Raw genomic sequence first — 72,089 nt, 5'->3', positions numbered from 1 at the left:
TTTTGACTTAGCTTTGTGAAGTTTTTGGTCCTCTTTTAACATGTATAAGCACTGTTTGGTGTCGATTTGGTCATGCTTGCCATGCTTTGTATAACCTCTTTGCATTCTAGCTTGTTGGCTTAGGGTATGTGAGTCATTAGCATGCTTCATTTAGGCTATTTCAGTGATTTAGAATCACTTTTCATGCCATTTCAGTCCATGTTCCATGGCCACACACTTGTATTTACCACCCATTCCATGCTTGGAATAGTTTGTGCTTTATGCCTTAAGAATAGGCCATTGCATGTGCCTCCATGATTTGGTCTTTGGAAAACCTTCTCATTAGGTTTTGGGGCTTATTTTGATGTGTTATAACTCTGATTTTATTGGCCTAAGTCATGCCATGTTTAGTTGTATTAGGTGTAGTATAATGCCTCATTGATAGCCTTGCATGCCACATGCTTTGATGCTTTGATTTAGCTTGCTTTGGCTTAGGTCTTTGCATGTTTTTAGGCTTATTTTGGCATGCTTGAGGACTGTTTTGGTCCACCTTGGTCATTTGCTTCGTGTGTCATATGGCCATAGTTCAATTCCTTTGGCTAGCTTTGAGCTTTAAGTCCATTAACATGCTATGCTTGTCTTGATTAGTTGATTTGGCATCATCTTTCATGAGATTTCAGAGCTTAGTATGCTTGTCATTTGTCCATAATAGTCTCTTTTAAATGTGTTTAAAAGTTGCCTCTTTTATGCCTTAGATGATAGGCCCTTGTGCATGCATGTTTGTATGTGGTTTTGCCTTTCATTCCATAGCATCATGGCCACTGTTTTGGTAAGGTTGAGGCCTATCCATCCTTAGTGTAAGTCCATACGTCATGCGTTTGTGCATTGTTGTATGCTCATCGCATTGCACGTTGCCGCACCCTTGCGGTTTGTGCATTGTTACATGTCCATCTCTTTGCATACTTGCCTATCTAGTTTGCATGCTAGTATTGCGTGCTTGTGGTATTCATGATATTTGCATGTTTGCATTGTATCATGCTTGCATATTTGGTACATTGCATGATGCTTAGTTAGTTGCATAACATGTCATTGTTACATGCTTAGCATGCACATGTTGCATTAGTTTGAATAGCATGCTTAGATTGCATAACATTGTGTATATCATGCATGACTTGCCTCTTGATCAAGCATGATAGAGGTTGGGTCCTTTATGTGTTTGTGTACATTCCATTTGACATTGAAATTGTACACCTTGGCCTCTCGGACCATCATGCATTGAAATGCGTGGTTGGTGGTCCGAGGGTCGAGGACCAAACTCCCTTGAGTTCATAACATGATGGGGAGGTTGGTTGTGCAAACATTTGCTTTAAAATGCATTGCCATGCCTTGTCTGTCCTCTGTTGCTGTCAAAACAGGGTTCCGCAAGAAGATACGGTCGACTGACCATTTTTAGTGCCGATCGACCAATAATGGATGGTCGAGAGCCTTACAACTGGTCGATGACCACTTTCCCATGGCCGATAACCATTCCTCTTGGCCGGTGATATTCCACAGTGATCAGGGAGTGATGCTGAAGCATTCTTGGGATTTATGCAATTTTCAGAGGCATAAAACAGTGAAAACAGAGGCAGCTTGTGCATGGTGGTGGATTTCTGAGCGGAGCCAAGCACGCATGCATTGGACCCTCTTCCCGAGGCTGTTTTACCGCTTTATTAGCTTAGTTAATTTGCTTAACTAGTTAAGTGGTCTGTAACTATTTAATTAGCTTGTTAGTTAGTTAAATTTGTATTATTCTTTTGGTCCCTCCGAGAGAGGGCGAATTGTGTAATAAGCGTGCGTGTGTGTGATGTATGTCTTCTAACCCCCACTTCTTTCTCCCTTCTTTTATTTAACCGCTTACGATGGTTAGTATTAGGACATGTTTCAATTAGCATCCTTATGCTATGCATGTGTGCATCCATTCATTCGTATTGCATGCACCAGGCTCGGCGCCTCATATTAACTGCATAGTACCTCAATTCCAACTTGAATACGTGTATCGAGTTGTTGCATTTCACATGCCATCCATAGATTAGCCGAGCCTATTCTAGCTGCATTTTGTATGCGTTGCATTAGCCACTTTAACATGGACTTAGATCATACATTTGATTACTAACATGTTCCTTGTTTTGGCTTGGAGTACTAGGTGAGTGTTTATGCTTTAGCATCTCGCATGAGTGTGAATGTTAACATGAAAGCATGCTTGCCATGAGGCTAACCGCTTAGTTGATTTACTGCCTGAATGCCTGTGGGTGAAGGTTGGATTGTTTGAATTGGAATAATTCATTGAAATCCGTATTTTAGCCTACTTGCGAGTAGTAAACCTCAAATCATTTCAAAACACACGGATATGCGATGTTTTGCTCCAAATTAGGCGACCTACTCTATACTTGTTTTGCTATGCGCATCACATAGTAATTCTATCTAATTAACTGGAATAAGAACGCATAAGGTTTTCAAAACAAGATATCACGGTTAGTAGAGGCCGATCTTTGATCGGGCGAGCGGGGGTGCTCATAGCTGACCTTCCCCAATCGTACCCAAGTTCCCAAGCCGAGGCAACTTTGGTAATGATGGACACGTGGCCTTAGGCAAACGAGTCAGGATTTCCTAAATCCCCCCGTAAAAAAATATTTAGGTGGCGACTCTGTATCTGGCAAAGCAGTCCATGTTTGGCACTTCTTTCTTAAAAATCTGTTTTTCAAAACGATTTGCCGGACTTAGACTCTTTGATGATTCATCGGTCTTGCATTGCACTCTGCGAGATTAGATACAGGACCGTGACATTGAGTCCTGAACTGTAGTGAGCCTCGAAATAAACAGAACGGAATTTCCCTCCCGGGACGTTCGGGTACGTCTATACCTATCATGGATGAGGGCGAGGCTTCAGACAGTTGACGGCTTCCTTGAGCATGCCGACAACGTGGGGATTATCGCCTCTTTGGAGGAGACCATTAAGGAGTGTGAGGGCACCCTGGAGCAGCACCAACAGAACCTGGCTCGGCTCAGGGAGAAGGACTTTGCATTGGTTGCCCAGTTACCTCGAGATGTGACTCTGATGGACTCTCTCTTCAAGGGTTTGATTTGATGTAGCCCTGTGACTTTGTTATGATTTTTTCCGTTCTTTTTTATTTTGTTGTTGTATCGCACTTGGTGCGTCTTTTTTTTTTTTTTCTGTCGCAACTTCTTTCTCAAACACTGTAATCATGTTCTGGAAGTTTGACCTTAATGAAAAGAAAAGTACGGATGCTTGGTAATACTTTTGAGTTTCATTTCATTACTTCCTTTATATTGCTTTCACATAGCTTCTAAAGATAATGCAAGCTCTTTACAGGTGTAAAATTTCATTACGACTAAGCTTTTACAAGGATAAACTTTCACTAAGTATGGAAAACTTTCCTCACATTAAGTGTATACGAGAGTAACATGTTTACTGAGTGTACAACCCTTTCTTTACAATTTCTTTGAAATTATTTATCAAAGGAAACTTTACAACTCTTTTCTTGAACAAAAGAAACTAAGGAAAATATTCTTTGAGATACTTGGCGTTGACAGGGCCAGTTCTGAATCCACCGTCTATTCTTGCCAACTTGTAGTATCCGCTGCTGCTTGCCTCAGCAACTTTGTAGGGTCCTTCCCATCTGGGTGAGAACTTGGGGATTGGCTGCCCTCGCATGATTGCATCAACTATCTTCCATACTAAGTCTCCTTCCTTGAACTTTTTGTGTTGAACAGATTGGTTGTAGGCACGAGCTATGGATTGATAGTACTTTTCCATTGCCCGTGAGGCCCAATCTCTTCTTTCTTCAGCTGCCTCTATGTCATTCTTCCTGTCATCTGGAACTAAATGCGTTGACATAGCCATTCTTGCTGAGGGTACTGCCAACTCAACTGGTAACACAGCTTCGGACCCATATACTAGGGAAAATGGGATCGCCTGAGTTGGCTTTCTCTTTGACGTTCTATATGCCCAAAGTGCTATGGGGAGTTCGTTCAGACCATGTGCCCCCTACTTCATCTATCATTTTACTCAGTATTCGGATGGGGTTTTTGTTGGTCGCCTCAGCTTGTCCATGCCCTTGGGGATAGTATGGACTAGATTTGTGATGCTTAATTTGGTAGGCGTCTAACAGTCTTCCCACATGGTGATTTACAAAAAGAGTTCCATTGTCAGACAACATTACTTTGGGTATGCTGAACCTGCAGATTATGTTCTCTATGATGAAGTTGGCTACCTCTGCCCCATCTGCCTTTCTCATTGGTATAGCTTCTACCCATTTGATGCTAAGTTCGGTTACTGCAAGTATCCGTCTGTATCCTTTGGACTGTTGCGCTATAGGACCTACCAAGTCAAATGTCCAAGTATGGAATGGATAAGGGTCTTGATGTTGTGCAGTTCAACTGTCGGTGCGTGTATCAAATTCCCAAACTTCTGACAAGACTGGCAAGTTTTTAGCATCTTCTTCCATTGTTGGCCAGTAGTAGCTGAGGTGAATGAGATGTCCATATAAATGCTGCCCACCTTGATGCTCTGTCTTATGGGCTTCCCTCAGCACCTCATCTGCCTCATCTTTTGATAAGCATGCTAAAGGTTCCCCTTCGAAGCTTCTTCGGTATAGTTTGCCTTAGTCAAGGAAGAAGCGGAAGGCTCGCCTCTTGACTTTGATTGCATCAGCTTTATTCTCAGGCAGTGTGCCATTCTCAAGGTAGTCAACATATGGCCGTCTCCACTTCTCATTACTTAAGAAATGGGTTCCCTCTTCCTTAGGATGGGACTGACACTTTGCACATTGTCTCTGCAACTCAATACTTTCCTTCTCCATCTCTGGCCAATAATACCCTTGCTTCTGTATTCGTCAGTATAGACTGATATCTCCATCTCCACAGGACTTAGCATGGATCTGCTTAAGTCTGTAAGTTGTTTCTTGTCTACCGATGCATCTTGCCAATAAGTTATTGGGACTGCGAAAATACAAGTCTCTTCTGAGGATGAGAAATGATGCAAGTTCTGCTGGTCTAATTGCTCCCTGGCCTATTTTCAGCTGCTGGATTATGTCTGCCTTCCACCCCTCAGCATCTCGCTCTATATGCTCTTCAGTCAACACTGCGGGTGTTGTTCTTTTCTTAATGACGATAGCTAAACTATCATCTGGTATCTCCACCTTTGCCCCCAGTGTAGCCAAGGCATCGGGAAAACGGTTATGTGCTCGAGGGTTATGCTGAATTTGGACACCATCAAACCAAGCAAGCAAAGAGTGCGATATGGGGCCAACAGAGGCTCTTTCAAGGCGAAATCACCCATTGCTTATTTGACAACTAACTTGGAGTTGCCCCAGATTCTTAACTTGCGGAGGCCCTTCTTTTGGGCAGCTATCAGGCCCAGTATCAACGCTTCCTATTCGGCCTCATTGTTTGAACACTCGAAGTCAAGCTTATATGATAGATGAAGCTTCTCTCTTTCGTGACTGGTTAGTGTGACACCAGCTCCACCTTTCCCAGCTCCGGAAGCTCCATCAAACTTTAAGTTCCAATAGGTCTCAATCACAGCTGTTGAGACATGGAATTCACCCGGTAGAGATACCTCTGCAGGTTCATGTTCACCAGATGGGAACTAGGTCAGTAGGTTTGCAAGTGCTTGGCTCTTAATAGCTTTAGGAGCGACACAAGCAATATCATATTCCGCTAGAGCCAAGAGCCATCTCGTCATTCTTCTAGTCAGAGCGGGCTTGCTCAGCAAGTAGCGGACTAGATCACTCTGGGTCACAACCCGGATCAGGTGTGCCAAAAAATAGTGGCGCAACTTCTACGCTGTGAAGATTAAGGCTAAACAATGTCGCTCGATTGGAGTATATCGCGACTCAGCACCATTGACCTTGCGACTGATGTAATAGACCGGCTTCTCAATCCCATCTATGTCTTGGACAAGCAAGGCTCCAATAGACCGATGAGTAGATGTCAGGTACAGGAGCAGAGGTTTTTTAGGCTGTGGGGCAATCATTGTAAGTGGAGAGGTAAGTGCCTTCTTCACCATATCAAATGCCCATTGGTGCTCTTGCAGCCATTCAAACTTGTGATCCCCTTTCAGTAATGTCCCAAAGGAAAATGTTATCTCAGCAAGGACTGGAATAAACCTCCTGAGGTATGACACCTTGCCTAGGAATTTCTTCAAAGCCTTTTGAGAGTGTGGCGGTGGTATCTCCATGATCGACTTGACCTTATCCCCATCGACTTCAATCTCCCGCTGGTGTACAAGGAAGCCAAGGAGCTTGCCAGCGGTAACTCCAAAGGTACACTTGAGTGGGTTTATCTTGAGGCAAAATTTACGGCAACGCTGAAAAACTTTTTCCAAGTCGTAGAGGTGGTGGTTTGGTTAGTAGACTTGACCACCAGATTATCCACATATACTTCCACTTCGTTGTGCAACATATCATGGAACACTGCAATCATAGCTCGTTGGTAGGTTGCCCCCGCGTTTTTCAAACCGAAGGATATCACCGTGTAGAAAAAATTTGCTAAGGGCGTTCTGAAAGCTGTCTTTTCTGCATCTTCTGGCGCCATTTTGATCTGGTTATAACCACTGAACCCATCCATGAAAGAGAACATCTAATGGCCCGCAGTTGAATTAATAAGTGTATCGACATGGGCTAATGGAAACTCATCTTTCGGGCAAGTCTTATTCAGGTCACGAAAGTCTACGCAGACCCTGATCTGATCATTCTTCTTCTGCACAGGAACAATATTTGCTAGCTAAGTTGGATATTGTATAGGCTTAATGAACTTGGCCCGCTGTAACTTTTCTACCTCTGCTTTAATCTTTGCTTCAAGATCAGGGTGGTACTTTCGAGCGTGCTGCTTGATCGGTTTAGAGTTGGAAAAGGTATCCAGATGATGGGTAATGAGGGATGGGTCAAGACCAGGCATCTCATCATATGTCCAAGCAAAGACATCACTGTATTGCTTTAGTAGTGTTATCAATTCTGCCTTAGCTGCTAGAGCCATTGTATCACTGACAAACGCCGGCTTACTCTGCCCAGGTAAGTCACTAAGGTTGACCTCAGCAAGTACCTCCTTCTGGGGTTTGGGCCTATCTTGCATGCATTCAGGGACGGGCTCAGGCATCTCTACCAACCCTTATTGGGACTCACTTTCATCACATTTATTTGTCTCGGGGCCATCCTCCCAGGGTATGAAGTCTGGCCCCCAAGACTGTCATAGCTAGTAAACTATCTTGCCGCCCTCGCACACCTTGACGATCTTAGGCGGAGGACTTATGGATTTGCTGCTCCTTTTCTGTCCACTCCCTTCTGGAGCAGCCTTTACGTCTCGAATGTCTTCCCACTTTGGTAATTTTACCCTTGTAATTTTACCAGTCCTTGGAGCTTCATCCGTTGACAACTCGGTAAAGAAAACTGCATCCAAATAGTGTGCCTCTTCCACTCCGAATAACGCGTTTATGGTAACTGTGCGCTTTCCCAACTTTGCCTTCACATATTGGTGATAACTGGATGGGATAGCCCCATATCGGTGCATCCAAGCTCTGCCAAGTATCATATGGTAATTTGTATCTACTTCAATCACATGGAACTTAGTTGCGGAACGAATTTCACCAACTGCGAAGTCTACTGCAATATGGCCCTTAGTGACCTTCTTCTCACCACCAAACCCCGTTATAGTGATGGGTTGGCAAACCATCCTCGACTTTAGATACTAGCCTTTGCAAATGTATCAGTAGTTATGATGTTTATGAACGCCCCACCATTGTGAAAAGCACACTTGAACTCCATATCATTGATATAAGCCGTGACAAAAAGAGGACGGTTATGGAGAAATGGGTATGCTCTGTCTGCCTCTGAAAAAGTAATGGCCCTATAATCTTCCTGAATGCACCGAGGCACATATTCCTTAGCCTCAGCAACTTTAGCATGGTGCACTTCAGAGATACTAATGAGAGCTTTTGTTGCTTCCATCCTGGCAGCTTGGTTCAGCTCCAATTGGTCAAAGAAGGTGCGAAACTTAACAGAATTTTGTAAGGCTTGAGCATGAGTATCCTCTGCGAATTTCGCCGCTGCAAGTGCTGTTTCAGGGAGCTGGCTAGTTGTAATTTCTTCTAACTCGTCATAGTAGGACGCCATGTGCACTTGATCGCGCACAGGGCCAAGATAGCCAATCATATGTACATTATTTCCCTTTTCTTTGTGGTTAGGATAAGGGTCTTTCCGTACGTCACGATTACCGGCATCTTTGAACTTCAGCTCGTTCGCAGCAACTTTCTTCTTGAAAATACTTTTCAAAGTCCAACATTCCCTAGTAGGGTGTCTAGTGGTTCTGTGATAGACACAATAATCTGGGCTTTCTTTGTCTTTCTTGGTTGGAGTAACATCAACCGGGGGCAAAGTAAGTTCACCATCAGTGACCCATTCCCTAACTAAGGCCTTAACATTCTCAAGGCTACAAGGATATGGATTCCTGTCCTTATAACTCTTTCTCTTTCAAGAGGACGAGGCCTCTGCTTGTGAGCGGCTTCCCCCTACAATGGTTACGGCAGCAACTCTGCTGCTGCGGGAGTAGCGGTGGTTGTCACGAGATTTGTGTAAAGGATCAATGGTACTGAGGTTTTTAGCTGCCTCAAACAAAGCTAAAAAGGTAGGCAGATTATGGTTCACAAAGAAAATTTTATAGTCGCATATGGCACCCTTTGCACATATGCTAACTAAGTGAGCCTCATCCACTAGCTCATGGCAATCAATAGCCTTGTCTTGGAACCGCTTAACATAGTCCAGTACGTCTTCACCTACTTTTTGGACATCTCGTCCAAGTGTAAGGGTTGTAACTTTCTCTTGGACTTGAAAGAACTTCGTGTAAAACTTGTTCACCATCTCCTCCCAACTTTTGATCGAGTTGGAAGCCAAGTTCACATACCAACTGTAAGCCCTTTCGGTGAATGATTTGGAGAACTCCCGAAGGCGCAGAGAGTGGTCACTGCCATGGACACCAAGAGTTTCAATAAACCTTACCACATGTTCCCTGGCATTGCCTTGTTTTCCATCAAAATTAATAAACTTGGGCACGATGTACCTGGTCGGGTATGGCATAGTCAATATCTCTTGAGAGTATGGGGCTTCACATCTGGGTATGGGAGAGATGTTAGTTGCTTCTTCCTGCACTTTTACTCGAACATAGCTTGTACATCGGCTAGAGTAACAAAGTGAGTGGGCTGGAAGGGTCCAGTCTGCTTCTGGGTAGCTGAGCCAGCGGCCGTACCGTTCGCTTGATGTGCCACCGGGGGCACCTGGATCGAAGCCCGAACCTCAGGGAACAGGTTAGGCACTGAGTTTGGGACTGGTGCAGGTGGAGGCGTGTGCACTAGAGCTGGTCGAGAAGCCATGGCCATAATAGCCTCAGTGAGAGTTTGCAAAGCGGTCAGGATCTCCCTCTGCGTGTCTTGGAGTGATTGAACTCCCTCAATCATGACATTGTTGTCATGGTTCTCCGCATGTGCTGCCCCGCCATTAGAAGAGCCTTGCTGCCGTTAGGGTTGCTGAACTTCATCTTCTGCCTTCTTTTCCAGCGAAGTGTGTAAACCACTGCAGGTATGAACCATCAACAAAGCAACCTCCTCAACAGAGTCGCCAGAAATGTAGTGGGGTTCAAGGTGAGAAAGGTGATTAGAGAGGCAAAACTATGCTAATGGTCCACCGATAGTGGAAGTGGCTGAAGAATGAGTAGTAGCAACTACTTGGGAGTTGGAGAGTGTGTAGCTGGGTGAGGGTGAAGCAAAGAAGAAGACAATGGCAGTGTCAAAATGGGCAGCATCTCCTCCAAATTCCCAAAATTCCTCTCTCGAATCCTTGGGAAATGGGCCCTATTTATAGGCTTTTCCTTGGTGCCAAGAAGACACCAAATGGCCAAATAGAGAGAAGACATGTGTCCTAGAGGATCACATGGAACATTTTGCCTTGAGCCACTAGGCTGAAAGTGCCACGTGTCCCTCTGCATGTACTGTGTACTATCTGTTTGCCTCCGCAGCTACCTTTTGAGCCTCAGCAAGTGCAGTTGTGGCGGGAGTGTTTGCCTCTGTACTTGCCTTCTCAGCTTGAACCTCAGCAAGTGCACTTGCAGCGATGAACCTCACTGCTGCACTTGCCTTCTCAGTTCTACTTGGCCAGCACATGCTCTCAAGACTCCATTAGTCTGCTATCGACTACATTCGTGGTCACCTCAGCGAAGTTTCCACCCTTAGCCACCTAACCACAAACTCCCCAACTTCCCAGGGCGAAGGTCACAGCCAAGCCTGCTATCAGCCATGTTGTGCCTTAGTACCAAGCCCAAGAGGGCTTCCTCAGTCCTACCGGTGCGACTAAGGCAGATCCATGACCTGGGTAATGAAAAGAGAGTCCCTTATGTTCGGGCTACCCTACTCCCATCTTTGCGGGATTGTCGCGGTAGATTGGTATTTTGGGCCTGTTATCGGCTCCAACTAGTAAGTCTTAGGGCCTGCTATCAGCGCCAAGTTAAATGAACTTTAAGGAGGGGGCCTGCTATCAGCCCTAGGCTAGTAATGCCTTGGGACCTGCTATCAGTGCCAAGCATTAGCCTCTACCTGCAGAGAGAAGGCTTCCTTAAAGGCTGTTATCACCTTGGTAGGATATTCCCTCTGCAACTTAGTTGCTGCGATCATAGTTGCAGCGGTAGCCATTTCCCATGGCAAGTTCAAACGGCAGAACTGAGAATATAAGAGATGGCGGCACCGACATAATGCCTCCGCAACTTGGTCGCTACAAGTATTGCCTCAGCAACTTAGTTGTCTTAGTCTTCTCTTTTCTTCGATAACTCCAGATGGTCGTGACACCGACATTACTTGGAATGGCGGCACTGAGACAAAGTGCCTCATCAACTCTGCCGCTGCATATGTTCCCTTGGCAACTTCAAATGGTAACGGAACCGAAGTTAATAAGAATGGCGACGCTGAGGCAACTTGCCTCAGCAACTTTGCCGCTGCACATGTTGCCTCTACAACTTGACTTGAGCATTTCTTCTCGCTGAGTCCATCTGGAGGCCTGGTGGGTCGGACCTGTCTCAGCCCACTTGTTGGCCCAGTTCCCTTGGGCTTTTGCCTATGCCTCTTCTCTGTCCCTGGTCGCCTCTTCAGGGCGATCTTAGTGCTTGGGTCCATACTTAGGCCTCGTTTGGGAACAGGCTATTTTAGTAACTTTTTGACTTTTTACGAAAAGATGTGCAGAAAAGTAGAGAGGTGATGTGACAACTTTTAGTAACTTTTTGATTTTTTGGCTAAAATAGCCACTCCCCAAACGAGGCCTTAGTTTGGAGTTTAATTTTTGACCCTCTATACCAACTTTTCAAAACACCTCTCACTCATAGGAGCTTGAAGAGCTTTGGGAAAGTGAGAGCTCTTGAAGCCATTTATCTAATCATTTAAAACTTAATTGTTTGATTTGTTTTTAATATAAGCCATTTATCTATTTTTGCTAAGTAAAATTAATGAAAAAAAAGGCATTCAGTCCATAAATTCAATTTTTATTTTTATTTTTATTTTTTTATCCAAAGGCCTACACTCTAAAATACTTTGTCCATAAGGATAAGGTCCCGCAAAATGACCAAACTACCAGGTATATATATGTGTGTGGTATACATGTGAACCAAACCCAGCCCCTTATCTCTCTCTTCTCTCCTACGATTAACTATCCTATCTCTCTCTCTCTTTCTCTCTTTCCTACAATCGTCGCCGTTGCCTCATCGTTGTCGCCTCATCGCCGTTCTCCACTTTTTCTGTTCAACACCACTGCAATCGTTATCGATCTCCTCCTCTGTGGTTTCGGAGACACCATCATAGTGCCGCCCGGTGCCAGCTAATGATCTTTCTCTCTTTTCTTTCTCTCTGTGTGATGATGATGACGACTTAGATTTAGCCCTCCTTTGCGTTATCAAACTTCGCCGCTTCAAATCTAGAGTCCTCGAAGCTTTAGTGGGCATTCATTTACAACTCCACTTCGACTTTACCTTGCAAGTGAACCCCTCCTAGTTGGCTCAAGATCTCAGTGGATCGGTTAGTAATCTTTCAATCAACAGCTTGAATCTTTTTGCCTGTTAGAATAGTAGATATAGAGTAAATAATATGTATTGTATTCAATGAATTAATCCTATATAACAGAAGGCTTGTATATATAGGCTGAGAAAGAGAATCTTACTAGAAACCTAACTATCAGAAATAGTATCCTACAAGAAACTTAACTATGATTATTTCCAAATATATCTAGGAAATTAATACCTAATATAACTAGGAGAATATACCATATATACATTGACATCCCCTCTCAAACTCAATGAGGATAAACATCTTGAGTTTGGAGAGAGAAACCAAAACATGAAATAAAACTAAATAAAATAAAAGACAAATGGATTGCAAAGTCTGAACGGTCAAATGTCTGAACGGTCAGATGTCTGAGCTAATCCCAGGAGATAATTTATGGTCATGCCGGACCGTTGAAGGAACTGGCTGAAACTAATGCTGGGACAGGAGACAATTTATGGTCATACCGAACCGTTAGAGGAACTAGTCGAAACTAATGCCGGGATAGGAGACAGTTTATGGTCATGTCCAACCATTGAAAAGAATTGGATGTTCAACTAGCAAGCGTGGCACACACATAACTTATGACGTGGTGTTGAACGATGATGGCAACAGATAATTGAATGCGCTAGGGGGCGGCTTGGGTTGTGCGTCAGAGGGGGCAGCTTGGATTGTGCGCCAGAGGGGGCAGCTTGGATTGTGCGCCAGAGGGGGCAGGTGGCTTGGGTGGTTCGCATGGTATATAATTATGCTCACCATGATATAGGTATAATACCCCCTTCAAACTCAAATAAGTTTGGATAGAGAACTTATTTGAGGTTGAAACAAAGGGAAAGACAAAATGGAGAAGAAACACAAAAGAAAAAAAAAAAGGATTGCGAGCAATATATATATATATATATATGATAGAGATATTTAGGGTAGAAATAAACCAGTGGATAGAGAAAGAGATGACTACGAAGCAATACCGAAAAGAAAATATAACAATGGAATAGGTTGAGGTTCGATAGGCGGCCAATGTAAGGTTACCGTTGGCCGGTAAGACGAAGAACACCAAGAGCTTAACTTATAGCTCTAATACCATGTTAGAATAGTAGAGAAAGACTAAATAATATGTATTGTATTCAATGAATTAACCCTATACAATAAAAAGGCCTGTATATATAGGTTGAGAAAGAGAATCCTACTAGAAACCTAAATATGAGAAAAAGCATCCTACAAGAAACCTAACTATGGCTATTCCAAAATATATCTAGGAAATCAATACCTAATATATCTAGGAACATATACCATATATACATTAACCTTGCAGATTCGCCTTTTCTCATGTCTTTGTCTGTGCCGGATCTTACTCCGACGAACTCATCAAAACTGCCATAAGTTCGATATATAGACACACATAATATGCATCAATGAGCTAAGTTTGTTGTATTTTATTTTATTTTATTTTTGGGGTTTTAATTATTGAAAATTTTGAAAGTCACTGATAGATCATATTTCTACTAGAATTTCTTGTGATCATGTAGGTTGAATAGAACATTTGCATGTTTGCAAAGAAAGGCATGACTCCATTACAGATCGGAGTCATTCTTCGTGACTCTAACGGTATTCCTCAAGTTAAGAAACTACAAATAGATAAATATTGAGAGAGAGAGAGAGATATATATATATATGTGAGGAGATTGCAATAGATTAAAACCAAAAAAAAAAAAAGAACACATAAGACCTCTCTCTCCCCTCTCTTTTGGTTTTTTTTTTTAAATTTTTTTTTATTCATTTGAGCTCAGTATTAGATCCGTTGTTGATAAAGATGATAATGATATGTTGTTTTTTTTTTTCTTTTTTTTTTTCTTCTTTATTTTCTATTGTTGATAGTTGATTGTTGGTTGTTTTTGTTGTTGTTGACGATGATGATGATGATGATGAAACATATTGCAACAGACAGGAGGAGAGAGAAAAAGATTCCAACAGATAGTGGATTCATGAACAGATATTTTTAACAGATAGAAAAAAATTAAATAGATAATTTTTTTGAACAGCGGATTGATTTGTTCAAAATGAGAATGAACGGATAAGTTAAAAACAAGAATTTCAATAGATAGAGAAAGAGAGAAAAGGGAGGTGTAAATATTGAATAGAAAGGAAAAAAATTGAATAGATAGTCAAAAAAATTGAACAGATATGGAAAAAATTGAACAAATAAGGGAAAAAATTTGAACAGATAAAAAATAATTTAAATAGATAGATATAACTTTAAACAAATAGTAAAAAAAAGTTAATAGATAAAAAAAAGTCAACAGATAAATTAAGGGGTAAAATTGGAAACAAAATGTCATTCAAAACAATAAAAAGGATTTCTCTCCAAATTATTTCACAGATAGTGGACCTCTCACCAACAAAAAAAATGCACTAGATCTAATGCTTTAAACACTCTGCAAATTGGATTTATCACCAATTTTCTATTAAAAAAAATAGTATTTTAGCCATTAAATTAAACGTAAGTGTACATAAAATGTCTAAAATATATTTTTTGAGTTTAATGACTAAAATATAATATTTTTTTCCCATCGTAACGAAAATAGACAAATAATTTAAATTGAGAATAAATAAAAAATTAGAACTTAAATCGACAAAATAAAAAATTTAAGATGTATTTTGTTATAGATTTTTATTAATTTTTATAATTTTGTTCAATAAAGCCTTTTTTTTTTAAAAAAAAAAACTTCAACCAGATATATTGATTATTATTTTACATAGACCTTGTTTGGGAAGTTAATTATTTTAGTTGGTTTTTTGATTATTTGAACTTGACTAAAAAGTTGTGTTTGAGAAGTTGATTGTTCTATTTTTTTTAATTATTTTTTTTGTAGTTGATTTAATGGTTATGAGAGAAAAAATGAAATAATTATGGTTTGAATGTGACATTTTGTCTTATTAACTATTTTAGTATATTTTGTCTTTATTGATTATTTTAGTTTTTAACCTACTCCTCCAAACACCCCCCAAAATTAGTAATGCTATGTACAGAGGACCAAACACAGAACCCAACATATAAATTGTTCATCCAACCAGATGATTGGGTGGTCAATCGGCTAGAGCTTGTCGACTGCGGCTATCATCTTGTCAACCGTAGTTGTCATCTTGTCAATCGTGACCAGAGCTCGTCAACTGTGACTATCATTTTGTCAACCGCGACTGTTAACTTATCGACCGCAATTATCTTGTCAACTGTAGTTATCATCTTGTCGACAACGACTATCATCTTGTCAACCGTGGCTATTATCTTGCCGACCGTGACTATCATCTTCTCATCCGGTCGACCAATCGGTCATCCGGATGAACAATTTTTGTGTTTGATTCTGTATTTGGTTCTCTTCGTGCGTAGCATTATTGCCCCTAAAATGGGGTATGGGGTTGTTACTGTGCTCTTGACACAACAGTAGCTGTTGTGTCCCAATTTGAGGCTTATTGTAGACTTATTTTTATAATTCGAATCGCCTCATTTTGTAAAATTTATCGAGTACTTCATGCATATCAAAAATTATATTGACCGGATAATGATTGTTACGTGATCAGATTCATATTTTTGATACTATTTTAAAAGAAAAATATAATATTTTTAAATAATAAATGTAATCCAATCACATAATTACTAATATCTAATTAATATTATTTTTTAATACCGTTATTGCTTGCTGCGCCTCCGCAACATAACCAGTGTAAAGGCTCAAATCTCAGCATTCGGATCCTCTAATCAAATTGGCGCAATTGTGTAGAGTTAGGAGAGCGGGAATGAATCGCCGCCTCCAGGGCTGAGACACAGAGAGAGAGATCTCTGTTCCGTAAAAAAACCCAAAAAATTAAAAACCAAAATCATCAAAAAGGCCCACCCAAACCCAAGCGCGCGCGGCGCGTTCTTTCTTCTCCTTGGGGGCGATGAGCTCTTCTGTAGCTCCTCCTCTTCTTGTTTTCTCTCTCTCATTCTTGCTCTCTATCCTTTCATGCTCAAGCGATGATCCTACATTCAAAGGTACTTTTTACTTCACATCCCTTTCTCTACTCAAACCCTATCTCTGTGTGTGTCTGTGTTTTTTTTTTTTTTTTGAATTGATTTGTAGAGATTTTAGGGTTATGTTGTGCAGTTTTTGTTTAATTGATTTGGCGTAGAGATTTAATCAATCGCGATCTTCAAGCTGTAGAATATAGGAGATTCATTTTTTAGTTTATTTTTTTTGGTATGCTGATAGTTCAATTTGTAATTTGTGATTGCATTTGCAATATGGGTTCTATATATAATTATTATTGATTTTTGAATAAAGATCCTTCTTGAATTCCTCTCAATAATTGTACTTTGTTTTTCTCATACACACTTACGCTAGAGATAAGCGTCTTCTAACCATTATAAGACTATAATGCCTGACTTGATGAATGATATTGTAGGCTATATAACTGCTAGGTTAGGGTCACACATTAGAGTCTTTAAGAAATTGGGCAAGTATCACAATTATCACCCACAACTAATTAGATAAATATTTAATTAAATAAGCAGGTAATACATATATATATATATATATATATATATATTGATAAATACAAGGGTTAAATTCATTTTACCCCATGTGGTTGGGGCTTGGAGGCCTCCCTATGATTCAAATATAGTCAGAAAACCCCATGTGGTTTTGGCCTAAGGTACTACCGTTAGTTTTCTAATCCAAACTAACGGAAGGTGCATTACACATACCATTTTTTAGAGTGAGTTTGTTTTTTGAAAAATTAAAGAGACAACAAAAAAAACAAATTTACCTCCATTTTCTCCAAATTTAAAATTAGATTAATATGTTAATTAAATTAAATAAATTAAAATATTATTAAGAATTGATCTAAAATATAAAATATAATGAAGAATTGATTTAAAATATAATTAAATAAAATATAAAATAAATAATAATTAAGAATTGAACTAAAATATAATTAAATTAAAATTAGATTAACATGTTAGGAATTATAATAAATAATTAAATATTTAGGATTAATTATGCTATAAAATATAATTAAATTAAAATTTGAATAACAAGTTAAGAATTACAATAAATAATCAAGAATTTATAATTGATTGTAATTTAATTAAATTAATGTTGTGTATTAGAGCAGAGAGAGAGAGAAAATGACAAAAAAAATATAAGGTGAGGGTTTATAGTCATTTTACATTTATAGTTAACGGTGTTAACTGTTGCACTTTAATTCAAAACCATATGGAGGCTTTCTGGCTATATTTGAACGATAAGGGGGTCAAGTGCTCTGGCCTTAAACCACAAGGAGGTAAAATGAATTTAACCCTAAATACAATACAACGCTATAGGGGCCACATGGCAGGGATGGAGACAGAAGGAGGAGGATCAAGGATGAAAGGGAGTCTGTAGGATCTTTAAGGAGGAAGAGATGGCCATTCAATAGAAGAAGAAGAGTGAGGGGAAGAACCTCAAGAAGAAAAGGAAGGAAAAGTAAAAGAGATTCATAAAAATGAAATGCTTAGAAACAATCTGTTTATTAGTAGATAAGTCAATGCTAGGATATATATTCTTAAGCCATCAACTTTTTCTCTATGGTAAGTTGAGTACGCAGAAGTCTAATCTTCTTCTTTCTAGGGTTCTTTGTATTTACCTCGCGTGAATTCTAAAGGAATGGAATCCAGAAATACATGGTAAATGTACCTAGTGGGTGCCTATGTTACATGGACTCGGGTATCAAGGGTTGCCTAGTGGGTGCCTATGTTACATGGACTCGGGTATGGGTGTCGGGTGCGGGTATGTATCTAGAGATCGGACTTGTCAAACCATAAATTTAAGGGTCTGTTGACTCGGCAAAAAAAATCATATTTTTATATTCTTAATCAAGTATATGAGATAAAATAGTGCTATATGTAACTTAACGTGTCAAAAAGACATTCCTAGCAATTATACAAAAATATGTACATATAATAATAGTGTTATATACAATTATATAAGAAGTGTCCATTGAAAAGTATCCGACACATATCCCATACCCTTGTCTGAGTGTTGGGTGCCCGACAAGGGTATTTGATTTATTTTGAAGAGTCCGTGTAACATAGGTGGGTGCAGCTTGGGGGTGTGCGCCCTTCCAGATCTTAAATTCAACTTCCACTAAGTGTTATCAACTCCTTGGAGTCACGCCCACGGGTTCTGCTCGAGATTTGCCCTATCCACGTGGAGGGGGTGCTTTGTGTGGGTCTTGGGATTAGTTGAGGTGTGCGTAAGTTGGCTTGGACATAGGTCATCAACAAATAAAAATATGCTCAATGTTCAATTATCTTAAACAAAATTTTGAAAAATTGGTTAATAGACGGAATTTAGATAAAGATGCTATTTCCTTTATGTCTGAAACCTTGGTATAGGTCTAAGTCACAGTTCTATTTCATAGCATAAATATTGTTAAGAGCTCTATGGTATGAAAACCTATGAAGCATGGATACCTCTCCAAGGCTTGCGTATCAGTGTTAGACACATGTCGGACACACTGTGGACACGTGTCCGACTCTCTCCTGAGAGTGTCCCTTTTTTTTTGAAATTTTTGCAGCCGGGCATGTTCCGGACACGTTCGGACACGTTTCGAACACTGCGGGGTGCAAAACATAATTTCTGAAACTTGAAGTGGGGTTAAATTGTAAAAAAAAATTAAAACAATTAACCCAATTTGGAACCCTACAATCGAACTGATTGAAGAGAAGAGACGAGAAAGGGTTGGTCACTGCTCGTTGCTCACTACTCGTTGCCATATCGCAGGTAAGTACTTCGATTCTCTTCTTCTTCTTGTTCGTTCGATCTTCTTTCTCTTTTTCTTGTTTGATCTTCTTCGAGTTTTTCGATCTGTCTCTGTCGCTCTGTGTTTTTCTTCTCTCTCTCTCTCTCTTCTTTGCTGTCTCTATCTCTGTCACTCTCTTTTTCTTTTATTCTTTTTTGCTGAATGTAAGGCTTCTCTCTCTCTCTCTCTCTCTCTCTCTCTCTCTCTCTCCGTCTTTCTGTCTCTCTCTCTATCTTTCTTTTTTTTCCTTGAATGTTTTTCTCTCTCTTATTATTATTATTATTGTTATTATTATTTTGTTGGCTGATTAGTTTTATAATTTTATTTGATAGAACAAATTAGTTTTATTTGAAGAAAAAAAAAGTATAGTTGATATTGCTAAAATTATTAATTTTAATGATGTGTTTATTAATTTTATTATAGGAACCAATTTTTTATTTTGAAATATAAAATGTTTTTTTATATAATTTTAATAATGTCATTTTGTATTTTTTATTACCTTTCAATATATATATATATTTTATAATTTTATGACATAATAAATAAAATTCAATTATATATATTTAACGTGTCCCCAACGTGTTGTGTCCTCTATTTTTAAAACTTTGCGTGTCTGCGTGTCCTCTATTTTTAAAAATTTGCGTGTCTGTGTGTCCGTGTCGTATCCCGTGTCCATGTCCGTGTCCGTGCTTCATAGAAAACAAGTTTGTGATGTTGAACTGGACTTCCAATAGATAAGATAAAATCGAAAAATACAATATACATGTGGCTATGTGCGCCACATGGTAGGGATAGAGAAAGAAGGAGGACCAAGGATGAAAGGTAGTGTGTAGCCATTTAGTAGAAGAAGAGGAGAAGAAACACAAGAAGAAAAAGAAGGAAAAGGAATGAGAATTCATCAATATAAACAAAACATTTATTAGTACACAAGTCAATGCTAGGGTATATGCTAAGATGCAAGGACATGGAAATGAGACATAGTGATTTCAAAAAAATGAAGACACAGACACAGCGGGGACATGACAATAAAAATTAATTTTATATATATGTAGATTAATATTGCATCCACAATCAATTAAAATTAACAAAAACTAATAGTAATATTAATGCAAAATAATAAAAAAATCAATTTTTTTTTTTTTTTGTTGTGATAAATAAAGTTTATTGCTGATAGCATTAAGATGATGGAAAAAATACAAAAAGTGCCCCGAAAAGGGGAAAGACTGCATAACCAATCAAATCATTCAAGAAATCAAAAAAATAAACAAATCCAGGTCCACCCTCACTGTAACCCAACTATACAAAACTACCAAAAACCTATTTTCTAACCACAAGACAGACCGAGCCACCCCCCGAAAAATACGGCGATTCTGTTCCAATCAAACCAGCCACATTAAGCACAATGGGGCCACGGCCCAAGCCTTCCGCTGCCTCCCAATCCGACCCCCTCCCCAACTCTAGAGGACCGCCATCACCTCCCTTTGCTGAACCTAAGCAATTCCAAAAGTAGAGAAGATAAGCAACCGCAAACGATAAGCCACAAGACAATGGATAAGCAAGTGATTCAGAGACTTTGCATTACCATAACATATACAACACCAGTTTACTAGAAAATAACGATGGTGAAACAAATTATCAGTAGTTAGAATCCGATCAAAAGTTGTCGTCCAGGCAAAAAACTCCACCTTAGATGAATACTTGTAACCCAAACACGATGCCAAGGAAACTCCCCTTCCACACCACTAGACAAAGCCCAATAGAACGACAAAATTGAGAAAACACCTTTTTGCACCTGACCCCCCCACACCAAGACGTCCTCCCTCACCCCCTTAAACCCGCACCCCATACAATAAACTCAGTAAATCCACCAATTGCCCAACCTCCCAATCTTAAACCTACCGACACAATATAATATCCCAAACCACCGCATCTCCAACTCCATCTAGATAAGACGCCACCACAGCCTCCTGATCAATGGCAATATGAAAAATTAATGGAAAACAAGACTGCAAAGAAACCTCACCACAACATTGACATCTATTAATTATTTAAATTTAAGCAAAAGTAATAGTCATTCAACATCCAACATGCATAAAAAGAACTAAGAAAAGGGGATAAAAAACTAGTTGGGGTGTTCCTTGAAAATGAAGTAATTAAATAAAGGGACACACGAGTCCCCTCTGTGTTCCTCTCTTTGACACCGCTACAACACATATTTTGGAGTATTGGTGCTTCATAGGGTATATGTTTTTAAGCTAATTAGATTCATGTATTTGATTATTTATTTATTGGAATTAATGTTATGTTCATGCTTTATTATTTGAAATGTTTGGGACATAGACACGAATATGACACGGATATGCCGACACGACAATTTTTCAAAATTTCAGGACACAGCATGTTGGGGGATACATGAAAAAAACAATGTTTTTATATATTTATGTCATATATATTACAATATTCATGAATTTAGAAAATACTAAATCAATATTGTGTTCTATTTTTTTTAAAATTTTTTATTGGATATGATTTATTTATAATAAACTATGGGGGTGTTTGGCAAGAAAAATTTTAGCCTCTTTTAGGCTAAAATTCACAAAAAGACAAAATAGGCTAAAATAGCTAATAAGACAAAATGTCACGTCAAACCCATAATCATTTCACTTTTTCTCTCACAAACATCACATCCAATTACAAAAAAAATCCAATCATCTTCCCAAACACAAATTTTAGTTTACTAAAATAGCCTACTAAACTAGCAACTTCCCAAACACCCACTATTTGTTTATTTATTTTCTTGGATTGGTTTGCAATACAGTTTTTTCCTCGTCATGCTTTGACATGATGGGCTTGATTTTTAAACCGCCTTGACGTAGTCCAAGTAGAAAGCCATGCCCAATGAATTGGGTCTGTGGCAATTTAGAATAAAACACCCACAAAGCCCATAACAATGTACAACAGACCAACAAAAAGAGAGCCTACCCCATTAAGTGGAAAAAAATAAAAAATGAATTCTGAACCCAGGATGCCTCTGTCGAAGAAGACGAAGTTGAAGCAGGTAAGTATGCTTCTTCTATACTGTTATTGTCTCTTGTGTGACTTCTTCCTTCATCTCTTTCTCCGTGAATCACAGATCTAGAGTTCCTACAGGTGGCATGAACAAAATCAGTGATTTTTTTAATTTTATTTTTGGCCATCATCGTGTCTGAGAAGTGTTCGGAGAGTGTTGGAGGTGTGTCCAGCAACTAAAAGAAGTGAACAAAAGTGGGATACAAGAGAGGGCATGTCCGACATGTGTTTGCCATGTGTTCGAACTTGTCTGTGTCCTAGACGTGTTGGACACTAATACGTTAGGCTAGATGGAGTGCATGTGCTTCATAGGTTTTCATATATAATGGACGTGATTCATGAGATGAATGTTTTAACCTCATGGTTATATTAAATGTGCTTTACGTAGGTAAAGGAGTTTCATTTACATGAGATCTCCCAAGTTTTGTTACTTGGAAATTTCACAGTTGTTAGTAGAATTAGGGTCTCTGTTAGGTCAACAACAACATAATTAACTTTTATATGGGTGGTTGGGCTTGTCCAACTAGAACATGACATTTTCAGAATGTCACTTCAAAGGCTGAATTTGTGGTTGATTCGATTCGAGTAATGTGGTGCGGGAAATACTAATTTAAGGGATGTGTTAGATGATGTCTATCATGGAATTCCTAGAACATGTCATTTCTTTTCTATCTTAGTTTTGCTACTTACTTCCAATGTTCCCTTTTTGTGTTGGTTATTTTTTTTTTTTTTGATAATTAATTATCTCTAAATGTTAATAATACAGGCATTGATTTGGAAAATCCAGTTATTGATGTCACTCCATCTCCCCTCACCGGTTATACATCATCTTCTCATGGTTCCAAAGATGTTTTATTGTGTGAACGCGTTCAAGTTGCTGGTCAGTCAAGATTGGAACTTGGGAGTTATGCCAGTGCATATCAGGTTAAATTGGTCCCATCTGCAGCAATTCCTGAGAGACTGCACAACAAAATTCAGATTTGTTTTCACCAGTAAGTGACATGTCCTTGAATTTTGACTCTTTAACTCCCACCCTCTTTCTCTCCCTAATACTCTACATTACATGGATTCGGGTACAAGTGTCGGGTGCGGGTATGTATCTAGGGGTCAGACTCGGCAAACCTCTAAATGAGAGATACGCGAGGACGTCCCAAAATTAGACATGGGTACGTGGATATGGCTAAACATGGATGTATGAAAAAAATATTATGTATTTTTTTGATAAAGTTACAATAATTTATGGCTCAAAATGATTACATATTTTTATGTTGATGATGCTACACATTTGTAGTTAAAAAATATTGAATAAAAATTATATATAACGTTATTAAAAAAAATGAATAATTTATTTTCCATGGATATAAGTTAAATTCCAACACCTTAATTAGTATTAGTCTCAAACATGAGAAGCTTATGTAAGACCATCTCCAACGCTGCATCTAATATTTCATCAAATTTAAATTTGATGAAAAACGGCAATTGTTTAACCTCTAACCCTTTCATCAAACTCATATCAAATGAGGGATGAACCAAAACTTTCATCAAGTGGTGGCTTTCATCTTTCATCAAATTTAAATTGTCATCGTTGGGCCAGACATCGTTCTGGATGTCTACCCACGAGCAACTTTTACGGCTAAACATGGATGTATGAAAAAAATATTATGTATTTTTTTGATAAAGTTACAATAATTTATGGCTCAAAATGATTACATATTTTTATGTTGATGATGCTACACATTTGTAGTTAAAAAATATTGAATAAAAATTATATATAACGTTATTAAAAAAAATGAATAATTTATTTTCCATGGATATAAGTTAAATTCCAACACCTTAATTAGTATTAGTCCCAAACATGAGAAGCTCATGTAAGACTATCTCCAATGCTGCATCTAATAATTCATCAAATTTAAATTTGATGAAAAACGGCAACTATTTAACCTCTAACCCTTTCATCAAACTCATATCAAATGAGGAATGAACCAAAACTTTCATCAAGTGGTGGCTTTCATCTTTCATCAAATTTAAATTGTTATCGTTGGGCCAGACATCCAAAAGGATGTCTACCCACGAGCAACTTTTAGGCTAAACATGGATGTATGAAAAAAATATTATGTATTTTTTGGATAAAGTTACAATAATTTATGGCTCAAAATGATTACATATTTTTATGTTGATGATGCTACACATTTGTAGTTAAAAAATATTGAATAAAAATTATATATAACGTTCTTAAAAAAAATGAACAATTTATTTTCCATGGATATAAGTTAAATTCCAGCACCTTAATTAGTATTAGTCCCAAACATGAGAAGCTCATGTAAGACCATCTCCAACTCTGCATCTAATATCTCATCAAATTTAAATTTGATGAAAAACGGCAACTGTTTAACCTCTAACCCTTTCATCAAACTCATATCAAATGAGGGATGAACCAAAACTTTCATCAAGTGGTGGCATTCATCTTTCATCAAATTTAAATTGTTATCGTTGGGCCAGACATCGTTCTGGATGTCTACCCACGAGCAACTTTTACGGCTAAACATGGATGTATGAAAAAAATATTATGTATTTTTTTGATAAAGTTACAATAATTTATGGCTCAAAATGATTACATATTTTTATGTTGATGATGCTACACATTTGTAGTTAAAAAATATTGAATAAAAATTATATATAACGTTATTAAAAACAATGAATAATTTATTTTCCATGGATATAAGTTAAATTCCAACACCTTAATTAGTATTAGTCCCAAACATGAGAAGCTCATGTAAGACCATCTCCAACGCTGCATCTAATATCTCATCAAATTGAAATTTGATGAAAAACGGCAACTGTTTAACCTCTAACCCTTTCATCAAACTCATATCAAATGAGGGATGAACCAAAACTTTCATCAAGTGGTGGCATTCATCTTTCATCAAATTTAAATTGTTATCGTTGGGCCAAACATCGTTCTGGATGTCTACCCACGAGCAACTTTTACGGCTAAACATGGATGTATGAAAAAAATATTATGTATTTTTTTGATAAAGTTACAATAATTTATGGCTCAAAATGATTACATATTTTTATGTTGATGATGCTACACATTTGTAGTTAAAAAATATTGAATAAAAATTATATATAACGTTATTAAAAACAATGAATAATTTATTTTCCATGGATATAAGTTAAATTCCAACACCTTAATTAGTATTAGTCCCAAACATGAGAAGCTCATGTAAGACTATCTCCAACGCTACATCTAATATTTCATCAAATTTAAAATTGATGAAAAACGGCAACTATTTAACCTCTAACCCTTTCATCAAACTCATATCAAATGAGGGATGAACCAAAACTTTCATCAAGTGGTGGCTTTCATCTTTCATCAAATTTAAATTGTTATCGTTGGGCCAGACATCCTTTTGGATTTCTACCCACGAGCAACTTTTAGGCTAAACATGGATGTATGAAAAAAATATTATGTATTTTTTGGATAAAGTTACAATAATTTATGGCTCAAAATGATTACATATTTTTATGTTGATGATGCTACATATTTGTAGTTAAAAAATATTGAATAAAAATTATATATAACGTTATTAAAAAAAATGAATAATTTATTTTCCATGGATATAAGTTAAATTCCAACACCTTAATTAGTATTAGTCCCAAACATGAGAAGCTCATGTAAGACCATCTTCAACGCTGCATCTAATATTTTATCAAATTTAAAATTGATGAAAAACGGCAACTGTTTAACCTCTAACCCTTTCATCAAACTCATATCAAATGAGGGATGAACCAAAACTTTCATCAAGTGGTGGCTTTCATCTTTCATCAAATTTAAATTGTCATCGTTGGGCCAGACATCCTTCTGGATGTCTACCCACGAGCAACTTTGACAGCCTTTTTTGTTCATGTCCGGACGACCTCCAGGACATCTGCCTGGATGTCCCCCCGGACAACTGGGGATGTGAAAAAATCTGATGAAAATTCTAGTTTTAGTATTGGAGTGAACGGTATCATACCCCTGTTGTGTCGTGTCAACACGGGTACCTATCAAAATACAAAGAGTCTGTGTAACGTAGTTGATACTTCAATGTGATAGTTATGTTGATTGAAAATAGTATCTCACATAGAAAGTGTTTTGTAGGAATGCTTCACGTGGTTTATGTCAATGTGAAACAGATGAATGGAAAACTGTCCACAAGGAGCTTTGGAGCTCTGTAATGTCACCTTATGAGGACAGATATGTTGATGTGAAGTTTGTTGATAAAATTGCTGGTTATGTGACGGTAATAGTTGATAAAGGTAAGGGATTTATCTCCTGGCTCTTGGGTTTAATTTATCTGTCTGTCTCCCTCCATCTTTTGATGTTTGTCTTTGGCTTTTGTGGTTTGTGCAGAGTTTCAAAGATGGCGTCTCTTTTGTCTTGCTTTTGGTTTTGTTTTATTGCTGTTGGCACCAGTGGTCAGCAGTTGGGTTCCCTTCTATTATAGCAGTTCAATGGCTGTTGGAGTTTTTCTTGTCATTATCATCCTTCTTTTTCAGGTATTTGGATTTGATGTGCATTGTATAGTAGTCTTTTTTTCAATGAAAAAAAAATCTGTTGCCTTTTATTTAACTCTTTATTCTCATATGGTGCTACTTATTCTTCGTAAGGTTTCGATTTCTATCACATAACAAAAAACAAAGTTGTTGGCCTGTTTAATTGTACAGAAATCTTGAAATGTTTTCAACACGAAACCTTTGCAACCTTTGACAAAAATCTGGTTGTAGAAAATACAGGCATTCACTGGTAATATTGGCAATATGATCCATAACAACCAAAAATCTTATAACCTGTGTGGATTTTATATTTTCATGGTCTCTCCAAAGGAGAAGAAATGATGAGAAATAAAAATAGGGCTTAGATTTTTGTCCTTCTCCAGCTTTAGAATTAAAAGATGAAGAGGATGGAAAAGTCTTCTTGTTTCTGTATTGCATAATTTAGAGTGGGACTTCTTGAAGATACAATGAGTAATAGTTGTTTAACGTTGACCAGTGAATGTTCCTGTAAAGAGTGATCTGATCTGGGTCCATGGTGCCAAAAAGAAAAGAGGAAGGTCAAGAGTGGCGTAGGATGGGAACTATAAACAAAAAAAGGAAAAAAAAAAGAAAAAGAGTGACATAGGATGGGGCGGTGACAAATTACATGATTGCTTCAGACTTAATCAAGAATATGGATTGGAATAGAGTGGATAGGAGAAAACAAATTCGTGTACCTGAAGCCAGTTATGTAGAACAACTGGAAAAGAAGAATAGTAATACTGAAGAAAGAGAATAAACCACACAAAAAACAAAAACAAACCCTTAAATACTCAAATACAACTCTCAATTTTCAATACTCATTCAACGCTGAATAATCCTCCTACATAAAGGCCTAGTTACCCTTCTTATGAGATGAAAACTTAGCATTATGACTTGTGTTAGATTCATTATTCTTCAATTGAGTTTTTATTGCTGGCTGAATTGTTGGTGATGGGGAATATATTTGATTCTTCTTCTTATTAGTTTGATTTGGTGTAATGAATTTCCGGATTTGTTTTGGATATTGATTATTGAATATATTTGATTTTGCTTTGGAACTATTTCCCTTTTCTCTCCTCTCTTCATACTCTTCTTACTTCTCTTCTCTTCCTGTTTCTCCTTCTTTATTATTCTTCTAGTGCTACATCTGTTGGAGCATGGGTTTACTATCATTTTGTATGCAAGTGCTATAATGTTATAAAACATTTTACTGCCTAGTTTCATATGTTGCTTCTGAATTTATTGATGAAATATCTCATTGGACTGCTGCTGAAATTGGTTTAGGGGATGAAATTATTACCAACTGGGAGGAAAAATGTCTTCTACCTCACTTTATATGGATCGGTGGTAAGTGCTTTTCTGCTTTAGTATTGCGATGTTAGGATCTTTTTTTGGTGTTTGTTATCCTATGGAATTGACTTGCGTTTGATGTCAGCTTGGAGCTGGTTCCTTCCTGTTACATCACTTTTCAATGTTGGTCAATTCAATTCTTGTCAGTTTTGGGCTGAGTGAAGAGATGCGCAACCCTGTATGTCTTACTACCATTATGTTTATATAATGAAGACTTGTTTACCCAAAGTGATTGGCTTCATTTGGTCTGGAATGTATTGTATTTCAATTTTTTAGTGATGTAGTATAATAAATAGATAAGTCTGTTAAATAGCTTCTTAGTTGTAGTATATAATAGGTGATGTATTACCCATTGTACTTAGTTTTGGAATAAAGAATATATATTGTGATTGGAGTAGAGCTTAGTTTCTCTCTCTAGCCCTTAGGGTTTTTACCCCTAATTGGGGCATTTGTCTTCTCTCTCTCAATTTGATCTTGATTTGGCATTTGGATTTCATTATTTGGTATTAGAGCATAGCATCTTGTACTTCATTGTTTCTAATTGTACATAGAGCTCGTAAATTAGAAAGCAGCAACATACCTGACTCTGGATCTAAACCCTGATTCTTGGGTGCAAACCCTAGATCATTTCACCAGAAGTTGCCATCACAAGTGTGATTGATTTGATTCGAAGCCATAGATTTGACATTGCAATCAAGAGTTGACCCTAGATTTGGTAGTCGCGACTTGCTTTTGGACCTTTCGCGCTGGTGATTCAACATCGCAGCAAGATCTTGAAGCCTTCATTTGAGTTTAGATCTCAGTTTGAAGCCCTTCATTTGTTTGAATATGTCAGGAAACTAGGGAATAACCATCTCTCTCTGAAGTATAAGTGGAAATTGCGATTTGACCAGATTGCTTCGTTGACTCCACTGGACGAACGAGGGATTTTTTTTTGTTCAGTTGTACTGGGTCGCATCTGGTTCGAAGTTCAAACCTAGAATCTCTCTGAAGTCGAAGTTGAAGACCCATCGCGATTTGAAGACCCATTGCAAACTCGAAGTTGCTATTGTTCATCGCGATTGCAACCTAGCTCTTTGATTGAGTTCGCGTTTGCTGGAGTTCTTGAATCCCCTTATTGAGTCAAGTTCACAGACTTCGAATTCGACTGGTCTTGCGATTTCAGTTTGGCCTTGCGATTTGACTTGCAAGATGAGATTTGATCTGGGTTTGGTCCTTCGACTCCAGTTTGTCGCTGAATTAGGTATCACAACTCTTCGTGAACCAACTCCCTTGAACTCGATGTACCACTTCGATTCTACATCTTGGGTTTGAAGCTGTGAGTCGATTTCGACAATCAATTGCAAGTTGCGATTCAACCCTCTACAAGAAGTTGATGTCAGGAGTAGTGAACTCGTCTTCTTTTGAAGTTGCAACTGCAGATTACCAAAAAATTCAACTCAAAGATTTAATCTCATAGTTCAGAAGTGATTCAAAATCTGACCTAGTCATGTTTTTCAAGTTGATCGACATGACTCAATTCAATTCTGGTATGTTTGACTCAGTTTTCTTCTCAATTAGAATTGTCTTGAATCAATTCGCGATGTGGCTATCTTATTCTTGATTCTCGTTCTTGGATTGCACCGTTGATTATTTGCTGCTACATACTGCTGTGAATGGATATTGAATTGAGTTGTCATCAATTGTGAAATTGGGTCTGAAAAGGCGATCTCTGTAATCAGCATATCTAGACTGTTTGTGGGTCATATTGGGTTGTTTGGTTATGGCTAATCGGGATCGAGGTCATCGAGATGGCCGTGGTAGAGCTCATGCTCCAACTTTGGGTGAAGAAACTGAGATGAAGTTCTCAATTGGAGGGGACGCTGATGCTAATCCAAATCAAAATTCATAATCAAAAAGATGAGTTGAAGCAAATGGGTGGATGACTTGTCACATCGCAAGCTGCCATTGAAATATTTGACAGCTTTAAAGAAATTATTTGAAGTTTATCGTCAGGACTCTTTCATACCTCTTTACAAAGTTGTTTTGAGTTGAGTAGGTTGCTTCTTGTGTGCTTAGTTCACATTTGTGCCAAGGGAGGAAAGAAAGAACTCGTGTAGTGCCGAATTCCAGTTCGTGATCAACTACTCTCATAGTTTTGCCTAGTGGATATCGTCCATCCTATCATTGTGTCAATCTTCTTAGCTTTGCTTTAGAAGATGTCATTTGCCAACCATTGGTCTCATTCCAACAGAATGAGTACTCTTTTGCACGAGTATGCAGGTTAGAGGTGAAGGGGTTTGGAAATGGGGGTCTATTTGAGTTTTTTAGCGAGAGGATATGGACATATTGGTAGGTCGTTTTGCACACCAAAAATAAATCCTTACTAAGACCTTAATTCAATAGAATAGTGGTTTAGTTTGGGTATCGATCCACAGGTACTAAAAAGCTAAGTTGTTTGAATTTCAGATTAATTCTTAAATCAATTCAAAAGTAGAAAAGAAGAATTTTGTATGAGCTTAATTAAATTAAACAAATAAATATAATTAAACTAGTATCAATCAAATAGAAGAGACTCAGGGTTTCGAATCCACCATAACCTTGTAATCAATGAACTGTAACAGTTTACAGATTTATTATTCAACTCAACTATGATCTGTTAGTGACTACAAGTCCCAATAGTACCGTCTAGAGGATACTTGGTAGTTTAATGATTAACATAGACTATCTAGTGTTAGCACGAATCGTCTCTCCTAGGATAGACTATCTTAACCGAATGAAAGCAAATCAATGAAAACTGTTGTATAAGTATGCAATTAGAATCACCGAAACTAAAAACATGTGCCAGATAGAAAGATTCAAAACAAAGTAATAATATAGAAAAGCCTTAATCTTATACAATTGTTGAATCAATAATAAAAACCACAAACTGAATACAACACATTGTTACTTGACTAGAGTTTCATCCAGACCCTAAGAGGAGAGCTCCTTAGCTGCACATGTCTTCGTAGCCTCCCCCTTCTCTCTCTAAAATCAAGAACAAGCCTAATAATGAATAGGGTTTTATATTTATAGACATTAGGAGCCTTCTAAGTAAATACCCAAGAGGTTAGAATTTCCCAAAATGAAAGGAAAATTCGGATGTAATTATTCTCAGCTTTTTAGGCTCATCTTGTTGGCTTGTTTTGACCTATTAAAAGTCAGAATTTGAAAATTCCTATTTCGCACAAATAGATCATACACCAGCAGACATAGAAGAATGTAGAACACAGATTAAGGAATTACTAGATCTAGGAGTAATTAGACCCAGCAATAGCCCGCACAGGAGCGCAGCATTTATGGTTAGAAATCATGCAGAGATAAAAAGAGAAAAAGCTAGAATGGTGATAAATTATAAAAGATTAAATGATAATACAGAAGATGATAAATATAATATACCAGATAAAGACCAACTCATAAATAGAATACAGACAGCAAAGATATTTAGCAAATTTGATTGTAAATCAGGATTTTGGCAGATAAAAATTGAAAAGGAAAGCATACCATGGACAGCCTTCTGTTGCCCTCAAGGACATTATGAGTGGCTAGTTATGCCTTTTGGATTAAAAAAATGCACCTTCCATATTTCAGCGTAAAATGGATAGTATATTTAATAAATATAGTTTTATACTGGTATATATAGATGACATATTAGTATTTAGTCCAGATAAAAATAGTCACATAGATCATTTGTATATAACATTAGAAGAATTCATAAATAATGGAATAATAATCAGTAAGAAAAAGATGGTATTAAATAAACCTTACATAGAATTTTTAGGAATGGAGCTAGGAGATGGAAAAATTAGGTTACAACCTCATATAGTCAAGAAAATTCTAGACTATCCAGATAAATTAGAAGATACAAAGCAACTTCAATCCTTTTTAGGAATCTTAAATTATGCATGAATGTATATTCCTAACCTTAGTAATATAATAGGACCCCTTTATAGTAAGACTACACCCACAGGACAAAAATATTTCAATCAGCAAGATATAGCTCTAGTTAGAAAAATAAAAGACATTTGTAAAAATCTACCGGACCTACAACTTCCTTTAGAATCTGAATACATAGTTGTAGAAACAGACGCAAGTCAATTAGGATGGGGAACAATATTATTAGCTAAACCCAGTAAATATGACAGTAAAAATAAAGAACGCATTTGTAGATACAGTTCTGGAAAATTTAAAGAAAAAGATACAACTATGACCAGCCTAGATTTTGAAATACTAGGAGTAGTATATGCAATAAATAAATTTAGATTATTTTTGCACAAACCCTTTACAATAAGGACAGATTGTGAAGCCATAGTTAGATTTCATAACAAACTAAACGAGCGTAAATTAAGTACTAGAAGATGGGCAAAATTTTTAGATTGTATAGTAGGACAAGGATATAAAGTAGAATTTGAGCATATTAAAGGAAGCGATAATAAATTAACAGACTGGTTAAGTAGAAAAATTTATTTAGAAAAAGAAGATAACCAGTTTAATTTTTGTACAGATAATGAAAAACTGCAAGACCATGAACTTTGGGGGATTTTCTCTTCCCATTCATGAAGGCAGAACCAAGTTCAGACCCTTAACAGGGATTGAGTTAGACCCAGTTCAACAGTGTCTTTTAGATAACCTTTGGACCAGCCAAAATCACCCAGCTAAACGCCTCTCAGCCCTAAACTCTCTCAGTATATATTTTTCAAAAATCCAAAACAAGCCCTTATCTAAAAGTTTTTCTTTCTATGTAGTAGCCAAGGGAACCAAGCCTGGTATTTACCATGACTGGATAGAAGTAGAACCTTTAGTCAAAAACTTTCCCACACCACAGTATAAAGGATTTTATGATTTTGAGTCAGCCAGTACCTATGCCCGAAGACAAATAGGAACCAGTTACTTTATTAGCCAGATAGCTAAAGATTACCTGGACACATTGAGCAAGATGAGAACTACCATCCTTGCTAACAGTGGCGTTCCAGTTGGCCAGACAAGTGGAAGCAGTAGTACAAGCAGCAGTAGTTCTAATCCTCAGATAGATTCCCAGAATCCTCTCCAAATGTGCAGACATTGTGAAGGCCTTTCCAGAAATTTCAAGAAAATTATGGATAAAGGCAAGAAAGTCAGTGAAGAGCTAGACCAGCTCTGAGATGAAGAAAAACAATTGAGAGCAACCATTAGAACCTTAACCAACCAGCTTAAAAAATTAGCTCCAGAAAGAACACCTACCTCCTTACCTAGCCCAGAAATCAAACAACTCACCTGTGAGGAATTTGACCAATTGAGTGCTAGAATGTATTTCTTCAGGCATTCTATCATTCGATCTCTTTGTGAGAAAAGCCAAGTAATGGAAGACCTAAAACCCTATATTTATACCTTAGCCGGAGATAGCAGAAACAACGAGTTAGTCATTATTCAGCAGTTTCTTCAAGATCTCTCCATAGCAAGGGTTGACTGCCCCGGCCTAGCTTACCAATGGACCTATACCTATGAAGATGAAGAGCAACCCTGCTTAGACGAAGAAAGATGCAATAAGAGGTCAGAACATTTTGGTAGATGTCAGTGTAACCTAGACTTCAGCATTTGCCTTTGCCAGATAAATCTAGCCACTTTCGAGCCATTGGAGATAGAAATCAGAGGCGAAATTCGTTATCTAACAGCCCCAAAATTGTTAGATTACGGCTTTGTCTCCAGACTAATTTTTACAGATCCAGATCAGACAGATCTCTTTGGACATAAGCTTGCTCATGCAGTACTGTGCGTCATGGAAGAACATCATCCGTATGTGGAAGCTTTGATAGATAGCAAATTACCAGAATGGAAGGGAATATGGTGCAATCAAGCTAAACACAAAATGTACCTCAGAGGAACCTCTACATTCCCAGGATACGCAGGACTTCTCAATAGGAGACCCTGGCCATGCAGAAGATTTCCACTCAAAGACCAGCTCAATAAATGGAGAAAATTTGCTAGCAACTCACTATTAGCGTATAATGGAAATTATGGACATCTAGGTTGTGAAGATAGACATCAGAAGATACATTGTAATTTAGCCATCCCAGGATATCCATTCAGCAAAGAGACATTTGTCGATGAAAGTCAGTACCTTAACTATCAGCATGGCGTCTCCCATGAATCACCAGTGATGGGGGAAAATGATCAAGAATGGTATGATGAACCACCTACGGGAGACGAGAATGACTTTCACGGTTCCGGTTACCGCAACCGTTATGCTACGGCCTTTACACCCCACAACCGCGCCACCGCCACCGTTACAGCGACCGCAACTGCTTTTCAGAACCTTGGGAGCACCTATTCCTTACATATCGTTACATGGGTAGTATTACATCACCTATTTATATACTACAACTAATAAGCTATTTAACAAACACTTAGTCTATTTATTATACTTCATCATATAGATTATATATATTCTAAACCCTACCCTGCTTTTGAAGTATGACAAATTTCGATTGTGCAACCCTTTAACTAAAACTCAACAAAATGATTTGATAAATGTTAACTCATCTAAGAGCTTAAACTATTGGAGAAAGTGGTGACTTCACTGTTTATAAATTATATCTTCAACAAGCCCCTGACATATGGCTAAACTCTCCTCCAAAAGCAGGCCAAAGAGGTGCAAGTATTATAATTGTTGGGTAGGTGTTGAGGTTCAAAGAGGTGCAAGTATTATAATTGTTGGGTAGGTGTTGAGGTTCAAAGACATGATCTATTACATGCTCTAGTACCATGATAAATTGTTGACAAGCAACTCTTCCTGTCCTTCAACATGATCCTTAAAGTTTTATGTTGTTGTAGCAACTTTTCTGGCTTCCATAATACTCATCGTCAGTAAAAGAGTGGAAAATAATCAAAGAAGAATACAATTTCCCTGAGATTAGAAAAAAAAAGAAATGCAAGTACATGTGTTGCATGAAAAGAAACAACAGAACATTCCTAATTAAAGGAGAATACATTTGCATGCGTTGTATTACATTTGTTTGCAAGAACTAATTTAGCCCCTTGAACACACTCCACCCGTGCTTCTTGGACAAAAATAATCCCCCATAATAACCACTGAAGTCCAATAAAAAATTACCACAACATCCTCGTTCTCTTACATTACACCGGACAAAGACAGAAGGAATAGAGACTTGAGACTCTAACCTTGATACTATACCTTCAGGTATCTTACCTTATGGCTTCCACCCTATGAAGCATGTGTATGGGTACGAGTATGGGTACGTTGATACGGTAAAATCTAAAAAAGTAAATCATGGGTATAACTAGGTACGTTAGTAAAAAAAGATTTAATTTTAATTTAGAGTTGTGCAAAAATCAGGTAGATGGTTTAGTTGGTTAAGATACAACATACAATTTGCATTTAATACCAAAAGTAAGGTATAAAGCAAAATTAAATGTCATTATATTAAATAACTGACAAACTAAAGCTTAATTTTAAAATCAATACATAAAAAATTCAATGAAACTTAATTCACCTTTGTATAAAAGAAAATATTATTCCGGCTTTAGTATGACTTCGGTATATACTAGGTACCTCTAGGGAATGACAAAAATTAAGAAGAAAAATTTAGGTATGTGCTTTGTGTACCTGATATGTATGCAGAACAACAATGCAAATTACTAGTACCCAATACGGGAATAGCATGTTGTCAAAGTACCTATACTTCATTGTTCCACCCAATGCTATGGAACTTACCTGCTCGTTGTCCATAAGAGAGACTTGCAAACCCTCTTTTGAAAAATCTACTCTAATCATCTCCCACCCTTTGTATTATTCAGAGCTATTGTATTGCTCCACTCAGGTCTTGAAGCATCTCCCTCTTTTGTTCCTTCTCGAGCACACATTTCTTGGCAATCAAAGCTTCCCCTTCTGAGAACAAAGACCACCTCCTTTTCACAACCACCAAAGATGCCCCATACAGCAGAAAAATGACCATAAAACGAGGGGTGATCGTGTAGAAGAATAAGGCCTGACTCTTTTCACAAGGTCTATTAGGATAAAAAGAATAAGCCCCCGAAAGCAAACACACCAAAGCTTGATGGCACTAAGGACCATTTTGACCAAATGCAACTCTTATGTCTTCAACCATGAGTAGGGCTTGATTGTTGGGATAGTGTGTAACCCATTTTCCTTTCTATTCCTAGCTCGAATAAAACAAACCACTTTTTCTCATCCCATCAGGAACTAGCCTAGTACAAAGTCTATCGTGTAGAATGTTCAAAAAATTATCCAAATCGTTCAATCCGAATGACCCGACTAGAGCATCATCGGATGGTTTTGAAATCAGTTACAGTTTGTGGTGGGTGAAGTTTTTAATTTTTTCGATCAACCGGTCGGATGTCGCTATTGTCTAGAAATCCGCCACCCAAACCAACTAATGTATGTACTTAGCATATTGCATCTACATGTGTTATGTTGGTATTGGTTCTTGAGTCACTTTCCTTATCATATTATCTCATCTCTAAAAACTAGACCTATCTAAAAAAAGACTAGACCTATGTACTACCCTTTGCCCTTTTACCTATAGTCATATCTAAGTCTTCTCTCTCTCCCATCATATCACTCAGAGTCACTTTTTTCTGTGTTTGTGTCTTTCGTTCTCTCCTTCAGAAGCCATGATTTGATGAATGAAGATCTATGAAGCACGGGTACTCAAAAAATGGTGCCGTACGAGTATCGGGTACTTACTGGGTGCCGGTGCGGGTACGTGTACCGGTATGATTGCTTGTGTATCGGGTATGATAAATACATGTTGGGTACGGCAGATACGTTTGGTTACGTCGTGGGTACAAGCTGGGTATGTTTTGGGTATGGCGTGTTATTTATTTTTTTTTTGCAGCTGCAAAATTTGTTGCAGCCTTTATTATTCTTCTTTCTACTTTGAAAATCATTAGGTAATTTGTTTCTAACATTCTTTACCCATGAGTCATGGCTGTGCTTTCTTTTGCATCCTGTTTTAGACAATCAAAAAAGAAAATGAAAAAGAAAGAATTATATAACTTTTTAGACAAGTTGTTCTTCTTTTAGTTTTGATATTGAAACTTTAATTTGTATGTTGGATGTTTAACTATAAATAATAAAAAAAATAAAATTTGATGTTCCCCAACCGTATCCATATCCGTATCCGTATCCTACTTTTTAAAGAATTTGAAGTAACGGCGTACCCTTATCGTACCCGTACTCCTATCCATACCCGCACCTGTGCTTCCTAGATGAAGGTCATTGCTTTTAGTCTCTCAAAATCTTCTTACAATATGCAATCTCTCACGGTTTCTCTTCTCTCCGTCTTGTTGCATCATTAATACCAAACAACTGTAGGCCAAGCTGCTGTTGCAAGATGGAGGTAGTGGCAAGCTGTGATAAGATGGAGGCAGTGACGGTATTCACTCTTTTTTGTTGATCTGCCTTACCCTCATTCTGTCTATCACTCTTCAATCTCCCTCTAGTCTCCACTATCCAATCTTCAGAGTCTCATCTCTCACCCCCTTTCCCTCTTCGATCTTACTTGCCTTTACAATTGATTTTTTTTCTTAGTGTTGTGGTTGATTGCAAGAAAAAAAAAGACAAAAAATGAACCATCCAATAGACCCGCCCGAAAACGATTGCAATCCGAATGACACATTTGGTCCAGTTTTTTTTCCTAGTGTTCGGTCGAAGGCGGATGCTTGTGCTTCCCACTTGAAAGGACCAGTTTGTGTGACGAGCCAATGCCAAACCCAAACCAATCCAACCCTTGAACACACTTACTCTTGTCGTAACCCAACAGTTACTCAAGAGCCGAAATGGTTGGGATTTCCCAAACCCACAACCTTCTGCCTAGGCAATGTGGCACATTTCTCTCCATGCACCTGTCCTATAGCTAGGGGACTTACCCAATGCACCCGACCAAACTGATCCGACCTGATCCGACATGCTATGGACGGTTTCGTGAAGTTGCATGGTCGGCAGTGGGTTGGAAGTGTAGATTTTTATATTTTTGGTTGGCTCTCGGAATGTGGAAAAAAAACAATGATTGGACCGCCAAACCGTCCAATTTATGTGTATGTATACAGGATATTCATTACACGTGCCATTGTGTCTTTGGAAATTGAGATTACACTCTTTATCTTTTTACTTCTCAATCTGACATCCATCTTTTTTAATTTTTAAATACTATTTCATTCTCTTTCTTCTTAAATGACTTTACTGTTTCTCTTTCTTCTCAATCGACTCATATTTAAAATCTATCATTCTCTTTTTCTTCTTAAATGGTATTATTTAATTCTCTCTCTTTTTTTTCAGATGACTTGTAGTATTTGAAATCTCTCTCTCTCTCTCTCTCTCTCTCTCTCTCTCTCCCCTTAAATAGTATTGTTTAATTTTTTCTCTTTCTTTTTCATTCTCTTTCTACATCTAACACATACACAATTTCTCTCTAACCTGCATCTCATCTCTCTAGCTCTCTCTCTCTCTCAACGATGCAATCAAAGGAAGAACCCAAATGTTGTACTTGTAGAAACTGAGGTATTGAAGCATATTGATTTGGTGTTCTTTGAATTATTTTTAAAACCTCCCTTTGAAATCACCTACACTTAGATCTCCATCACTGCTCTCCCTCTCTAATTTGTGATTTTTATGTATTCATCAAATGGTTGAGGTTGATTTGGGTCAGATCAAACAGTGCTACTGCTCAACTCTTTTTGTTTTTCTTAGATCTACGTATGTGCGTAGAGAGTATGCGGGTCTTGAAGCCGACCGAAAGCAACATTTAAACTAGAGGAAGAAAATTGGTTGATTTTGAAAGGAGATTCGGTCAAAATTGGATGGTCAGTTTTGGAATCCGAAATGGTCGGTGTATACACAAATTTCTTGTCTGCAAAAATAAAGACAGAAAAATAGAGTAACAAATATAAATTTATTGATTTAAAATAAAAGGAGTACAATCACTAATGAAATTTCTAATCAAAGAAAATCCTCTGATTCTTCTCTTCAGTAAGTTGCTTAGAGGGCTTGATAGCTTGTTACTGAATTGAGCGGCGAAATCTCCTCCAAGTAACGCGAAGAAGACCATGAGGGCTTGATAGGTTTTTCCCAAATCAAGTTTGTAGAACCCCCTCCAATTTAGTAGAAGACGACAATATGTTTGATGACGAACTTTGATTTGAATCTCCGAACTTTATGTTTTATGGAGATTGATCGGCTTTGGTGAAGAAACCTCGGGGCTTTAGGCTTGAATCCGATGGAGCTTTCTCTTGCTTGATGTAAATTTTTGTCTCTACAACTTGATTTATGTATGTAGAATTTGTATGAAAAATTTGGTAGAGATCACCCTAATTTATAGGAATGGATGGAGGAGAGTCTTAATAGACTTTAACTTCTTCGATAATTATCTCTGATTTATTTACAGATAAATACCAAAATATCACTTTAATGGTGTGCCATAATTTTTATTGGCTTGACCACCTAAATGTGATAAGTGACTTAATTTGATAAGTCAAAAACTTATTTGCTGCATCACTACGACTTAATTTGATTAGTCAAAGACTTATTGCATCATTTTAACACATGGCAATATTTAATTGGGTTTATTACACTAATAGTCCCTATAGTTTGGGTCTTGTGTCACTTTGGTCCCTGACTTTTTAATTGTGACACATTTGACCCTGAATTTTGAATCTTGTTTCAAATAAGGACAATTGAAAATATTATTAGATTTTTCAAGGGTAAAATCGTCAATTTGATAAAATATAAACTAATTTGATAAAAATAAAGGTCAAAAAAATATTTTTAATTTTTTTAAAATTATTTTTATCTACCAATGATAAAATTATGTAAAATTAATAAAAATTACATGATTAATTTTTTAAAATTAATTTTACATGATCATCATCCAAACACATAATAAAAATTAATTTGGTAAAAAAAATAAATAAATGTCTAAAAGATTTATCAATTTTACATAATTTTATTTTTAGTAAGTAGAAATAATTTTTAAAAATTCAAAAATATTTGTTTGACATTTATTTTTGTCAAATTAGTTCATATTTTATCAAATTGACAATTTTATCCTTGAAAAATCTAATTATATATTCAATTGTCCTTGTTTGGAACAAGATTTAAAATTCAGGGTCAAATGTGTCACAATTGAAAAGTCAGGACCAAAGTGACACAAGCCCCAAACTATAGGGACTATTTGTGCAATTTGCCCTATTTAATTTGACCACCATGTAATCTTGATTTGAGACCAATTAGACACGTGGCAAGATTTGATTTGCCAATAATTGTGCCATATTTTGTAGGCCTTTGCAGTACATGGCAATTTGTAATTGGCTAAAATTTCCTAGGCTTACAGTTGGTTCAGGTGACGGTTTATGGACAAACTTGGGCCTACTCAACCCGTGAACACTCTTACCTATAGCACTTTCTTGTCCTTTTGTCTATTCATATTTGAACTAGATGACAATTGTTATGCACTAACAATGGATGCCCTTTTGCCAAGCAAACCCATGCATTGACCACGTGTGACCCTCCATTGTCCTCCTCGTTTGGTGAACGCTATCACCTCCAATCATTGTATGGTATGCAGACCTTCAACTATCATGCACTTGAAGACCCCAATTCCGTCCAAAGAGGGATCTCAAAAGCCAAGGATTTACCTCCACTATTACAATCGTTAGAAATTGTCTTGTGTAATCTTCGACAAGAAGCCTAGCCCAACGATATTGACATCTTTGCTTGTGTCTTTGTCAACCCTTAGAACACTTCCACAAACACCTTAACAACCTCCTCATTCTATAGGTGTAGTGACAGCCTAGGAAGCGAACCCAAATGGCCTTTGGACCACCATTTCCATGACTACACTCTTCCACCAGAGACCACCAGTCAGAAGAACTCAACCTTTTTCATTCAAAACCCCTTTTTGCCTCCTCTTTTGATGGCAACAAAATAAATAAAAAAGATCTTTAACATCAAACCCAACTCTAGTCGAGACCTTCCAAGGGTGATTAGCATATTCGTTGTAGAGGGGATGCCCCTATACTAGTCCACTACCCTCCCCATCAAACCTCTTTCCAAGAAATGTACGGTTTCCTTGGCATCAATAGAATTCACTACTTTCTTTTCCCCTTGTAACCTTAGTCTAGAAGGGCTTTGATTTGGTGGCCAATGCACCATTTCAGGCACCTGTATAAAGGATTACCGTCTTTCACCTTGGCTGGTTCCTTCTACACCTTGAGTTTCGATGACTTCTTAGCCACATCCCTCAAAGAGGACGCCCTTTATTCTTTTGCAAGAAGACCACCATTTCCTGCCTTTACCGACCAAAATGCAAAGGAACCTCCCCCCAGTATGAAGGAACTAACATCCATACGACTATCTTGTCACAAAATCCTTCTGTAAAATCCTTCTCACCTTCACTACCCATTAGTTGGTTAAGGACTTCACACAACCAATCTAACTTCTCATGCTTCAGTCTGACCTAGTGATTCAAGTTTCGCTTTCTCTCTCTGAGCATCAGGAAGTTACCATCTTCGTCTCTATCATCTTCCTCTTCAAGGACAATCTTAGACCATCCCAACTAAAGAGCTATGTTGCACGGACTCTTTGTATTTTGAGAGGTACCCATGTCAACACGACACGAGTACGGGTGGGGAATACAGCTAAATACAACCGGATACGGTTGTTTTTCTTTTCTATTTTTCAAGGCAGCAACAAAGGAGGAGGAGAGAAACATGGTTCGCGACATCATCGTTGTCGTCGTTCGTCATCTCTATCTTCTGTATTCATCTTCGTTGATGGTTGCTAGGGGTATATTAAAGGGTTTGGTGCATTTGGGCTTATATAGGATACACTTTGGTCTGTTAATAAAATGGGCCTTATAATAAAAATTATAAGGTTATTGGGCTGGCTGGCTTTTAAATGAGCTTCTCATGTTTGGGCCTAATATTGATTAAGTTGGGATTTAACTTATACCCATGGAAAATCAATTATTCATTTTTTTTAAATAATGTTATATATATTTTTTATTCAATATTTTTTAACTACAAATGTGTAGCATCATCATAAAAATATGTAGTCATTCTGAGCCATAAGTTATTGTAACTTTATTAGAAAAATACATAATATCTTTTTAACACATCCATGTTTGGCCATACCCGCGTACCTGTGTCTAATTTGTGGCTACTTTTTAGATGTGCCCGCGTATCCCTCATTTAGAGATTTGCCGAGTCCAACCCTTAGATACATATCTACACCCGACACTCGTACCCGAATCCATGTAACGTAGCTAAAGAGTGACTCTCCTTGCTGAAACCTTCATCGCTTCTCTCAATTTAGTGCATTTCTTTTATCTAATAAAAATCAATAATATTGAAATTGATTATGTCTAATCTTGTATAAGGACAATCATCTAGCACCTTTAACTGTCCTTATTATCTCCGTGTTAGCCCACTTACATCTATTAAAAATTTCGTCATTTTTTTGGCCACTTTTGAATGCATTTATTTATTTTCTTCTACTACGACTTGAATCCCATTTTTATTATTTTTCGAAAAGGAAAAATGGGGCATGTGGCATGCGCTCAAAATTTCAGTCTCAAGGATTCGTAACCATAAACACCACAAAGCCTCATAACCTGTTCATAGCCACAAAGCCTCATAACCAAGTTCATGACCAATCACCCCAAGTTTGACCACCACAAAGCCTCACAAGTAATTACATGATTCATAATCAAGACCAAATGGCTTGATAACTGCAAGACCATAGAACTAGCGTTTTTTTTATTACAGATTCAGTTTTCAACTATGTCCTTTATTTGTTTAAACTATTTACCTTGTTTGGTTACAGGTTTCTATTTTTGTACTACTTGGGATTGTCGTTGCAGGAGCTGCCCTAGGGTTTTGGGTGGTGCGGAAATTTGTTATTGCAGAAGATGGAAGTGTGGATGTTGGTGTAGCTCAATTTGTGAAATGGGCCATGCGCGTCATTGCAGCCACATTTATCTTCCAGGTGGCTATTGTGTTCATGTTAATAAATAGTGTGATAATGCTCCACTTGCGTATCTCTGGACCAAACGGAAATCAGTGTGCAATTTGCTTTGCATTCCTACAATTTCTTCCTACTCTCAGAATTGTATTATTTCTGAATTTTTTATTCTTATTTTCGGTCAGAGTACTCTTGATACTCCTTTGGCAATGGGGGCATTGGCTTCTTGTTTGTCAATCTGCTTTCTTATCACTTCCTTCAAGTGGAATGGTCCAGAGTAAGTTACTTGCACCATTTTTTTCCTACTCTCCCCTTGCATCATGCTGGTGGACTGGTAATTATTGTACCAAATAAATGTTCATATAATTGATGCTTGACTCAATTTATTCAACTTATTAAATCCAAAACAAATAGATCTTATTAGCTTTTTGAGTTTATCTGTTGGGATGTTGAAATCTATTTTGATTAGTCAAAATGGGTGGTATGCTTGATTTAATATATGAATGGTCATGAATATTGATTGAAGAGAGATCTTCTCAGTTGATAGAATAGATTTAAAAAATCTTTTGTTTACTTGGTTTAACAAGATCTTAACTAATTATTTGTATGTAGTTCTAGCATTACTTTTGGGAATTCAATTTATTCTGCAAATGGCAATCCTTGGCGGGGTAGAGGACGAGCAAATGTAAGACAAAATCGTGCTGAATTTCTCAGCAGGTCAGGGATGGTGGCTTCACGGGGAACACTGTGGAACAGCCCAAGGAGATCTTCTGGTTGGTCTGACTCTCCTGTTAAAGGTACACACTTTTGTTAACTCTGCATTTTCTCTCCCTAATATTTGTTTTATCTGTTGAAACATTTTTTTCTAAAAAGATTTAAGCTTCTGCAGATCATTTTGTTTCCCTCGTATTTTCCTTTGACATCATGGATCACTTCCATAGTTACCACATAAAACTCCCCATCAGATCTCTTATGAACATTATGAACATGAACATGCAAGGGCTAGGATGTTTTCTGTAAGTGACATGTTTTGAAAAATAGGCAAGGATCACTACATCGGCACCTTAGTGCAATGAAAAATAGGAAAACGTCCTTGTGTTTTCTTGGATGAGCACCTGTAAAGAAATTAGCCCAGGATTGTTGGTTTACATTAGCAACTTGGAAAAGGGAACATTGACAGATAAAACTATGGAATTAGTAGATTCAATGATTAGAAGGTAAGTATAACATGCTTACAAGAAACTGAGTAGCTGAGAAAGTAAATGAAATAGAAAAAACTCAGTACAACATTTTGTATGCTGGAACTATTGGTTAGTAGATAGATTTTTGTGAGTCTTGTGTGGTTGGGTTTCAGGGCGTGTGGATCCTGATTTGTTTACCTTTTTTGATTTCCTTGATGACGTAATTGGCTAGCGCTCCTTTTTATGGGGACCTTTTTGTATCTTTAGCATCTTCTTGATGCTCTTCTTCAATAAAATTTATTTATCAAAAAAATAAAAATAAAAAAAGGATGTAGAAATGGTGTAGCTAAGCATTTGAAAAATGAGGTAGTAATAGTTATGAGAATAAGTTACATAATAATATTAATTAATATTGTAACTGGAGAGTATAATTAGCGCCTATGCACCCCAAACAGGATTGGAGAAACATATTAAAAGGAAATTTTGGGATCAACTGGATGAGTTAATACAACAAATATTTGTAGAGGACAGAATAATTATAGGTGGAGATTTCAATGGTCATGTTCGAAAATATAAGCAAGTGCGCGAGAGGATACGTGGTGGATATGGTTTTGGTGATCGAAATGAGGATGCAGTAGCATTTAATCATGTTAGTAACCAACAACTTTTTAAAAAAGGAGGGTTATGCACATAACTTTTAAAAATTGGGTCAAATAAGAGTTGGATAGATCATTTTCTTGTAAGAAAAATAGACCGTTGAATATGTAAAGGTTTCAAGGTATTTCCAAAGGAAGTTAATGGCACAAAGTAGGCTAGCAATATTCAAAATATAGTATTATATACAATAATAAAGAGCAAAATCAAAGCGGGAAATATATTAAAAACTCATGAACTAGATATAAAGTGTTTAAAGAAGTAACGCGGGGTTTGAAAGGTGTTACTAATAACATGTGGAATACAATAGCATAATGCATTGAAAGAATATCGAAAGCAGTGCCATGGAGAGTCAAAGGGAAAAGCCCCTATATCTAAATATACTTGGTGGTTGAATAGTGAGATATAAGCCATAGTAAAAGAGGATAAAAATGGGAATAATTTTAAGACATAAGATGACCAATAAGGAGGTTGGATGAGGAGATTAAGAAAAAGTGTGAATGATATTTTGAGAAATTGTTAAGTGAATCATTTTAAAAACTTGGAAGGAGAGGAATATAGCGTTGATGGAATTAGAGAATATAAGTTTTATCATCGAACTAAGAGAGTTTGAGGTGGAATTTGCATTAAAAAAAGATGAAATAAGGCAAGGCATTCGATTTATCAAACAATAAAAAAATAAATAAGGCAAGGCATTAGGACTAGATTTGTATCCCTATTAAGGCTTGGAAATGCTTAGGTAAGTAGTTGTCTGGTTAACAAAATTCTTTAATAAGATTCTAATGACTAGGAAAATGGCTGACGAGTAGAGAGATTATTTTAATGCCTATATATAGAAATAAATGAGATATCCAAAATTGAAACAATTATAGAGACATAAAGTTGATAAGTCAATACAATAAAATTGTTGGTGAGAATGATTGAGCATCGCTTGAGAGTTATAACAATAGTGTTAGAGAATCTGTTTGGATTTATGTTTGGTAGATCAAATAGGGAAACACTATTTTTATTAAGAAGATTAATAGAGAAGTATAAAGAGAAGATGATGGATCTAAATATGGTTTTTATAGATTTTCATAAATAAAAAAAAAACTTGCGATAGGGTGCTTGGAGATATAATCTAGGAAGCACGGATATGGCGATACGACAAAACCTAAAAAGTAGGATATGGGTACGGGTAGAATACATTTGTGAAAGATATATTTAAAAAAAAAATTATTAGTAGGAGTTACACATAAGGTCAAGAATGTTGAGAGATCACATTGTAATTTTATAATACAAAACACTATTCTTTAAAAATTAGGTATTAATTTTAGACAATAGCTTATTTACTTTTTAAATTTTCGATAGGTCTTACTAATATTTCATTTTAATATCAAGTTTAATATATTTATATTACAATAATAGAGCTATCCACAACTTGTTTCTGTGCTTTCTCCTTTGGCACTAGTAAAAATATTGTATTCAAATTTACTTGCTTCTTATTTGTTAATTTATTAATTTTACTATTGTTATATTCTCCTTTATCTTTACTATCTATGTAGTTATAGAGGACATGCATGAAACAATAAGGATACATAAATTTGACAAATTTTATTACTTTAACTCTCACTATGTTCTTTTCAAATAACTAAGGCCTCGTTTGGGAATAGGTTTTTTAGTTAATTTTTGACTTTTTGGTTAAAATATGATGTAAAAAAAACTAGTATGTTGGGGATGATTTTTTTATTTTTACGAAAAGATGTGCAAAAAGTAGAGAGAAAAGGGAATCTTTGACTTTTTTATATAGGGTGTTGGCTTTTTAGTTTTTTTAGTGACTTTTTGGCTTTGTGGCTAAAATCACCACTTGCCAAACGAGGCCTAAATAAAGTATTGGGAGTAATATGTGACTTGGAGTATCCGATACTTCAAAATTAAGTATCCGATGCTCCAAAATTAATGAAAAAATAATTAAGAAGTATCCAATATTTTTAATAAGTATCCGATACGTATCCGCGAGTATCCAACGAGTATCGGTATTGTAACGCCCCAAGTTTCTGGCCCAAATGATAATGCAACAATCATGGCTCTTTCGAGGATAACCGAATATAAATCTCCAAACTTACATTACATAATACAATAGTTCTTCATGCAACAATACATTAATCCAACAAGAAGTAAATAAACAAATAAATACTCCAAAGGATTTACAAGTTTCCAAGGCTTGAGCTTGGTTACACAAAACGGTTATTCAAACCCACACACATATAGCCATTGGCTTACACACAGTCACAACAAAATGAGAGTCTCGTACTCTCAACACACATTTCCTCGCCTTTAGTTAGGCGGCATCACCACATCTTTTCCTGCACAAAAATCCCGTAGGGTGAGCATAAAGCCCAGTGGAAAATCCTTAACAAAGTATATACATTTTATACAAGTCTCAAGAGATAAAATGCACATGCCATGCTGTGCCTTTTTGAAAGAAAATTACATTTTCATCTTTGAAAACTATCATGCTTAATGATGTCATGCAATTTCAATTCTTCAAAACTTAACAATTCATTTCAAGAGCGGTAAATACGACTCTGGTAATCCCTAGGTCAGTGTCTGGAAGTAGACTATACAAGTACTACCAATTTGTTATTTTTGCCGGTATTAATCGGAAGGCTCGACACCTATCCACACGGGTTTTCGGTCTTTCACCCCAGACTCTTAGGCCAACTTATTCAATATTATCTACACCATCTATCAAGACTTACTAACGTATTTATCTCAAAACTATTCCATGAAAACTGTTAAAACCTACCAAAACCTACCACTACACCTACTCCACCCACTTCACCTACTCCACCTACTACATACCTACCTCCTCTAATCTTCTATATATAGGACTCATTGTAAACATAACATACATCAATCAATAATGCAATTCTCTTTATACATTGAATTTTAACATGGTATCAGTGCTATAAGATTTAAGCCTGTATTTCTTTATCACCGGCGGGCAGCCGGCCGGCAACTTTGCCTTTGCTGCCCGCTGGAATTTTCTATCTGAGCTAAAGCCTTCCTCACTCTCTCAACTTCACCAAAACAGCTCTCTTTTCATCCACGGAAGAAGATCACCCAAGAAGCACCAATCTATTGTCCCTGTTGCAAGGTTGTTTGGGCCCGCAATCTTTGAAGCTTCAAAGCTGCAGGTTCTGTTCCTAGGAGTTGATGAAAAGAAGCATCCAGGGAAGCTTCCAAGAACTTATACACTCACACAGTGATATAACCTCTAAGCTCACTCTGGCCATCTCTCAATCAATAAACAACTCTCAGTTACAGGGGTGGTACAATAAGTTTCAGAGAGATGAAGTTGTAGCAGAGTGGAAGAAAGTCCAGGAGAAAATGTCTCTCCATGTTCACTGTCACATAAGTGGTGGCCACTTTCTATTAGATCTCTGTGCTAGGCTCAGATTCTTCATCTTCTCCAAGGAACTCCCTGTGGTTTTGAAGGCCTTTGTACATGGAGATGGGAATTTGTTCAACAACTATCCAGAATTAGAGGAAGCTCTGGTTTGGGTATATTTTCACTCCAACATTCCAGAATACAACAAGGTGGAGTGTTGGGGGCCACTCAAGGATGCTGCAGCACCTTCTAAGGTTAGTAGTTGTGGGTCCTACAAAGACAAAGGAGATGAAACCCCATCAATAAGCAGCTGGAACACGCCGAGCCTTCCATCATCTCTGCCACCGGCACCGGCACTGTCCCCGCCATCGCCATGTCCGTCGGTGGAACCCTCCAGATCCCCACCACCTCCGCCGGACGAACCCTCCAGATTCACACACACGGTTTAGAGAAAGAGAGAGCATTACACTTCACACCACCAACTTCATACACACACACCCATTCTTCTTTTATTTATTTAATCACCAAACCCAGTTCTCTCACCGAGCTTCATACACACCCACCCATTTTTCTTTTATTTATTTAATCACACCCACCCAGTTTGTTTCACTCTCATTATCACATCCATACACACCCGTATCATGTTGTCTTCCACTTTCTTTTATTTATCCTTTTAAGATACACCCTTATCATGTTGTTCCCAACTTTCTTTATTTTATATATATATATATATATCTTTTTATTATATTATATTACTCCAACCCTCTCCACTTTCACACCACGCCGTCTGATCCCACTATACCCTTTTTTTTATTTTATTTTATCTTCCTTCTTTCACAAAAAAAAAAAAAAAAAAAACAGCAAACGCAGAACTGCACACCAAACTCATTTTATTCATGTCAGGGGCGATCACCATTTTCCACAAAACACAAAAAAAAAAAAAAAAAAACAAACAAACAAACAAACAAACAAACAACCACACCCACAGCGGGATTTTGCTTCTCTACTCTGCTGCGGGTCTCTTCTTCTTGCTTTTCTCTTGGGTGTCCCTTACCGGCGCTGCCTCCATACTTCCCAGTTCGCCGAGCACGTTCACTCCACCCTGCTCCTCCACTACAGCATATGGCGGCCCTCCAAATCGGAACATAACGGTGGCCTTCCGCTTCAGCTCCTTATTTTCTGCCTTTAGCACACTTATCTCTGCTCGCACATCCTTATACATGCGCTGGAGCAGAGCCAGTTGGGCGTTTAACTGCTGCACCTCATTTGTCCTACTCTGCAGCCGGTGCGACAAGTTTGTGACCACAGTCATGGTTTCCACACATGACTTCAATGTATACTGATTGGCCTCAATATCCGTTTGCACTGCCATTTTTTGCTCCACCGACCGCATCGGAAAGTTCAACGGAGCAAAACCAGAGGTGTTTGGTTGAGGTTCACGGGCCACCGCACCAATTATCTCTCCTGTTGACTCGTTGAGGTCGGGAAAGAGAGTGAGCAGACCACGGGAAGAAGAGGCCATGTTCTGGGTAGCTGAACGGGAAGAAGAGGCCATGTTTTTTGGGTTGCTGAGTGTTTCAGCGAAGCAGCGATTTCCGACTGGTACTTTCAGAGAAGGATTGGTTACAGAGTGTTTACAGAGTATTTCAGAATGCAAATATTCGGCGGTTTCAGACTGGTTTGCACAGCCTCCGCCTCAACCTTGGTTAAATAGCCAAGGCAGACACGCGCATCATGCGCCCCTTGACGCCAGACGACAAAACGGGCGCGCAAGCCAATGTGGTGACGCGCCTCGCCATCATGTCCGGCACACCTTTTTATGACTTGGGCTCGCCTTTTGATGGCTCGACACTTTCTGTCGGGCACGCCTTTTGATGGCACGCCTTTTTATGGATTGGGCACGCCTTTTGAAAAGATTGGGCACACCTTTTGAGGGTGCGACTTTTTAGGGGTCCGACAAGACTCTGTAAACTGTCCCGACATTGATTCCGGTTAGTTTCTACAAGGGTCCAACAAGACTCCATAAACTGTCTTCTACATCGGTCCGACACGAGCCAGTGTCCTCTACAACGTTATGACACCACCATACAGTGTCCTCTACAACGTTATGACACCACCATACAGTGTCCTCTACAACGTTATGACACAACCATACAGTGTCTTCACCAACGGTCTGACACGACCATACAGTGTCTCCTATCCTCTTTTATTTTATGTATTAGTCTATTTTCTTGTTTTGTTACTCTCTCCAAACTCAAGTTGGTTAGTTCCTATCCCCCTTGAGTTTGCGGGGGGCTGTTAAAACCTACCAAAACCTACCACTACACCTACTCTACCCACTTCACCTACTCCACCTACTACTCCACCTACTACATACCTACCTCCTCTAATCTTCTATATATAGGACTCATTGTAAACATAACATACATCAATCAATAATACAATTCTCTTTATACATTGAATTTTAACAAAAACTTATTTCTCAGCATTCTTTTCTCAATACAAGTTCTCAAATCAACTTTTAAAGTTTAATGTAATCAAATGAATTGATATGTCAATAACACAAGATGAATATAAATACTGTTATTCCAATTCATCATCCAAGGAATAACACAATTCCCTCTTCTCAAGTATCCTCAACAATTAGTCATTTCACGACTATGTCAACATTTTGAACAATAATTTCCAAAATGAACAACAATTCTCATATTCTCTGAAATTCATCATTTATATAAATATAAATAAGAAATTTTCCAAACATCCATTTAGTTTGACACACAAAATAAATATAACAATATCATTCATGGATTTTCAGTTTCTTTAAAAAAAATTTCCAAATTCTAAGTTTTCTCACCAAAACTATATAACTCAAATCTTTTGAAAGAAAACTTTCCAAAATCATCTTTTCGTCAATCAACGAAGATCAAAACCCATAAGATCATTTTAAAAGAACAAGAGACAAACCCACTTTCAAAATCACTTAACTTCTTGAATCAACAATCAATTTTTAAAGCTATCGAAAGATGATTTCGAAAATCATATAGATCTTGCAAAAATATATATATAATTAAGAAAATCCCTACCTCTAGTTTTGAAGAAATGAGATGAAACCCCAAAATTTACGGTGTTGAAACTCGATCTCCACCGCACACAACGAAGCCCTCGTGAAGTTACACGACTTTGATGAAGAACTTCGGTCTAACTCCCAACGGATTTGGAGGAATCAAAGAGAGATGACGACTTCTAGAGAGAAGCTCTAGATCTGGAAATTTTAGAGAGTTTCAAAGAGAGAGAACTGAAAAAGTGATCTGAAATCTCCCCTTACGGACTGATATAACATGGTCCGCTCGAGCGTGAAATACACTTTTCTGTAAGCAATTTCGAATGCATTTTGCATTTTTGCTTTCGGCGAGCTGACCGGGCAGCTCGACCCCCGTAAGTTGACTAGGTCAAAATCGGGATCGTTACAGGTATCGAATACATATACAATATGGATACGTCTCCCTTTTTGAAGTCTCCGTGCTTCATAGGATACAATATGGTGAGTGTTGGTGAAAAGGGGTGTGACCAAAAGGTATATGCATGCAATAAACACATGTATAATGGGGTATTGACCACAATTAGATCACTTGTAGGAGAAACTAGTAAATTCTCAATCACTATTGCATTGCATCATGAGCCAACTTTGAGTCCTTACCTATTTGCCATGGTCATGGATGAATTAACTAAACACATTTAGGATGATAGTTCGCAGATGATATTGTTCTAGATGAAACTCAAGAAGAAATTAACACTGAACTACAAATATGAAGAGAAGCACTCAAGTTAAAAGGGTTTAAAATTAGTAAAAATAAAACTGAATATACAGAGTGTGACTTGGCAACAATAGAAATAGAAATGATAGAGAAGTGAAGATTGAAAATCAGAAATAACAAAGTGAACTTTTTCGTTACCTAGGTTTGATTATTGATAAGGATAGTGAGGTTGAAAATGATGTGATTCATAGAATTAAAGTAGGTTGGCTCAAGTGTGGGAGTGCATTTGACATATTATGTGATTGACGAATTCTAACAAAATTGAAAGAAGAATTTTATAGAGCAACTATAAGGCTAATGATGCTTTATGGGACAAAATATTGGGCAACTAAAATACATGTCAATAAAATGAGTGTAGTTGAGTTGAAGACGCTTAGATGGATGTGTGGTAAGATTGAGAAAGATAGAATTAGAAATAAATATATTCTTGAAATGGTCGGAATAACACCTATTGAAAGATAAGTTGAGAGAGAATAGGTTAAGATGGTTTGGTCATTTACAACGAAGAAATGTAGATGCAACAATAAGGAAGAGTGATATGATTTCTATAAATAAAATGTTGGGGGAAGGGGAGGACTTAAACTAACATGGGATATAGTCGTAAAAAAAGATATGAATGTATTTCGTTTATTTGAACTTGTAGCCATCGATAGAGCAAAATGGCAAAAACTGATTGACGTAGATTGGGAAACAATGCTTAGATTGGATTGGTTTGGAAGCGGGAAACGGAAATTGAAACTTCATCCAAAAATATTATGGAAAATGTGAAACATTAGGTAATGTAAAGATTGAATAGGTTGAATAAAAAAAAGAGTAAAGTTTGAATAGGATATTTGTAAGAAAAATTTATTAAGAAACTTAAAAATAGCAATGTAATTTTTTTTTATATTTTCATGATCAATTAAAATATTGCTACTACTACCCAATATCTATGGAAACTTATTAGAGCAATCATATATTATTGTTGAAAAATAGTATTTGCAAGTATACAAAGATGGTAAAAATTATGAGAAGTGCATTTCTAGGGAGTTTTTAGAACATTTTTTTGAAAGAGTTTCTCACAAGCTTATTCAAATTGAGTTGGAGTTTTCCCTTTCATATGTAAATTGTACTTGAATTCTTTGTTTTGGAGATGTTTTCTAGAGGTTTTCCTTAAAATTTCATGAGAGTTCTGTGTCCGTTCCCGAAATGAGTTTACAGGGAAACAAGTTTCCTCTCTCAAGAGATTTCTTAGTCTACCTTTATCCCTCTTTAATTTCTTTCTTTCCCCTTGTATGTGGTTATTGCCATCACTAGAAATATGTGTACAAAGAAAGTAAGAAGTTGTGGAGGTTTTTTGGACGAGAGAAAGCAAAAGATTGTGGTAGCTGTGTTTATTACAGAATGTATGGTGGTGGCAGTAGTGTCTGGTTGAGTATCAAAGTGGTGAAAGAGGGTGTTTAGTTGGGTTTCTGAGATTGTGATTAAATTGGTCTGATAAGAGAGAGTATTTGAGTAAACTCCACGGGGATCCTATGGTTATCTATGCCTAAAATGACAAGGTATAAGTGGTATTGATATTGAAATGGTCTGGGGGGAAGGCCAAACCCATCCCAACATCATTTAGGTTCAAAGTCAGTAACCTGGTGCTGACCTGCTTATGAAACTTTGTTTGGGATCCTGTAGTCAGATTTGCTTCTGATAATTTTTGGTGTTCCTTACCTTAGAAAGATGTATTTGAGTAAACTGTATAGGGATCATAAGGTTATCTATGCCTAAAATGATGAGGTATAAGTAGCAGTGATAATGAAGTGGTCTGGTGGTGAGCCCACACAGTTCCCAATTTCATTTAGGTTCAAAGTGGGTAACCTGGTGTTGACTTGCTTATAAACTTTGTTCAACCTGATGCCATTTATTGCTGATCTGTTTGTTAGGATAGCAGTTTCAGCCAGTGCTAGCTCTAATTAAGTAATTGTTGTGTTGATTTTAAGATTATGAGCTTTAATCTTGAAATGTTTATACTTTGTTCTATCTTGACTTTCAATTGAGATTATAAGTGATTTAAAGAATTGAGTTGAGGATACATCACCACCTTTCTGGACTGCAACATGATGGTTAAATGTAGGCATGCAATTCGACAGTCCCTTTCAATGTATGTTGCATGAGTAACCACAAAATTATGTTTCTCTATCCTAATGAAGTCTGTATGATGGTTTTTATGGAGCATGGAGCATTAAATGAGATGTATGATGTGAAATTTTTAGCAAAATTGGATGTAGACACACTAGGACATGACAATATCTAACAAGAAATATTTTGATTGGGGAGAAGTCTACGTTTTTAATAAATTTATTGAAATTTGTGCATTAGTAGTTGCAGAAATTGGGAATTAAAGATTAACGAACAGTAAGTGTTTCTTTAAAACTGTTCCTACTTTCTTTGTATCTTTATCTTTACAACAATATTCTTTTCTGTATATTAGAAGTGGGGTTCATGTTTGACTCGGCAAGGTAAATGTTCAGTTTCTTTTGAAATATCTCGTGTTCTTGACATTTATTGGCTTGTGTTGCCTGATATGGTGTTAGTTTCAGAGCTCCTATGATCTACTGTTCATTCTTCATGGTTTGGTTTTGACCATGATATTGTAATCATTATAAAAATGAAATGAACAAAGTAGGTTTTTGGTTGGGAGGATTAATCTTGTTGAGGTTGTTTCATGCAGACACTCTTTCCAAAAATGTCTATAAAGTACAATGGTACATATGTAAATTATACTATATATAGCATTGGTATTGACCTTTAATTCATGCTTTATTAGTTTGTTTTTGGCCGTTGCAGGTATGATATCTCCGACCACTGGGAGGGTGACAAGAAATCAACAGGATTACTATTCAACATTCCATAGGACACCCAACAGAAAGAAGTTTTCAAAAAAAGAGTGGGAGACTTTCACCCAGGAATCTACCCGACATGCTATGGCTGAGTTGGCATCCTCTCCAAAGTTCACTGATTGGATTATTAAGCATGCTGACAGGATACAACTCCTTCCAGATGATAGTTCAGCTAACACAATTGGAAGTGGCTCAGATTCCACAGATGAGAATCTTGTAGAAAGTGGCGATCGATGTAGTTTGTTCAAATGGTAGCTGTGACGTTAGAGTAGGAAATTAGTTACTTGTAGCAGTACAATGAGGTAGAGGCTAGGAATGGTGCTCATTTAATTTTTCTTCTTCTTTGTTTTAAGTTTACTTTTAATACAATGAGGTAGAGGCTAGGAATGGCAAATCTTTTGAAATCTTCTGATCATGTTATAGTGCCTGCTCTTTCTATGCCACTTCCTACCGAAAACTTTTGATGGTTACATAAAAAGAGCATTGTCAAGTGTTTTAACTCTTTCATTCAGGTTTAATCCACTTATTTAGTCACCCAAAAAAAGGGCAACACGTTCAGTTTCAACCTCCGTTTGCATTTGCTTATCTGTTTTAGTACAAGTTGGTGCATATGTTATGTTTGTTTCTATCACAAATCTATAATGCTATAGCTAGTAGGCCTAGAAAATTATCTCATCTATGAAGCTATTTTAGAAAATTTTAAGCATGGTTTCCATTCTCTCTGTGAATAATTTTAAGGGGTAATTATGTAACGCTCCAAATTTTCAACCCAATAATAATGCAACAATTATGGCTCTCTTAAAAGAAAATCAAATATAACTTCTCATACTTGTATTACATAATAATAATAGTTCCTCATACGATATTACATTGATTCAACAAGAAGTAAACAATCAAATAAGCACCCCCAAGGGTTTACAATTTTTTAAGGCTTAAGTTCGGTTACACAAAATGGTTATTTAAACCCATGCATACATAGCTTTTGGCTTACAAATAGGATCACAGCAAAGGAGAACTTTAGTGCTCTCAACACACATTTCCACCCCCTCATTTAGGCGGATTCACCACGTCTTTTCTTGCACAAAATCCGGTAGGGTGAGTATAAAGGCTAATAGGAAATTCTTAACAAAGTATATACATTTTATACAAGTCTCAAGAGATGAATGCACATGACATGCCATGTCTTTTTGAAAATAAAACACGTTTTCATCTTTTGAAAAGCATTATGCTGAATGATGTTTTACAACTTCAACTATTCAAAATTTATCAATTTAATTAAATAGGGCGATAAATACAACTCTGGTAACCCCTAGTTCGGTGTCTGCAAGTAGACTATATGAGTACTACCAATTGTCATTTTTACCGGTATTAATCGGAAGGCTCGACACCTATCCGCGCGACTTTCTGGTCTTTCACCAAGGACACTCAGGCCAACTTAAACAATTTCATCTACACCATCTATCAAGACTTACCACCGTATTTACCCCAAAATCATTTCATGAAAACCCATTTTCCAACATTCTTTTCTCAATGCAAATTTTCAAAGCTTAACATAGTCCAATGAATTGAAATGCCAATGTATGATTAAAAATGCAATGCAACATTACTTCCATATTCAATTGTTCCACACAATATACCATTGTGATCAAAATTCCCAATCCTCTTTTCAACATAATTCCACAAGATGAATATATATATATATATACTTTTACATCCAATTCATTCAAGAGAATAATGTAATTCCTTCATTTCGAGCAATCTCAACAATTTAGTCAATTTAAGACTAAATCAACAATTTGACAACAATTTCCAAAATAAACAACATTTCTTATTTTGTTCACAAAATTCGTCATTTATATATATAAACAATTTTCAGAACATCTATTTATTTTGATACACAAAATAAATATGACAACATCTTTCAAGGATTTTCATCATCTTTCAAAAAGATCCAATTTCTAGGTTTTCTCACCAAAACCATTCATCTCCAAAATATTTAGAAGAATCTCTCCAAAATCATCTTTCTTCAATCAATATGGTTCAAAACCCTTAATTTCTATTTTAAAGGGAAAAGAAAATAAATCCTCTTTCAAAATCACTCATTTTCTTGTAATCAACAATCAATTTCTCAAAGCTAATCAAAGGATGATTTTGAAAATTATCTAGATCTTACAAAAACATATATATAACTCAGAGGAAATTCCTACCTCAAATTTTGAAGAGAATTTGAGATGAAACCCCAAAATTTACGGTGCCAAAACTCGATCTCCACCGCACACAATGAAGCCTTCGAGGTGATAACCAACTTTGGTGAAGAACTTAAGCCTAAATCCCAATGGATTTGGAGAAATCAAAGAGAGAAGATGACTTCTAGAGGGACAAGCTCTAGATCTGGAAATTTGGAGAGTTTTAGAGAGAGAGGGAACTGCAAAAAGTGATCTGAAACCCTAATTTACGGACTGATATAACATGGTCCGCTCGAGCGTGAAATACACTTTTCCGTAAGCAATTTCGAATGCATTTTGCATTTTTGTTTTCGGCGAGCTGACCGGGCAACTTGACCCCCATAAGTTGACCGGGTCAAAGTCAGGATCGCTACAAATTACATTTTGGGAGATTTACGTGCATGTCTTAATAGGTAGATTTATTGCCCAATATAGGTCATGTGATAATTAACGGCGTTTTTTTTTTAAAAAAAGCATCACTAATTATTAGTTTTTAGCAACAATTTGAAAAATTTATCACAAAAATCACTAATTGTTAGTTTTTAGCGATAGATTTAGAAAATCGTCACATAAAATGTCATTAATTGTCAGTTTTCAGCAATAGATTTAAAAAATCGTCACAAAAAAGTCACTAATCATGAGTTTTTAGTGACAATTTGATAGGATCAACTTTCAATGATGAATTGATAGGGCTTAATTGGAATTACGTCTAATTACTAGGACTTGTTGGTAATTTATCTTTATATTTTAGTGGGGAATTTATCTCAATTGCAATAGGGGTGGGAAGAAAGAAAGAAAAAATGATGGAATTTATCCTTTGAATTGACCAACCTATCCTTCATTTCCCATTTCAACTTTGGTTGGCACTTCCTGCTAGCCACCACTGCCATGCCCTCCCTTGTTACCCCCAAGCCTTCTCCTATCCATCCTCGCTACCCTAATCCTTTCCATCATTTCCCATCATCCCTACCAATGTTACACCTCATTGCCCCATTGTTGCTTCTATCAGTCCTAACTCCTTTCCTTTTCACCTAAGTCCTCACCATCACAACTACCCTTTCCTATAAACCCTAGCCATCACAGCTACTTGAATCTCTTAGCCTTTCTCCATCGTGACCTCACACCTCTACCCCTTATTGTTGGAAAACATGTTCGGTGACTGCTACTTAAGCTAAGATGTACAGGGTAAATTTGTGTGTGGTTGTTACTCGTCACTTGTATCACACATAATTAAAACTTGCCCCTAGATGTGTCGCAGTAGTAGATGTAATAGTAAGGAAAGGTAATATAATTGTATAAAGTGAAAATTGAATGCTTAAAAAGGATTTATACAATTGATCAAATTTATCCCAAAGTTTAGTTTGGTTTGATTTTATTTGTTCATGTGAACAATTGGTGTAAATCCTAGATTTTTCATAGATCTTTAACTTTTACAACTTAAAAACAAGTGTATAAACATGTAATTATGGATCAATTTCTGCTAGGCACCTAGAAGGTGCACATGATGCACATTCATTTCAATTGTGACATAATGTGCCTGAAGTTATGATGTAATGTGCTTAAAATTATAACTTAAACATATTGAATCACACTACAAGTTATGACTCACCGAGTAACTCATTGGGTCATTGGAGTTATGACAAAATGAGATCATATCATATTTTGAGAACATTGTGTTGTAATTTTGTGTAGATCACATGATTATAATTAGAAAGGGTACAAATCGTGCACAAGTTTTTGGGTTGCACATCATGGATTTTTCGTAAATGACAAGTTCTTTATATGAATTAGTGGTGGGTGTCATGTCGTGTTAGGTTGTATTTATATTGTTTCATTTTGGGTTTGTATCTGAATTATTTCAACACTAACTTAACCCGTTCATTATTTCGTATTTTTTAGTCATATCATTTTTGGTATTTGTCCAGTTCATGTCATATTAATGTGTCATATCATTTTTGGTATTTGTCCAGTTCATGTCATATTAATGTGTCATATCAAATTTTTTTACCTTAATTAGTTAAAAAGACTCAGTTTAGAGACCAATTATTGGATGAAATTATTCATAAAAATATTTGCTTTCAATTCAATTTTTTTTGTTGCTTAATTTAAAAAATTACATCCTATTATTATATATTTTTTATTAGATTAAAATAGTAGGAAAAAAAATTATCTTCAATTAAGAAAAATAATATTAGCCTTGACATTTCTATTTCACATACTTTTTAATCAATTAGATGGAGTTACATAAGTAATTCAAAAATGTCATGGTACCTTTTAGTAGAAATAATATTAAAATATGAAAATAATTATTTATTAAACAAGTTATCTATATCAATTTCGTGGTATACAAGTTTAATACTAAGCAGGGCCGGCCTTGGGCATAGGCCCACCAGGCCATGGCCTAGGACCCCTCAAAATAGATCCAAAAAGGGGCTTCTCCTATTATAATTTAGTGTAATATATTAAGTATGTTTTAAGTTAAAATTTTTTTGAAAAAGACCCAAACTAACTTAAAATAAATTGACCCATTCAAAAAAATTAGCATTGTTATCCATTGACAATAGACCCAAAAAAGGGCCCTCTTCCTATTATAGTTTAGTGTAATAGTATGTTTTAAGTCCAAAAGAAATTAAGGACGGCCCAAACTAATTTAAAATAAATTCACTCATTAAAAAAATTGAAAGGCCCATTTAAAATAATTAGTATTGCTATCCATTGAAAATGATTTTGCAAAAAAACTAAATTATGTAAGTATGATTGATTTATTTGCCTCTAAAAATGTAAGAAGAGAAAGAATCAAGCGATACTTATTAGTTGTTGTAATATAATGCTAAGTATTTTTTGTGATTTTGACACAAATCTTTTGTCCTTTACCATCAAATTTATTTATTTATTTTTTTTTCATTCAATGAAAAAAAATGTAAAAGGTCCCAAAAATTTATTAGTTGATTATTGGCTTTGGGCCTCAGAAAACTCAGGGTCGGGCCTGATACTAACTTAACCTGTTTAATACTCATATTGTTGGATCGTGCCATATTTATGTTTGTGTCGGAAAATGGATAAGTTAACTTGGTTAACTCTTAGGTACCTATTATGGGATGCCTGAGTCAAATTTGTGGTCTATAGAGTATATGAAATAGACACAACTAACATGTCTACTACTATTGTGTTCCACAAGAATTCTCTTATAGATGTTAAATTTGTGTGTTAAGTGCTTATTAATTTAGAGAGTAAATTGGTGCTCTCATGGATGTGTTAAAATGTGTGTTATGTGAGGGTAGAATCCAATTGAATGAATTAAATATATAGAGTATCAGTTGATAAAATTTCAAAAAATTCAACTAGAAGGACAAAGAAAGAAGGTAAATTACACCATTAATCCCTATAGTTTAAGCGAATTAATTTTCACTTTAATCTCCGTAGTCTTAATTTGAACATTTGAATCCCATATTTTAATTTTTTGTTGCAATATTGTCCGCTTGTCATGCGGCTTTTATTTTTTGGATGGAAAAACAACTCAAGAATCAGTAACAAATAAGAATAAATAGAAAAATATAAATAATTCTAAACGATACAAAAATATAACAAATAACATAGATAACAAATAGAAATGATCAATATTTGATAAAATTTGACTTAAAATTTATTTTCCAAATTTAATTATGCAAATAATTTTGGGGTGTGAATTTTTATAATTTTGAGAGTGCAAATTACTAAAATTTTGGAGATACGAAATATATTAATTTAAATTTATATTAGTAACTACTTATAGTATATAGAGTTTTAAGCGTTTTTCAATTTCAACGCCAAGCTTCGATTAATATCAATTTTTCACCTAAACTTTTGAAATTTTAATCAATTTGACCCCTGCTGTCACATTTCGTCTACAATTGGACAGAATGTGTTGACGTGGCACCAAAGTTCATTTTAAATTTTATTTTCACCCCCAAACTATACCTTAAAAATCAATTTGACCCCCAAATTAAAAATCAATTTGCCCTCCACATTAGCACATTTCGTCCAATTGTTGATGGAATGTGACAGCAGGGGCCAAATTGATCAAAATTTCGAAAGTTTGGATGTAAAATTAATATTAATCGAAGTCTGGGGGTCAAATTGAAAAGTATGTGAAAGTTTGGGGGGCGAAATGATATTTTCTCGAGAAATTATTCAATGCTCTAAGAGCAAATCTTAGTGGTGCTCCAAAGTAGTAGTCATTGGTCTAACTTATAGGACCTATTACTTTTGTATTAGAATTTTAGGAGACAACTGATTAGGTGTCAACTTGTAAATGGAATAGAATAATGCTCTCGGAGCATTGAATAATATGCACCAATGTAGCTTGGGTTGAAACCCTTGTTTTACTATATTAAAAATAAGTGAGAATCAATCAATAATGAATAATTAAATAAACATATCCTTAACATTTAAGCATAACACACATGAAGAGCAAAATCTTGTTTAATGCAAGCCAATACAATTAAAGTCAACCCAAACTTAAACAAAACTATACAAATTAAATCCATATCCATTAATACAATCAATATAAATTAAATCAACTGCGAAATCTAATTCAAACTTCTACTACTTCCTTCTTTCACCTAAAAAAAAAAAAAATGTATGTAGAAAATTATTATGTGCTATCAAATCTATTGTAATAGACTAATTAAATGAAGACATATCAATATAAATAAAATTTAAAAATACATATATAGGTTTGATTGTTGGGCTGGTTTGGTTTAGGCAAAGCCTAAACAAAAAATGAATCCAATCTTATAGGTTTGACGATTTGAAAAAACAGAACCAAATCAACATCCTAAAAAATCAATCCAACTCGGCCCAAAGTGGTCAATTGGGTTTGATTGTTTAGTTATTTGGTTGATTTGATAATTTGAACACCCCTAAATAAAATCATAGAATGCAGTTCACTTATTTTAAGATTCAATATTGAACCTTGTATTAAAAAACCAGACCGATGAATTTATGATTCTTTGCTTACCCCTAACGATAAGTAAATCATTGTTCTAGTGCTGAGAGGAAGGTCACATTGTGTGATAAGCATCATGAGATCATGTGATAAGTTGATTATGTTGTGTGGTATGTTGAGTCAATTTTAATAATAAATAAAAGAATAAATTATATTATTAGTATTTATAATTTGAGTGAAATGTCATTTTAGTTCCCATATTTTTAATTTGCATAATTTAAATCTTACACTTTCTAGTTGTAATGTGGTCTATTTGTTATGCACTGTTAACAATTTAAACAAAAAAGATCACGTGCAAAACTAGAAAGAGCAATGTAAAATTACAAAGACACCACTTTGATTCCTCTAATTTTGCATATTTTTTTCCGTTCAAAATTTTAACGGTAAATAATAGAAGGATCACATCGCAATAAAATTGAAGTTATAGAGATCAAATTATTTCAATTAAAACTATTAGAACCAAAGTAAAATATCATTCAAACTAAAGGGACCAACGGTGTAAGTTACTCTAAATGAGGCAAAGAAAAACTTTCAATTTTTTGAGAAAATTATCTCATTTTTATATTAGTTTTACGTATTATGAATGGCCTCATTTTGGGAGTTTCTCTATTTGCACACATCGAAATCTTTCAACACACACTCTTATTAAACACATTAAATGATTTTAAAATTTGATATGTTGGTCAGTACACAATGCACCATATCGAAAACATCCCTATCTTTCTAAAACTATAAACTTTTTTGAATAAATTGTTACAATTGAAAAATGAGAAGTCAAAATGAAATTAATGTAAAGTGTAGGGGTATTAATGTAATTTACTTGAAATAATATGAAAACAATGAGTTTAATTTTGAAAAAATTTCATTTCAGTGTAATTTTAAAAAGATATTTACATATTAATGATAAACTTTCCAACATTAAAAAGAAAATTTATAAACTTTATCATATATCTGAAATTATTTTTTAAATTTACCACTTAATTTTTATTTTCCCTTTAATTTTCATAATTTTTTTTGAAATATTTTAAAAGTAAAAAACTAGAAATGAAAACATCAAAGAAGAAAATAATACCAAACAAAACCTTTTTTTTTTTTTAATAATAATTAAAAAAAAAAACTCTAGATTATGGTTTTATTTTTGCCGGTCAAATTTTATTTTATTTTTTGGAAAAATAACAAATTGGTCTTACTTTACCTAAAAAATTATTATTCAACCTTTATCAATTTTCTATTAGAACAATTCAGTCGTATTTTGCATAAAACACTTTCACAAAGTCTTATTTATCATATATTCCTCTTATACTCACGACATTTAAGAGAGTCAATATTTAGAAAAATATTTCTTTTGCTGATCCTGTTAGTTTACTTTATTTTATTTTATTTTTTAAATTTTTTATTTCAAATTTTCCTTAATGAGGTGATTGCTAAAGCCCAATATTGTTGTAGAATATTACCAAACTCTATGCAATTTCAGTTGAATTATTTTTTTCAAGTAACTACTATTTTTTTGATGTATTAGGTATTGATCTAGAAGTCGACATGTTGATCATTTTATTTATTTAAAAAAAAAATTGTTTTTTTCATCTGCATTTTTTTTGTTGTGAATTTTAGTAATATTTTAGTCATTTTTAATTTTTTTTATATCAATTTAATTTAGATACACTTAAAAAATACAAAATTTGTCAAACGAAATTGGTAATTACAAAAACCTAACATAGCAAATTGATGAAATTTCTTTATTGTTGTATTGATTGAGATATCCATGGGATGGATGAGATTTTGAGTTAAGAAATTTATATGATAGCATGATTATATATATGCTTGGACTATGAGAAAGAAATAAATATGATTGTGGATATGGAAAAATATCATATGTCGCGTGAGTATGGAAATTTGAAAATGAATGAAGAATAGTTTTGTGGCACTTTCAAATGTCACTAAACTAAGAAAATGTTGTAGTGATGAATGGAGAATTATTGAATATTACATTTTAGCCTGAGCAAATGTTGAGAATTGTACAGTGTTATAATGAAGCTTTATAATTGCATCTCATTTTATTCATTTTATATAGCTTCAAATATTGTTTATTATGGCTATGCCTTGGGAATTGATTCATTATTTTGAGAAAACAATTGAAAACTTGAAATGTTTTGGAGTAAATACGTTTGGTAAGTCCAGATAAGGGGTGTAGATGGTAGTGTTAAGTTGTCTTGAGTGTTTAGGGTGAAAGGCCGAAAACATATGCGGAGAAGCTATCACGTGCCTTCCGGTTAAGAGCTGGTAAAGTGGGGGATTGGTAGTACTTGTTATGCCTACCTGCAGACACCAGCCTAAAGATTATCTGAGTCGTATTTACGACATCGTATTTAAAGTTTGTAATTTATTGAGATAATGAAGTGTCTTTAAAAGATCATTGCATATGAATTTATAAAGAATAAAACTTGTGATTTTGAAGCATGACATAGCATTGCTTTCATGTACATACAATTGCTTAAACATATATACTTTGTGAAGATATCTTTGTTGGGTTTTATGCTCACCCCCAGTGGATTTGTGCAGGAAAGGATGTGGTGATCCCGCCTAACCAAGGGTGTGGGATGTCTTTGGAGAGCACGAGGCTCTTCTTAGTTCTTTTGACAAGCCAAGGGCTTTACTTGTGTGAGTTCGATAACTATCTTCTGTGTAACCAAGCCTAAGTCTTGGAACTTGTAACCCATGAGGCATTCTTTTGTTGTTATTTTCTTCATTTCTAACTATCTCACATGTTATATATTCAAACTTTAAGAGGATTGAATATGTATTGCATGTGGACCTTTTGTAAATCTCTCACATAAATAGAATACAAGTATAGAGGTTTTGTCACGCCCCGATATAATTGACATAAAACCCAATGCGTAACAGTAAATCAATTGATTTATAAACCAATATCTTACATTTATATTATCTATGATCATTACAAAAGGTGGCATATGCGATATACATTCATAAATCCTAAATTTTGAATCTACAGCATATGGCATCAATATAGGAATAGAAGGAAAATTAAAATCAAATAGAGAAATGTCCTAATGGCTTACAACATTCCAAGACAATACTTAGCTACAACAAAATGAGTTTCAACTAAAATCAAATAAAGCTCGAGGCTTGAATATATAGACGAAACCAAAAGAGAAGCCTTAAGTTCCGAGTCCTGTCAAGTTAAGTCCTTGGCGGAGGCATATCATCAGCACCTGAAAGTTGTTTCCCGCATAAAGTGAGCAAAAACTCAGTAGAGATACTCTAACAGAGTATATGAATCATAGCAAAATTATAAGGTGAATGCACAATGCATGCCATTTTCCAAACGTTTCCCCTTTTTCATCTCAAAACTATGCAATGTCAGATTATATATCAATTCATGAAAAATAATCCTTTTATATAGAAAACAATTACATTTAAAATGTTCAATGTATAATGATGCTCAATGCACAATTGATGAGAAATTAGTTTCAATTCAACCTAATCCTCATGCAATGTCTACAACAATCAAGACAATCCTCCACCGATAGCTCAAAATATATATTTCTAAACAATTGATAAATTCCAATCAAAAATACATTTTCATCAATTCCAATAGGAGTGATAATACATATCCCACTCCACCATCATCATTAACATAATCATTATTCAAATTTCACAATATCTGACATCATTTTCCATTTCCATTTTAACAATTTCAAATATCTGAAAATTATGGCAAAAACCCCATTTTCTTTCCAAAATCAAATTTGAGGAAAAACTTTCCACCTTTTCAATCACAACTCATCCACAACCATATTCCTACAACCATTTTTAAGAATCAATTTGGAAAACCCCTATTTTGATTTCAAACCAAATCCTAGGTTTTACTAAAATTTTCCAAACACATAACCCTTTTAAAAAGATAAATAACTAAGCTAAAAATCATAAAAAGAGTCAAAGAAATCCCTACCTCAAAGAAGAAGACACAAATAACAACGGGTAGAACTCGATGTTGGAAAATTTGGTTTATAAGGCTTATTTTGGGCCAACTTTGAGCCCAAAATTGAGTGGGCCCCAAACGTCGTTTGGGGTGGGTCCGAAGAGGTGACGTGTTCCTTGTCGCATGGCAAGTCACACGGTGAAGACAGTTCGTCAAAACCATTTATGAGTGAATGAGAAGTTGACGTCGTTTTTGGGTTTGTGGAATTGGACATTTAAAGAATTAAATGTAGGTTTCCTTTAATTGGGTTATCCCACATTGAAACTTTAAGAGAGCTTGTGTATATATATAAGCTCTAGCGTACAATACTTGGGTTGGGCCCCAAGGGGCACCCCAAGTTTGTAGAAGGTAGGAGTTATGGATAAAATGAACCTTAGCCTAAACCACCACACACACGCGTGCGCGCCACTGCCGCCGCCGTCCGGCCGGCCGAGCCTCAGCGCAGGTGTGGGTTGTGGATCTGGTCGGTTCTTGTATTAATTTTTTGGACAAAATTCTTTTGAATTTTTTCAAAAAATTATTGCGTGAAAATTTAATTTAATTCAAAATTGAATTAAAATTTTTATGTCCATGTTTTATGCCTTTTCCAGTCCAAATTTTGCATTTTAAACTGTTTGAACAGTGTTAATAACTACCTAGCAGTTACATCCTTATAACTTCCGAACAAATTCAGAATATTGGCTGCAGATCTGTTTGAATTCAAATTGTATCTATTCAACTCTGTTTCACACCTGTTCACTTCTTGTATGTATCTGTTCGGGACAGAATTTTTGCCTATAAATTCAGATCTGTTCCAGCAGTCTTGGTATCCAATAAATAGTCAGAAAATATTCATTTTTGCAGTCCATATTTCTTCTTTGTATTTTATTCTTCATTCTAGTATTAGAGAAAATTAAAGAGAGTATTAGAACACAAGTTTCTAGTTCACCTGACAAATTTGTTTGGAGTGCTACTACAAATTTGTGAAGATCATTGTATCCTGGGAGATAGACACCACTTAACTGTAAGTACCGTAGCGGGGCGAATCTGTCTTAAGGACAAAGTGTCACACACTCGACTTGGTCTTTTATTTTTTTCATTTGGTTCGATAAAATAAATTTTGTAAGTTATTTATTTTATTTTGTTTGATTTAGTTTCAATTCATTTTGTTTACACAGAAGATTGTTCCAACAATTTTAAGATAGATTCGAATTATTCTATTTACAGAATTTTTCGTTTATTTCCTTTCTTCTTTCTTCTTTCTTCTTCTTACAGAAATTATTTTTTGTGATTTTACAAAATAATATTCTGGTTGGAAAACAAATAGTAGTAATATACTGCTTGACAGATAGTAGCAATATACTGTCTATTTTCTTTGACAACTAGTAGTAATATACTGGTGTCATTAACAATTTAGAATATTTATTTGTGGAATTTTGTCAGAAATTAATTTTGGTTTTCTTAATTTATTTCTGAGTGTTCATTAATTAAAAGATTCTGTTTTTGTTTTGTTTTAATTATTGAAGTGTTATAGAAATTTAATTTTCTGTGTGGAATTAATTTGGGTAAAAATTTTTTATTTTATTTCCAAATTAATTGAAAAATAAAAGTTGCATTCTTGTTTCTTTTATTTTTACAGAATTTAATTCTGTGAATTTGGATTAATTTTCTGTGTAGTATAAATTCTAATTATAATTTTGTTTTATAATTTAGAATTCATGGCTATTGAAACTAATGCCCAAACAAGTACTAGTGTGGAGGCTGCAATTGCGCCAACCCCCTTTCCTGTTGTGATAGTACCGGTAAATCACAGTGAAAAGCCAGAGAAGTTCTCAGGAACTAATTTTAAAAAATGGCAATAGAAAATATTGTTCTATCTTACAACTCTGAACCTAGCTTGTTTTCTCCGTGAGGATGCTCCTATTTTGAAAGAGGATGAAACCGACCGGCAAGTGGTTGCTGCGGTCGATGCTTGGAAACATGCTGATTTCCTTTGCCGGAACTACATCTTGAACAGACTTGACAACACATTATACAACATCTAAAGTTCTATCAAGACAGCAAAGGAACTTTGGGAGTCTTTGGAGAAAAAGTACAAAACGGAAGATGCTGGCTTAAAGAAATTTGTGGTTGGCAAATTCCTGGATTTTGTGATGGTTGATTCTAAGATTGTGATTAGCCAAGTTCAAGATCTCCAACTCATTCTACATGACATTCATGTAGAAGGCATGTCTCTCAGTGAATCCTTCCAAGTTGCAGCCTTAATTGAGAAATTACCACAAGGCTGGAAGAATTTCAAGAACTACCTCAAACACAAGCGCAAAGAAATGTATTTAGAAGAATTAATTGTGCGTTTGAGGATTGAGGAGGACAACCGCAATTCTGAAAAGCGGGCTGGTAAGCATCCTATGGAGTCTAAGGCAAATGTGGTGGAACATGCTCCAAAAGCAAAGAAACGGAAGTTTTCTGGAGAAAGTTCATCACAAGGCTCTAAAGGAAGGGAAATTAAAAAGTACAAGTTTAATGGCAAGTGTTACATCTGTGACAAAGAGGGACATTGGGCCAAAGATTGCCGTAGCAAAGGCAAAAGCAAAAGCAAAAGAAGAACTAGTAAGAAGCCTGCTCAAGCCCATATGACCGAAGTAGACAATATTTCTAATGGTGTAGATGACATCAATCTTTCTACAGTTGTTTCCAAGGCAAACCTTGTCGGAAATCCTAAAGAATGGTGGGTGGACACTGGTGCTACTCGCCATATTTGTGCTGACAAAAGGATATTCACATCTTATTCTACAGTGGACAATGGTGAACAACTTTTATGAGCAACTCCTCAACTTCCAAAGTTGAAGGACAAGGAAAGATTGTACTTAAGATGACATCTAGAAAGGAACTTACTCTCAACAATGTGCTGCATGTACCGGACATTCGCAAGAATCTTATTTCCGAATCTTTGTTGAGTAAGAATGGGTTTAAGCTAGTGTTTGAGAGTGATAAATTTGTTCTTACTAAGAATGGGATGTATGTAGGAAAATGTTACATGTCTGATGGCCTTTTCAAGATGAATGGAATGACCATTGTACCCTTAGTTAGTAATAAAAATACATCTTCTTCTTACTTGCTTGAGTCTTCAAATTTATGGCATGATAGATTAGGACATGTTAATTATGGATCTTGTAGACACCCCATTTTTGACAGACCTTAAGACTCAGACGTCACCGATTGAGCGCTTGGTAATCTTGCATTTCGTGCTCGTTCAGAAGTCGCGGAGTCTTGGCTACGAGCCTTGCCTTCGAACTTTCGGACTCTTTCACACCTTGTCTCGGTTTGCGAACCAGGCTCGATTTTCTCTATTTCTCTTCCTGAAGGGAGGGAGAGGTCTCGTAGATCATCTCTCAGCGGCCGTGGGCTACGTTTTGTGGTCGTAGGCCATTTTGCCCGTTTGGGGTCCGGTTTCTCGGTTTTCGGAGCCGTTGGCCGTGTGCCTCGGTTCGGGACCGCTTAACCACCTCCGTTTGTCTCAGTTTTTGGCATACATCTTATTTGCTCCCTTTTGAGGGACACTGAGGCTCCAGAAACCAACTTCGTGGTCGAACACCACTCCCGGTGCCTAACAGTCAGTTTTCGGGGCCCCGAACTGCGTGTTTCGGCCCCGAACCTTTATTTTGCATCAGTTTGAGCTCATTTTTTGCAGGGACCTCTATTTTATCATTAGAAAGGTCGTAGTAGGATGGGAGGCCAGTAATTGTTCTGTCAGCCAACTTTATCCCTTCATCGCCCTCCGTCGCCCGATTTTCACCACTTCAAAGCCAATGTGGAACACCCTTGGGTCACTTTATTGCACCCCAAACCACATATTTGTGTTGTACACACCTGGGAGGCCACCAATATTTGGTGGCCGGCCAGTAATTGTTGTTGACCCTTTTGAACCCCTTTGAAAAGTGGGTTGTTCTCTCTCCTGGTTCACATTTCCAGGATTTTGACCACAGGGTTATGTTGTGCACACATCAGAGGCTCCCTTTTTGGCATGGCCGGCCATTAATCTTTCTTGACCCTTTTGAACCCTAGCCGACCGGCCATGGGATGTAGCCGACCGGCCACCTGGATCTCCAATAGCTGGCCGGTCATGATCCTCACACCCAGTATAGTGCAGCTGTGTATTCATTTTCCCCCCAGATTCTGTATCCGGGGGGCTGCATTTGGAGGGAAACTTGATCCATTTTCCCTCCATTTTCCCCCCCTTTCTTGCCTATATATCAGCAGCTCCAGCTGCTGATTTAGGGTTACAAAAAATCCCCCCAAGTCTCTTGCCTTGTATCTCTCTTTCTCTCTACATTTCCAAGCTCCACACCCTTAATCTTACACCCATTTCTTCACCAACCCATAGCCCCACCCTTCCATCCTCCATTCCAGCAGTTGGAGGTTGTTCTTCAAGGCCTAGGAGTGCTGCATCTCAAGCCAAAAGGGTGCCAAAGACTAGTCTTCAAGGGTAAGTTTCATTCCCCTCTTTTTGGTCCATATTTTGTATGCTATTCTAGCTCCTTGTGCTTGCTGTTTTGGGCTCTGACCCTAACTGGAACTAGGCTTATTTTGAGCTCCTTTTCACTTTTGTTTAAGGGTCTCTCACTGTTTGAGGCTTCCTTGTTGCACTTGCTTCATTATCCCTCTTGTATGCCATTATCTTGTGTAGTATTTTTGTCCTATGTATAAATTGTTTTGAGGCATATCATAAACTGTAAAGTGGCCTATTTTGAGCCCTTCTTAAACATTGTTGAAGGGCTCATTGCTGTTTTAGGCTTCTATCTTTCACTTTCCTTTATATCTCTCTTTTGGCCTCATTTTTGCATGATTTGTTAGCCTATTGTGCTTCTGTTTTGGGGCTGAAATCCGAACTATAAGTGACCTTATTTTGACCCCCTCTTCATATTTGATCAAGGGTCTTTTTCTGTTTGAGGCATCCTTTTTATACTTTGTGTTATATCTCTCTTTTTTGGCCATATTTTGCATAGTATTTTTGGCTTACATATATACTGTTTTGGGTCTGGACACCAACTGTAAAATGCAATATTTTTTACCCCTCTCCAACATTGTTGAAGGGACCCTCTATGTTTGAGGCCAGAAGCCTTCACTTGCTTCTTTGTCCCACTTTTGACCCATTTCTTGCATGAGAGCTTAGCCATACTTGTGTTTGTTTTTGTGGTTTGTTGTAAACTGTGAAATATCATATTTTGGGCCCCTCTTCAATATTTTTGAAGGGCCCTCATCTGTTTGAGGCCTGAGGCTGTGACTTGCTTCTTTATCTCACATTTAGGGCCATTTTTGCATGCTAGTTTAGCCCTATTTGCATTCATTTTTTGGCCCTGCTATAAAATGTAAAAATGCTTTTTGTGGGACTGCCTTGGTTCTGTCTTTACATTTCATATCCAAATAATGCATGCTTTGTATAGCTGTAGGTCATTTCATGTGCTTAATTTCGCATTTCGGGACCATTTCATGCATCGGGTGCCCTATTTCCTTGATTCGGGGCTGTTTTGCATCATGTTTAGCTACTGAAATTTGCATGTTTGCATATCATATGCCATGCCTTGCCATGTCTTGTTAGAGTGGCATGTGTGCCTTAGGTTCGGTCCTCGGTTTGCGTGCATGCGTGCATGTACTTCGAGAGTCTCATTTTCATCTTATGGCCTCTTATGTGAGTGTGGCTGAGTTCCACTTGTGTTAGTGTAAGTCCATTTATGCATTGTGTATGCCATTTCATTCCATAGCATTGCGTATGCTAGGTTACATGTTAGCGCATTGTGTATGCCATGTTATCTCGTGCATTGTGTATGCCATCTCATAGCATTGTGCATGCTAGGCTGTATGTTAGTTGTATTCATGCATATCATGCATATTGCATCGTACTTGGGATAGGGGTTAGCCCAAGCACGGGAAACGAGGTACGTTTCGTACTCCGAGTGACGGAACGTGTCTCAAATCCCAGTCGCCGACACTCCGGATTATCCATGATGGAGTCTAGGTTTTGTTGTGTTTTCATGTGCATTCATTCTATATTGAGTTGCACAATTCGACTCCTCGGCCATCATGCATCGAGATGCGTGATTGGTGG

At 36.5% G+C, this 72,089-nt stretch overlaps 1 protein-coding gene and 1 pseudogene across 5 annotated transcripts; both read left to right on the top strand.

Moving 5' to 3' along the window:
* The first annotated feature begins 15,937 nt into the window (after positions 1 to 15,937).
* Positions 15,938 to 55,345, top strand: LOC114296426 (uncharacterized). 5 transcript variants are annotated; one of them, XR_014346543.1, is made up of 10 exons: positions 15,938 to 16,136; positions 22,761 to 22,986; positions 26,139 to 26,296; positions 26,391 to 26,536; positions 27,839 to 27,901; positions 27,990 to 28,082; positions 42,762 to 42,940; positions 43,085 to 43,176; positions 43,512 to 43,696; positions 54,740 to 55,345. XR_014346543.1 is itself a non-coding variant. In XM_082898898.1 (10 exons), exons 1-10 carry the CDS (start codon positions 16,043 to 16,045, stop codon positions 55,045 to 55,047), a joined length of 1,527 nt encoding a protein of 508 aa, XP_082755024.1. In that variant the 5' UTR covers positions 15,938 to 16,042; the 3' UTR covers positions 55,048 to 55,345. The 5 variants fall into 5 exon arrangements, 4 of the variants coding, with proteins under 4 accessions (XP_082755024.1, XP_082755026.1, XP_082755027.1 ...); XM_082898898.1 differs by having other exon boundaries at positions 42,762 to 42,923; XM_082898899.1 differs by having other exon boundaries at positions 15,954 to 16,136; positions 26,391 to 26,455; positions 42,762 to 42,923.
* On the top strand, positions 44,088 to 48,556 carry LOC145804340 (protein STAY-GREEN homolog, chloroplastic pseudogene; annotated as a pseudogene).
* Positions 55,346 to 72,089: the final 16,744 nt, after the last annotated feature.

Source organism: Camellia sinensis, chromosome 12 (assembly GCF_055761805.1).
Source record: "Camellia sinensis isolate YWXY chromosome 12, ASM5576180v1, whole genome shotgun sequence".
NCBI classification, from domain to species: Eukaryota; Viridiplantae; Streptophyta; class Magnoliopsida; order Ericales; family Theaceae; genus Camellia; species Camellia sinensis.
This window is presented reverse-complemented; position numbering and strand designations above follow the sequence as displayed.

Bases quoted from the DNA above. Each gene is read 5' to 3' on its own strand.
- LOC114296426 (XM_082898898.1), top strand. From the start codon at position 16,043: ATGAGCTCTTCTGTAGCTCCTCCTCTTCTTGTTTTCTCTCTCTCATTC. The intron at 16,137-22,760 runs GTACTTTTTACT...TTAATAATACAG, and splicing joins CGATGATCCTACATTCAAAG to GCATTGATTTGGAAAATCCA. The intron at 43,697-54,739 runs GTACACACTTTT...TGGCCGTTGCAG, and splicing joins GTCTGACTCTCCTGTTAAAG to GTATGATATCTCCGACCACT.